The 72,089-nt window shown below is 38.6% G+C and overlaps 2 pseudogenes across 2 annotated transcripts; both read left to right on the top strand.

Moving 5' to 3' along the window:
* The first annotated feature begins 14,452 nt into the window (after window positions 1-14,452).
* Window positions 14,453-64,050, top strand: LOC308248230 (parafibromin-like; annotated as a pseudogene). Its single transcript has 3 exons — window positions 14,453-14,512; window positions 59,919-60,191; window positions 62,752-64,050. The product of its transcript is annotated as a parafibromin-like (transcript).
* On the top strand, window positions 60,202-62,671 carry LOC308249527 (pre-mRNA-splicing factor SYF1-like; annotated as a pseudogene). Its single transcript has one exon. The product of its transcript is annotated as a pre-mRNA-splicing factor SYF1-like (transcript).
* Window positions 64,051-72,089: the final 8,039 nt, after the last annotated feature.

Here is a 72,089-nt window from a genome sequence, read left to right as displayed (position 1 = left end):
CTATCTATCTATCTATCTATCTATCTACCTACCTACCTATCATCTATCTATCATCTATCTATCTGTCTATCTATCATCTATCTATCATCATCTATCTATCTAATCTACCTCTATATTGGTAGATTGTCTGCTTCCTGCCAAAGGAAGAATGCATGAGGCCAAAAGGGGTAAAGAATTATGAATTAATTAGGTCATCTGGAAAACCAGATGGGCTAAGCCCCAAAACGATGTCAGCAACAGGAACAGGGAGTCAGAGATTTTGAAGGACTCTATGTGGGCTTTTTCTGGGCAGATCCTGAGGGGAAAGATAATGGTCTTAGCAAGTGGAATATAGTCTTAGCAAGTGAAATGTAGTCTAAGCAAAAGGGAATGTCGGTTGTGAAGTGGCCTAAAGGTCAGTTGCCAGGGGAGGGCGTGTTGATTCAATTATTTGATCAGACTTAACAGTAAGCATTTTTACAATTTGAATAATTTTAAAAGATGTTTTTAAGTAAAAAATAAAAGTAATGTATGTACACATAATATATATATTAACAGTAACACACAAGCCTGGGTTGGGACAGTAGAAATTGTTGTAAATTTCTTATACTATTTATATGGTAGTGTAATATTACTTTAAGGCAAAAATGTGATGTATTAGTGATGTAACATACAAATGAAATCACTAAACATAACAAAAAGTTGTAGTAAATAAGTCAACAAGGGAGATAAAGTAGGATCATAAAAGAGATATAAAAGAAGACAGAAAAGGAAATACAACAGGATAAAGAATATATAGGATGGATATAAAACAAATAATAAGACAAGAGGCTTAAACCTAAAGATCTCAATAATCACATGAAATGTAAACAGTCAGAACACCCCAATTAATCATTTTTTCTTGTAAATATGGATATTTTTAATTCTTTATAATCTGAATGCTTTTTATTTCTTTTACTTGCCTTATTTATTAACAATAAACAACTAGAGATTGAAATTAAAAACATAAAATTTATAATAGCATGAAAATTAAAATAAGTATATATTGATAAAATATGTACAAGGTTAGTACACTGCATATTATAAAACAACTCTGAAAGAAATTAAAGAGACCCTAAATAAATGAAGGGGAAAACCATTATATATTGGAAGACATGTTAAAATGTCAATTTAGGGTCACCAAAGGAGGAAAGCATGAGGCCAAAGTGGTGAGGGATTATAAATTTATTAAGTCATCTAGATACCAGATGGGCTGAACCCCAAAATGGCACCAGCCCCCAGAGATGGGGAGTCAGAGATTTTAAAGGTGGGCTTTTTCTGGGCAGAGAATTCTCTGGGCGAGTCTGGATCCTAGAAAGGTCCAGAGGGGAAGGATATTGGTCTTAGCAAATGGAATGCGGGCTAAGCAAGTGGAATGTCCATTGTAAAGTGGCTTAAAAGTCAGTTCCTAGGGGAGGGAGTATCGAATCAATTATTTGATCATTTTGTTGAATTTAACAAGTTGATTACAAATTCATATGGAAAGATAAAGAACTTAGATTAACCAAAGCAACTTTGAACAATGTTGGAGAACATTACCTACCTTATGTGAAGAATTATTATAGAACTGTAGTAATCAAGACTATGTGAAGTTGCTGTCAAAATAGACCAATGGGGTGAAATACATAAGTACATAAATACACCAATCCATCTATGGTCAATTGATTTTCAAAAAAAGGGCAAAACAGGACAAGGGAATAATGGCGGCGGAATAGACAGATGTGTTCTGAGCCTTGTCCCGGAGCAGAAAGAAAGAACAGCTGAGGGTCGCACAAGGAGTGTTTGTTGGCTGGTTGGGAGACAGCTGAATTCCAGAAGGAGGTGGGGGACTGCTAAACGGGGTTCCCCTGACCTGGCAGCACCAACTGTGGCTGGGTCCCCTCCCGGAGCTGCGGGCTTGGACGCGGAGTCTGCGCCATCTTGATCCGGAAAGTGGAGCTTATCGGAAGCCTGAGAATCCACAACTGCGGCACCCAAGGAACGACTGCGAGCCCCAGAACAACACTCCCCAATTGGCGCAAACACACGGGTTCAGAGGAGCTCTACACTCCACCACGGAAAGGTCAGATTTCGCCTGGGATAAGGTGAGGTCTCTGGTCCCGGCGGGAGAGAGGAACTCGCGTTTTGCGGGAGCTGGAGGACCAGGGAAGTCTGTACCTAGAAAAATCCGTGGCTGTTGGGGCTGGCGTGATCTGTGATTGTGGAAAGGGGTCCTCAGAGCTGCTAAGAGAAGGGCACTCTAAAAAGCAACCCATTTTGATCTGACGTGCAGGGACACCCTAAGAATTTCAGGCAGTCCAGACTTACGCGCAGCCCCTGCGTTCCCTGGGTGCCTGGGCTTACGCGCAGTCCCGGAGTTCGCACAACTGGGCTTTTTCCTCTTGAAATTCTTGCTTCTGATTACTAAGCCCAATACATAGGATCACCCAGTTGGGGACACCCTGGGAGACTTCAGGGGAAAGTTGTTTTTCTGGAACCTGGGGATCGGAGCAGGGAGTGACCATCGGAGAGTCAGCTCTGAGGCAGCCCACTCCCACAAACCGGTAGTGAGTGCCACAGGGAAAGAAGGCTCTAACACTGCCTAGAGAGGCCATAGATAGACCCGGAAGTCAATCCAGAAACACTGCCACCCAGGGGCTGAATCACAAATTGACTCTTGTGTAATCAAAAATAAAGGAATACGAGAAATTAAGACACACCGCTTGCTTAAAATCAGGACTGGCTTACAACACTGAAGAGCAGTGGATCGCAGGGAACTGCAATACTGTCTGGACTGAGAAACAGGTGAGCCAAACAGAAAAACAGAGGAAGTGAATGACCTTCACTACTTCACATCTTATTTTTACCTTTTATTTTTTTATTTTTTTTATTTTTTTTTTATTTTCATTTTTTGCATCTTTTAATCAAGAAACTTTTTTTTCTTTTTTCATCACTTGATTTTACCTTTTTAATTATTACATTTTTATTTTCAATCCGTATTATTACTACTGCTATTTTATCTTTTTTTTTTTTTTTTTAAGTGTCATTTTATTTTCTCTTCATTTTATTTTGGGATTAGGGATCTACATTCTATTTTTATCTTCCCTTTAGCATCTTTTTACTCTATCTCAACTCTACCTTTAGGCCATCACTCTCTTCCTAACCTCCCCCTTTTCAGTGTCCTGTTTATCTTACCCTTTTACTGCTTTAGATTTTCCCTATTCTTTCTGTTTACCCCTTGTTAAAATTTCACCCTACTTACATATCTAATCTCCAATCCCCTGCTCCAAGTCCACATACACCTCTCCCTTCACTGTCTGAGCTATCCATAAACTTGTCCTTCTCTCTGTCCTTTTGTTGTTGTTTGCTTGAATGTAGATTATATCGAATTTTTATGCTTTTTTGTGAGATTGTTCTGCTTATTCTTCTTTTGTTTATTTTTTTGTTTGTTTTGTGCTTCAGCTTTCCCTTGCCTCACTCAATATTAGTTGGTGTTGTAGTTTGTACTAATCCCCAGGCACTTGTTGCTGGCATTTGCTGGGATTAGTGATTGTTCTATTGGAGTTTTATCCCCAATATATATAGTCTGTTCCCCTTTCTCTCTTAGTCACTTTCTTGTCTCTCTTACTTTTTTTTTCTTTACTTTCCCTTTTCCCAATTTCATTTTCACACTCCTTTTTTCTTTTTTTCTTTCTTTCTTTCTTTTTTCCTCTTCTTCTTTCTCTCCTATCACCTAATTTGCCTTTCTCTGGTGGTCACCTATATTGGAGGTTATTAATATCGTGAATACATTCCTGTTCAGTGCCTTGTGAGTTGTACCTGGTAGTGCTGTAGTTTGTGCCTTTAAATCAACCCAGGAGAGAGAGAACTACATAACCAGACACCCAGAGAAGAGAGACCATGGGGAGACAAAGAAGCAGCCCGCATATGAAAGAAAAGCAGGCATCACCAGAAAAGGAAGTAAACGAAATGGAGGCAAGCAACCTTCCAGAAAAAGAATTCAGAGAAATAGTCATAAGGTGGCTGAAAAGAATGGAAGACAAATTCGACAATATGAGCAAGAAGCAAGAGGAAATGAAGAAGAACCAAGAAGAAATGAAAAATGACATCACTGCTGTAAAGAACTCAATAGAAAGCATCAAGAGTAGACTAGAAGAAGCAGAGGACCGCATCAGTGAGCTAGAAGACAAGATGGAAAAAAATACCCAAGTAGAGCAACTTCTAGAAAAAAATATTAAAAGGCAGGAGGAGAGTCTAAGGGAACTTTGGGACAACACGAAACAAAACAACATCCGCATAATAGGGGTTCCAGAAGGAAAGGAAGCTGAGCAAGGAATAGAAAACCTCTTTGAAGAAATAATGACAGAAAATTTCCCTGATATAGGGAAGAAAAAACCCACACAAATCCAAGAAGCTCACAGAGTCCCAAGCAAAATGAACCCCAAAAGACCGACGCCAAGGCACATTATTATTAAATTGGCAAACACCAACGACAAAGTAAGAATCTTAAAAGCAGCAAGAGAGAGACAGAAAGTTACATACAAAGGAACCCCCATCAGACTAGCAACTGATTTCTCAACAGAAACTCATCAGGCCAGAAGGGAATGGAATGAAATATACAAAGTCATGCAAAGGAAGGGTCTGAATCCAAGAATACTGTACTCAGCAAGGCTGTCAATCAAAATTTAAGGTGAAATCAGGAGCTTCACAGACAAAAAAGGACTAAGGGAATTTATTACCACCAAACCAGCAATGCAAGAAATGCTAAAGGGTCTGCTGTAAAAAAAAAAAAAAAAAAAAAAAAGAAAGAAAGAAAGAAAGAAAGAAAGAAAGAAAGAAAGAAAGAAAGAAAGAAAGAAACAGGAAGCGAAGAAGTAACACAGGGGTAAAGAATAGGAATGGCGACAAATAAGTACCTATCAATAATAACTTTAAATGTAAATGGATTAAATGCCCCAATCAAAAGACATAGGGTAACGGATTGGATAAGAAAACACGACCCATATATCTGCTGTCTACAAGAAACCCACCTCAGAAAAAAAGACACACACAGACTGAGGGTGAAGGGATGGAAAAAGGTTTTCCAGGCAAATGGAACTGAAAAAAAAGCTGGGGTAGCAATACTTATTTCTGACAAATTAGATCTCAAACTGAAGGACATAACAAGAGATAAGGAAGGCCATTTCATAATACTAAAGGGAGCAATCCAACAAGAAGAAATAACTCTGGTAAACATATATGCACCCAATACAGGAGCACCCAAATACATAAAAAAACTCCTGGAGGATATCAAGGGAGAGATTGACAGCAATACAATCATAGTAGGAGACTTTAATACCCCACTATCACCATTGGACAAATCCTCTAAACAAAACATCAGCAAAGAAACATCAATCCTAAATGACTCACTAGACCAGATGGAATTAATTGACATCTTCAGAACATTTCACCCCAAAGCCACAGAATATACATTCTTCTCAAGTGCACATGGGTCATTTTCAAAGATAGACCATATGTTGGGACATAGGCAAAGTCTCTTCAAATTCAAGAAGATAGAAATCATATCAAGCATCTTCTCAGACCACAGTGGCATAAAACTGGAAATCAACTACAATAAAAACAACCCAAAGAAATCAAACACATGGAGACTAAACAGCATGCTATTAAACCATGACTGGGTTACCAGAGAGATCAAAGAAGAAATAAAAAACATCATGACAACAAATGACAATGAAAACACTACAATCCAAAATCTATGGGACACAGCGAAAGCAGTCTTGAGAGGGAAGTTCATAGCTCTACAAGCCTACTGCAAAAAACAAGAAACAGGGGTAATAAATTACCTAACCCAACAACTCAAAGAGTTAGAAAAAGAGCAACAAGAAAAGCCCAGTGTAAGCAGAAGGAAGGAAATAATAAAGATCAGAGCACAGATAAACGACATAGAGACCAAAGAAACAATACAAAAGATCAACAAAACCAAGAGCTGGTTCTTTGAAAGGATAAACAAGATTGATGAACCTCTAGCCAGGCTCACCAAGAAGCAAAGAGAGAGGACCCAAATAAACAAGATCAGAAATGAAAGAGGTGAAATAACAACAGACCCCGCCGAAATACAAAGGATTGTTAAAAAATACTACGAACAACTCTATTCCAACAAACTGGACAACCTGGAGGAAATGGACATATTCCTAGAAAAATATAACCTTCCAAAACTCAATCAGGAAGAATCTAAACAGCTCAACATGCCAGTAACTATGGAAGAAATTGAAGCAGTCATCAAAGAGCTTCCAGCAAACAAAAGCCCGGGGCCAGACGGCTTCACAGGAGAGTTCTACCAAACATTCAAGGAAGAACTAAAACCTATCCTCCTCAGACTATTCCAAAAAATTCAAGAGGAAGGAACACTTCCAAGCTCCTTCTATGAAGCCAGCATCACCCTAATACCAAAACCAGATAAAGACAACACAATGAAGGAGAATTACAGGCCAATATCCCTCATGAATGTAGATGCCAAAATCCTCAACAAAATTCTAGCAAATAGGATCCAGCATTACATCAGAAAGATCATACACCATGACCAAGTAGGGTTTATCCCAGGAATGCAAGGATGGTTCAATATCTGCAAATCAATAAATGTGATACATCACATAAACAAATTGAGAGATAAAAATCACATAGTCATATCAATTGATGCAGAAAAAGCATTTGACAAAATCCAACACCCTTTCTTGATAAAAACGCTCAACAAGGTGGGAATAGAAGGATCATACCTCAACATAATAAAAGCTATATATGATAAACCCACAGCTAACATCACACTCAATGGGCAAAAACTAAAACCATTTCCCCTAAGAACAGGAACAAGACAGGGATGCCCACTCTCACCACTCCTGTTTGACATAGTACTGGAAGTATTAGCCACTGCAATTAGATAAGAAGAAGAAATAAAAGGCATCCAAATTGGAAAAGAAGAAGTAAAGCTGTCCTTATTTGCAGATGACATGATATTGTACATAAAAAACCCGAAAGACTCCATCAAAAAACTAACAGACTTAATAAATGAATTCGGCAATGTAGCAGGATACAAAATTAACACCAAGAAATCTATGGCATTTCTATACACCAACAGTGAACTTACAGAAAGAGAGACTAAAAAAGCAATCCCATTTTCCATCGCACCAAAAAAATTAAGATACTTAGGAATAAACCTAACCAAGGAGGTAAAAGACCTATATGCGGAAAACTACAGGACACTGAAAAAAGAGATAGAGGAAGATGTAAACAGATGGAAGAACATACCATGTTCGTGGATTGGTAGAATCAACATCATTAAAATGTCCATACTACCCAAAGCAATCTATAGATTCAATGCACTCCCCATTAAAATACCAATGGCGTATTTCACAGACCTAGAAAGAACTCTCCAAAAATTCATCTGGAATAAAAAAAGACCCCGAATAGCCACAGCAATCCTGAGAAAGAAGAATAAAGTAGGAGGGATCTCAATACCAGATTTCAAGCTGTATTACAAAGCCACTGTCCTGAAAACAGCCTGGTACTGGCACAAGAACAGACATATAGATCAATGGAACAGAATAGAGAATCCAGATATCGACCCAAACCAATATGAGCATTTAATATTTGACAAAGGAGGCATGAGCATACAATGGAATCAAGACAGTCTCTTTAATAAATGGTGTTGGGAAAATTGGACAGATACATGCAAAAAAATGAAACTAGACCACCAACTTACACTATACACAAAAATAAACTCAAAATGGGTACAGGACTTAAATATAAGACGGGAAACCATAAAAATACTGGAGGAATCCACAGGCAGCAAAATCTCAGACATATGCCAAAAGAACTTTTTCACTGATACTGCCCCTAGGGCAATGGAAGCCAAAGAGAAAATAAACAAATGGGACTACATCAAAATAAAAAGCTTTTGCACAGCAAAAGAAACCATCAACAAAACAACAAGAAACCCCACTGTATGGGAGAACATATTTGCAAATGTTATCACTGATAAAGGTTTAATCTCCAACATCTACAGGCAGCTTATACAACTTAATAAAAGGAAGATAAATGATCCAATAAAAAAATGGGCAACAGACCTAAATAGAATCTTTTCGAAAGAAGACAGAAGGAGGGCCAAGAGACACATGAAAACATGCTCAAAGTCACTAATTATCCGAGAGATGCAAATCAAAACGACAATGCGATAACATCTCACACCTGTCAGAATGGCTATCATCAACAAATCAACAAACGACAAGTGTTGGCGAGGATGCGGAGAAAAAGGAACCCTCGTGCACTGCTGGTGGGAATGCAGACTGGTGCAGCCACTGTGGAGAACAGTATGGAGTTTCCTCAAAAAACTGAAAATGGAACTCCCATTTGACCCAGTAATCCCACTCCTGGGAATATATCCTAAGAAACTAGAAACACCAATCAGAAAGGATATATGCACCCCTATGTTCATAGCAGCACAATTTACCATAGCTAAGATGTGGAAACAGCCTAAATGCCCATCAGCAGATGACTGGATCAGAAAACTATGGTACATCTACACAATGGATTACTATGCTGCCATAAAAAAGAAGGAATTACTACCATTTGTAGGCACCTGGATGGAATTAGAGAACATTATGCTAAGTGAAATAAGCCAGTCAATGAAAGAAAAATACCACATGATCTCACTCATTTGGGAATAATGAAAAACATTATAAACTGATGAACAAAAAGATAGATACAGAGGCAGTAAAGCATCAAACAGACTGTCAAATTACAGCAGTAAGGTTAGGGAGAGGTGGGGGAAATAAGAGATCAACTGAAGGACTTATATGCATGTATATAAGAGTAACCAACGGATGCAAAACATTGGGGGGTGAGGCATGTATGGGAGTGGGGTGGGGGGGGCAATGGTAAGATATGTACACATATAATACCTTAATAAAAAAATAAAAAAAAGGGCAAAACAATTAAATGAAAAATTACAGTCTTTTCAACCACTGGTACTGGAACATTCATATGCAAAAATAAGTAATTTCAATTCAATTCACTGACCACATATAACAATTTACACAAAGTGATCATAGATTTAAATTTTTTCCTAAAACTCTAAAATTTTAGAATAAAACACAGGGGAAAACCTTTATAACCTTCTGTTGAGTAAAGCCTTCTTAGCTACAATAACAATCTTATGGCTCATAAAATAAACAAACTGGATTTCATACCATTAAGAACTTTTTGTTCTTTAAAAAAACAAAACAAAACAAAACTAAGAGTAAAAAGACAAGGCAAAAAATGGTAGAAAATATTTGCAAGTTTCATATGTAATAAAAGATGTTTACCTAGAGTATAGAAAGAACTTAAAAAAAAAGAAGAAGAACTTCCAAGGCTTTATTATAAAAAAAGCAAACAACTCAACTGAGAAAGTGAATAACTAATTTGAACAGTTACTTACCAAAGAAGACATATGGATTTCAAATATGGAAAAGAAAAGATGCTCGCCCAGCCGGCCTGGCTCAGTTGGTTGAATACAAGGGATTGTTGGCTTGATTCCAGGTCAGGGCATATGCCCGGATTGTGGGCTTGATCCCCAGTAGGGGTGTGTATGAGATAGCTGATTGATGTTTCTCTGTCATCAATCTTTCTATCTTCTCTCCCTCTCCCTTCTTCTCTCTATAAAAAAAAAATCAATAAAAACATTTTTTTAATTTTTTCAAAGAAAAAATAAAAGATGCTCAACATCATTAGTACTTAGGGAAGAAAAAATTTAAACCACAATGAGATACTATTTCTCTTCTGTTTAAATGTCTAATATTATAAACACTGACCATACAAATGTTGAAATAGAGACAGAAGAACTATAACTCTCATGTGCATTTTTGAGCATCTATAGTATTGATCCTTTTCCACTGCTAATGTTATTGGGAGAAGTGGAGTTCTTGGGGTACTGTGAGAAAAAAATATCCCGAGGCCCCTATGGGAGTATGGGATTTTGTGGAAAGCTTTATTGATGATATAAAATTAAGGGTTTTTTTCTCCAAGGCCCCATCTCTGTCCTTTGCCATGGAGGAATTTCAATCTCATCTTCATCAGGGCCATAGTTTCTGCTCCATATTAAGGTACAGTCCAGTCCAGCATCCTGCATATGGAGTCAGCTGCTTAAGGCTACATGGCTCTGGAGAGAGAGTAGGCCAGTGCAAGTGAGAAAGCAAGAGCAAGAGCAAGCACAAATCCAAACAAGAGAGGGGAACTCTTTGGGGACTGGAGTTTCAGTTAGGGGCAGAAATAGAATAAGGGGAGTAGATATAGTAATAAGAAATATTAATGATCTGTTAACCATGATTGTTTTGTTCTGATTAAAGAAAGCACATTCTGACTTGGCTGGGAGACTTATAACTGCCCCCCAACCCCTACAGCACCCCCTTCTGCCATGGAAGTTAACCTCAAAATGTGGTTTATTCTCCTTATCTGAGAACTGCCTATCATCATGGAAAGATTAACAACCTTGTTGCCCAACAATGGAGTCCTGTTGGTGCCCACCCTTTGCAGCCCCCAGCCAGCATTGTCTATAATCAGTAACCATTATACCCATTCTTATTTCTTTTGCCTACTTTCCCATGTAAGCTTTGTCCTTCTCCCTCATAAGTATTATTGGAATAAACTGCTAGTATTATTGGAATAACTGCTCAGATATGATTCAACCCTGTCACTGCTTAATTGGTTCAAGTAATGACAGGCACCCAGACCCACTGGCTGTCAGTTTCATTTCTTCAAACCACCCTCTATCCAATCCATTAGTCCCTAAGCAAGACTAACAGGCAAGTACCTCTCCTGTGTCACCCTGACTTCACTGCATGTGCACCCATCTCCCCCTTTGATCATCCCTTCCTCCAGTGATCTGCAGGGAGTTGACCATAGGCTCCTGGGGAGTGTAAAGCTGTAGCTTCCTACTGAAACTGCCCAGAATGACCATGCTTATAATGTCTGACCACCCCTTTTCTCTCTTTCTATTAATTATATTAACTAGCTAATTATAATGATGCCACTAAGATACATTAGATATTATAGAAGTATTTTATATTATTAATTTTAACTAGAGGCCCGGTGCATGAAATTCGTGCACTTGGGGCGGGGGACCCTCAGCCTGACCTTCACCCTCTCGCAGTCCAGGACCCCTCAGGGGATGCCCGACTGCCAGCTTAGGTCTACATTCAGACATCCCTCTTGGAGTCTGGAATCCCTCTAGCAATCCGGGACCCCTCGCTCTTTACTGCTTACCTACTCGCTGCTCCTTAGCGCTGCCACAGAGGCAGGAGAGGCTCCCGCCACCTCCACTATGCTTGGCAACTGTGAGCCTGGCTTCTGACTGAGCAGCGCTCCCACTGTGGGAGCACATTGACCACCAGGGAGCAGCTTCTGTGTTAAGCATCTGCTCTCTGGTGGTCAGTGCACATCATAACAACTGGTCATTCTACCCGTTGTTTGGCTGTTCGGTCTATTTGCATATTAGGGTTTTATATAGTATGTCAATTATATTTACATAAATATATGTAACATTCCATCACTAGCTTTTGTTTTTCTAATCCTCCTCTCTGTATAAGTTCATAATAGCAACTTTGGTGGCATAAGTTCCTTAGGTTGCAGGCCTAAGCAGTTACTTCCTTGGCAGATTTTTTTTTTTTTTTTTTTAAGAAACACTAATGCTACCCTAACCGGTTTGGCTCAGTGGATAGAGCGTCGGCCTGCAGACTGAAAGGTCCCAGGTTCGATTCCGGTCAAGGACATGTACCTTGGTTGCGGGCACATCCCCAGTAGGAGGTGTGCAGGAGGCAGCTGATCAATGTTTCTCTCTCATCAATGTTTCTAACTCTCTATCACTCTCTATAAAAAATCAATAAAATATATTTTAAAAAAAAAGAAACACCAATGTTGACATTTATTGAGTTCTCAAAAGCTTAAGTCAAACAGGTAATGTAACATTATTCTTTCAAAGAAAGCACCACTTGATATTACTTTTTTAAAAAAAATATACTTTTATTGATTTCCAAGAGGAAGGGAGAGGGAGAGAAAGATAGAAACATCAATGATGAGAGAGATTCATTGATTGGATGCCTTCTGCATGCCCCCTACTGGAGATTGAGCCCACAACCCAGGCATATGTCCTTGACTGGAATTGAACCCGGGACCCTTCAGTCAGCAGGCTGATGCTCTATGCACTAAGCCAAACCAGGTAGGACACCATTTGATATTTCTGGTATTTCACAACTCTATTGGATTTTTTAGCATTGGATACAATACTACTGAAATCCAATGTTATGCAAACCACAGTTACATTTCTTTCTCCTGCCCTTCCCCAGCTTGCTTTTACCAGTGCTTCATAGTCTTTAATTACAATAGGAGATCACAGTGATTAGAGAGCAAAACCCTACCTCGGTTTCTTTGTAGTTTCTGTATTACCAAGAGCCTTTTCAGGATTTACCTTCTCCCTACAGAGCATCTAATCACAAATATTTTCAGTATTTGGTCTAGATGTTGCAAAGTCCCTCAAGCTAAAGAACTAAAATAAGTGCTAATAGGAAATTTAGATTATACTAAATTTGCATTCAGCTCAATAACAATAGAACATTTTCCTCAGCACCTGCCATAGAGAGCAGATATTTAACACCTCCATTCCAACTTTAGAAGTACTGGGAACTAATTAACAATGCAAAGATGTAAGGTAGATTCAAAATGAAGGTCAAAAGAAAGCCAGAACTCAAGAATTATAAAATTAAGTCAAATTTGGGTTAGGCACATAAATGTTTAGTTTTGTGCATTTTTCATATGCATGCTTTTAAAAGTGGTTTTGCATTGTTGTCATGGCTGAATATAAAAATATATTAAAAGAAATAGTGTATATATACCCTTGTACATAGAAGTGAGGAGAAATAAATCTTCTGATAAACTAAGATTTCAAATATTAACCCTGAAATGCATTGACTTGAAAAAATTAAAATATGAGTCCTGTGTCAATATGGCCTTCATTTATAGAAAGCATGCTCAGAATATTATTTTGTTGGTACTTTGCATAACATGTGATAACCAGTGGACCCAAAAGGGGCCACATACTAAATGTGACAAGATCAGGTGGGCCCTACAAACTCAGAGACCAAGAGTAACCACATAGGATGATCTGAACATAAAAATTTCTATCAGAAAGTTATTGCCTGTGCCCTGACTGGTTTGGCTTAGTGGATAGAGCATCGGCCTATGGACTGAAGGGTCCCAGGTTTGATTCTGGTCAAGGGCATGTACCTTGGTTGCGGGCACATCCCCAGTAGGAGGTGTGCAGGAGGCGGCTGATTGATGTTTCTCTCTCATTGATGTTTCTAACTCTCTATCCCTCTCCCTTCCTCTCTGTAAAAAAAAAAAAAAAAAAAAAAAAAAAAAAAAAAAAAAAAAAGTTATTGCCCGTAATCACTTCCTAGGTCTGTAGCTCATTGACAAAGGTCAATCTTGACCTAAGTCAGTCCTTTGACTGAGTTTTTTGCACCAAAAATAATGTTTCTTTGGAATGTGGGAGTTATCTTCTTTTCCAGACCCCTCGGGCACACCACACCATAGCATGAAACTACAAAACTCTTCATTGCTATCTGGTTGCTCAAATACTATCTCTATGTGCAGTAAATGTTAATTGTTAACTACCCTATACCCACCAGTGTAAAAGAAGTATGTGTTTCTCCATTTTACTTTTTATCCAATCCCAGGGATTTCCTCACTTTGCTTTCTCCAAACCCCTTAATCTACCACCAATAGATTTTGTGTAGCACTCCTCATATCTCCTCCTTTGATTCTAAAATGTAAAATAAACTGGAAAACTGTTATTCTCTGGAGCATTTTCTCAGTCCGTGGAGATTTTGACTGCTGGTAATTGTCATTGGTTTGGCTCAAATAAACTCATAAAAAATCTCTATAGGTTTGGTTATTTCTTATATCAACAACCTTTATTTCTCTCCACATGGTGAAAGTGAAATGCATTTCACATTATGTCACTCAGGCTGAACTACTATTTCCCCAATATTTTCTATTACTCTTGAGTGTGCTTTTTATTGCCACATTGCCAAGGTTTACATAAAGGAAGTAAAATTGCATAAGATTCTGTGGTGTTTTGGGATGAACAAGACAATCACAAGCTTCCTAAAATAAAAAGGGTTTGAAACTGGACAGTGAATGAGTCATGGCTGCCTGTTACTGAGAGGGTTAACTTGAAATGCAGGCAGACAAGGCAGGGTCCGGTGGAAAACAAAGGCAGGTGGAACATAGGCAGGGGCAGAATGGCAGTTTGAGCAGCCTAACCACAGGAACCAACCACGCAGAAACAATAAAATGTCTCAGGACTCAAAGCAGGAGGCATGGGAAACTAGGGAGGGCCTGCAGCAGCAAGGCATAAGAAGCGTAGATGCAGATAAAGTCCAGCATAGGGACAGAGGAAAAACGCATAGGAACAGGGAAAGTTCAGGTCTGTTGCTGGGCAAAAACAGTTGAGGAATCAATCAGGTGACGACACAGATAAATGTAGAAGCAGGCTTGTAGCAAATATATACCCCTGGACTACAAGGCTTTAAGGGGCAGCCCATTATTGGGTCTCCCTCCCCTTGCGGGGAGTCTGAATCTGCTTATAATAAATTTTCCACACCTTTGCTTCTGGTCCTCGGAGCTCATTCTTCAGCGTTGCGAGACTCACCCCCGCCCCGGGAAAACACCTCAGCTCACTGTTCCAGCTGAACCAATTACGCAGGGACAGGGTTAATTCATATATTGCAGGCAGCATGGAAGAGTAGCAAGTCATCCACAAAAATCTGCTCTACCCACCCCCACCCTCACCCCACCATAAGCCAGCTGCTTATATTGGGCAGAAGGACAAAGGTTACAGGGGACAGTAGGCAAAAAAAATAAGAATGGGTAAAATGATTACAAATTACAGGCAATGTGGGCTGGGCGGGGCCTGCAAAGGGTGGGCACCAATGGGACTCCATTGTTTTAGGCAGTTCTCAGATAAGAAAAATGGACACATTTCCAGGTTAACTCCCAAGTCGGGGAGGGAGGGGTGGTACCACTCCTAGCCAGGTCAGAATGTGCTTTCCATAATCAAAACAAAACAATTACGGTTAACAGAGCATGATTAATATTTCTTATTAACTATAGCTAGTTTCCACTATTCTATTTCTCCCTCCCACCCCTAACAGGTGCAACATTACTATAGAGTCTAAGTGCAAAACTGCCTCAGAATCTATTTCTAATAAGAACTGACCTCTATGGGGATTCTATTTATTATTTGGGTAATTGACTAATTCAGATGTTGGCCTCCTAAATCCTGAACTAACCTTGACAGAGACTTTTAGTTCTACTAATGGCATAGAAAATGTTCTAATTTTTTCTATTTACATCTAAATCAGAATTGCAACAAAACCCTCTGTTTGCCTAGAAAGGAATTTTGCTCTCTTTAAAGTGTTAACTCTATACATTTGTACATATGGATAAGACAATGCAAGGCAATGGTTGAAATTGTTTCACAATTTCTTTATATAAAGACCTGTTATCGATTGGGATTACTGACTGGGACCTTGATTCTTCTCATCTATGCAGAAAAAACTTTAAGGTCAGCAAAAATAAAAGTAAAGCAAAGTGGGATTTATTAAAGATACACTCCAAGCGAGGAGCAGGCCATTTGAGAGAGACAATGGCCCTGAACTTCTGGGTTATACAGTTTAAACCAAAAAGATGTAACCTGGGAGATGAGGAGACAAGGAGGAGAGGAGGAGACCTGGATTCTTGTCTTCTTGAGGGAAAGATTTCAATCAAGAGACAAAGTGTAGAAAAGCAAGTAAGAATTTATTGACCACAGCAAAAATGTATGTAGGACAGAGAAACAAGCAAGGGCATTGAAATAACAGGGGAGCCTAGACTGGGCTGACTGAGCTCACTGGGAAGTCAGAGAAAAGGGAGGGGAGCCTAGACTGGGCTGACTGAGCTCACTGGGAAGTCAGAGAAAAGGGAGGGGAGCCTAGACTGGGCTGACTGAGCTCACTGGGAAGTCAGAGAAAAGGGAGGGGAGCCTAGACTGGGCTGACTGAGCTCACTGGGAAGTCAGAGAAAAGGGAGGAAAGTGGGCCCTTGGAGACAGGTTCAGGGGGTTAGCCCAGGACGAGCTGCCACTGCCCATTGCTCCCCTGGTTGCAAGTCTCATGGGGTCCTTTAGAAGTTGGGGGTGGGGTGGGAGAGGAGAAGAGGAAGGGAATAGAATTGGCAAGCTCCCTGGAGGGAGAGCACACTGGAACCTTCCTTTTCAGGGGTTTTAAAAGCTGGACATTTAGGGGAGAACTTAGGGGAGAATTAATGGAATATTCATCAGCTTTATGCTGATGTACCAAAATGAGATTTTTTCCCTTAATTTGTGTCCTTGGGTGTGGTTGGCAAATGGCACTAATTGGATTTCTGTTACCTGTCTCCCTGAGTAGGGTGATTTAAACTATTTACCCTCTAGCTGGGGAGAAGTGCAAAACATTTATTCTTAAGTGTCCTTGGTTTAGGGAAGATAGTATTTATTAGGTGGACACAAACTGCTGTTTAACTATCTGTCTCAGCTTCCCCATTCCACTTGTCCTGGAATTTTCCTAGCTTCTTTTTAAAAAAATACAGATTTTATTGATTTCATAGATGAAGGGAGAAGGAGAGAGAGATAGAAACATCAATGATGAGAGAGAATCATTGATCGGCAGCCTCTTGCATGCCCCACACTGGGGATCAAGCCAGCAACCCGGGCATATTCCCTAACCCAGCTGTGGGCAAACTACGGCCCACGGGCCGGATCCGGCTGTTCTATCCGGTTCTCTTGCTCTCCCCTCCGCTCCTTTACTTTGAATTTATATTAGTTCACACAAACACTCCATCCATGCTTTTGTTCCGGCCCTCTGGTCCAGTTTAAGAACCCATTGTGGCCCTCGAGTCAAAAAGTTTGCCCACCCCTGCCCTAACCAGTAATCGAACCATGACCTCCTGGTTCATAGGTCAATGCTCAACCACTGAGCCACTACAGCTAGGCAAAGTTACAAATTTTTCGTTGTTGTTAATCCTCACCCAAAGATATTTTTTCATTAATTGTTAGAGAGAGTGAAAGGGAGGGGGAGTGACAGAGAGTGAAACGTTGATGTGAGAGAGACACACCAAAAGGTTCCTTTAGGGCAGGGAATGGAGCCTGCAACCAAGGTATGTGCCCTTGACCAGAATCAAATCCGAAACCTTCAGTTCTTGGGCCAATGGTCTATTCACTGAGCTAAACTGGCTATGGCTTTCCTAGCTTCTTATTATTCTATAACAGACCTAACTTCATTTATATCCCATTTACTCTTTACAAATGACTCCACTTCCAAAAACATCAAGGACAACTGGAAAACAAGGAACTAGATCACTTTTAGATTATTGGCAACTATTAAAATGTTTTACCATCACATTTATATCCCCAGAATTTAGAAAATACTAATCCACTGTGAGTTTGTAGATACTTGCTTGTGGAAGGAAAGCATGAAGGTAAAGGCAGAATAAAAGAGGAGGTTGAGGAATAGATTCTTGAAAAGAACATTTGAAAAGATTCAAACCTTTGCTCTTTCAACTACTGACCTTTCCAGAATCCTAAAGTAAACAGAGAAATGATCTGGCTTTAATATCTGACTTTTAACATTTTATTTTTGATAGACTTATGCTCTACAGATGCATAGTAATCCTATCTAATAAAAGGGTAATATGCAAATTAACTGCCACTCTGTCACAAAGATGGCGACACCCATAGCTACAAAATGGTGGTACCCAGTCCTTTCAGGCCCTCTGGAGTCTCCCAGTCCTGGGGGAGTGTCCGTTGAGAGGGGGCATAGTGAGCAGCCTGGCGGAATGCTTGTTTCGTCACCACGGCAATGAGGCAAGCATTCCGTGCCTGGCCGCAGATGGGCCTCTGAGCTGCAGAGAGCCTCTGGGCAGCAGGCGCGGAGCAGCCAGGCCTTGCAGAGAGCTACTGGTGCATGGATTCGTGTGCAGGGCTACTAGTATAAAAATAAAAGAATAACATATACTATGGAAGTGTCCTTAAATATGCATTTTCCTTAAATAACTCACCAACATTTAAATTTTCTTTTTTTGATTCCATAATGTAAAGTTGATATGTAATTTCTTAAAATAAGCTTACACAAAGATTTTTCAATTTCTATAAAATTATTTTATCCCAAGTTCTCTTCTCTCTTTCCTCCTCTCTCTCTCTCTCTCTCACACACACACACACACACACACACACACATATACAAACACATACACACATACACAGAATTGTCTGGGAGATAATTGATGCACAAGAACCTGTTGTTGCTATTCTGGGTATTTCCTTCTGTCCCAGTATTAGTGCCAACTTGAATCCAATAGCAATTAATGCAATCTTTTGCAGCAGAAACTCTAATTGTGTTTGATTATTTTCAGTACACCCTTAGTTAATAATTGTGAAATATTGCAGCAGTATTTTTACTCAAATTAGCTAAGAGGAAATCATTTCTGCCAGGGACATGTCAGTATAGGCAATGTCACTTTTTACCAAAAAAAAAAAAAATCTTCCTGGAAACTATGTCATATGAATTGCCATGAAAAGCATAGTGTTTTTCTTGACGATTAATGTAGTTATATCTCTGAGTAAAGAATTTATATACAATAAATAAACTTTAAAATTGATTTTAAAATAATATACACCAAATTTTTAAGTGAACCACACACCTTAATATAAACTTTAATGTATTACAGACTATATATTTTTTACAAAAAATAAACTTCTATTACATAGTATAATGTAACTAGACTAATGTTATTATATTACTCTCGATATACTAAATACACATTTATCTATTAATCATATTAAAAGATTTAAAATATTTTTGCCATCTCAAGATTTAGGTAGAATACTGAGATATTTTTATGATAAATAAGTTCTCATTAAAATTATGTCCAATCAAGTCAGAACTGTTTACTTTTCATAAATAAATTTTATTATTTACTTCAAATTTTACACTTTTCAGCAGACTGACCTACTCATAGATTATACCACCTACACTCAGTGAATGTGAGTGCTTGGCCAATGATAATTATTTTAGTCCATTCTGAAAACATCTTAAAAGAATTTTTTTTTCAATTACAGTTGACATTTAACATTATATCAGTTTCCTATTCTCCAGAACCTGTGGATGTTACCTCACATGGCAAAAAGGACTTTGGAGATGTATCAAAGTAAGGATTTGAAGATAATTTTTGATTTTCCAAGTGGACACTAAATATAACCACTAGTATCTAAGTGGGAGGCAAAGGTACATTTCTCTACAGAAATAGATGTGACTATGAGAGCAGATGACTGGAGCGAGGTCACCACCAGCCAGGAGTGCTGGCTGTCTCTGGAAGTTGGTTTGAGCAGAGAACAAATCTCCTGTGGACCCTCTGTAGGGAACCAACTCTACCAACACAATAATTTTAACTCCATATGACTCATTTTAGACTTCTGACCACCAACACTGCAAGAAAAAAAAAGTGTGTTACAAACTACTCATTTGCTAAAATACAGTAGGAAATTAATACAGTGACTATGCTAGGATCTGGTATTTTCTTATCTTTTAGTTCAGTTTTCAGAATCTTTAGTTTGTTGATTAGGGTCAGATCCATGCATGTAGAACTCATAAGTGAGCCAGAATATTTCCTAAGAACTTGATATGGATCTCATCAGTGTCTGCAGTCTCCCTGGTGCCTGCTAGTTCCTTTTAATCCTGTGGTGAGAAAGTGTGTGCTTGAGCTATATTGCTCTGCTGTGTGATTCCAAAAATGCATACTTGTCTTAGGTCGAGTAGCAGGTGGATACAGAGCGAGAGAAAAGAGCAAATGGGTGAGAGAGTGCCTCACACTCTCCCAACTGCAGCTCACCTGTTGGAGAGGAAGGTGGCCCTTCCTTGGAATTTTGACTGCTATGGCTTTCTTGCTGCTGAGGTCATGACCTCCATAGGATTGCTTGAGAACCAGGACTAGAGAGGGTAGAGAAAAATTAAATGAGAAATCATCACAATCTTTGAGTGTTAGGAGTTCCATTGCTTTTTTTTGAGCTAGAACTAAAGGGATGATTTTAGAACTGTTTATGTCTTTGCACAGGTGTCTAGGCCACTTCTAGATTTTAGGGTTTGTTGAGTGCAGATGGGGGTGGAGGGTAAAGAGTCAGTGTATATGGTGAGAAAATAAATCACAAACTTTTCAATAGTTCAGTGATAGTTCAAATTCTGGTCTTCTTCCCTGATCTACGTATTATCATTTCTTTTTTTGAGTCCTCAAATTGCTGTCCCGAACGTTGTATCCGGGTATAACAGTGGCATTCAGTGAGAGAGACAGAACAGGGTGTGCTCTTCCTGTGTCTATCGATCCTGAAATATACTCTAATTTCTACACCTTTTAAAGTGACTTAAAATATGTTTATTTTATTGCTTTTTATTAATTTCAGATTTTATCTTTACTTAGTCTCTTTTCTTAAAGTCTTTTATATATTTTGATGAAATCTCTTTTTAAAAAATTTTTAGGTAAATATAAACTTCTTTTTATAATTTTAATGAACGAATATAATTTTCACTAAGTACAGATATTTTGCTGTTCATAATCTCCTTTTTATTACCTTCTAAATTTTATTTTGCTCTGATTCCTTCTTTGATTATATAGTTGCCTATATGTGTGTTATCTAATGCCAAATGTCTAAGAAATCTTGTTTAATTTTAAATATTTATTTCTAATTTGCTATTAGTGACAAGCATTATTGAATGTTTCCTTAAGACCTGGGTAGATTTGAGGATCCAAATGGGTGATTTTGAATTGTGAGATGGGAATAATATCCATCTTACTTTACTGTAAAAAGGTTGGATTGTATTTAAAATTAGCATTTCAGAAATCCCAGGTAAATATATAACTTATTTTCTCTCTGGGAACTTGTTGAGTCCACAAAAGTTTCTAGAAAGCCATACTGTTATAAGATACTTATTTAATCTGTCACAAAGTACCTCAAAATATTTCTCCCAGTTTTCTGAGAGAGGATAAAGAATAGGCAAGACTATCCAAATGCTTTATTGGATTCAGAAAAACCCTGCATGATGGTGCCAGACTCTCTAACTGTTAGTTATTCTGTTGTCTTCTTCTTGAGCCAAATCCATAGGAGTTCTCCTGGAGTTGTCTTTGAATCCAAGCTGGTAGCTACTTCTGGGCTTGAGAGTCATGCAAACCCTTTAGTTTCTCAGTCTATAAAGTCAAATCCAAGGTGAAACAGTGCAAGCATGGGAAAAATCATCCATTGTATAAAATTATTTATGATAAAAAGCATCTGTTAAATTATATTGTATTCATCACATTATTTTCCTTTAGGGAAAAATACCTACAGTATTAGATTGTAATTTATTCAAACTAATGTAACTTTAAACATGCCTGGTGGTTTGCAAATATAGACTACATATGAGATGAACTTTTGAACACATTTACATTTTATAGTTTTCCCATTAAACATTTTTTTCTCATTAGAATATCATGTTTAAGAGCAAAGAGATTTTCTCAAAGACAATGGGTTCTTTTTCTGTACTTTTCCCCTTGTTTTTCATACTCTGAATGGAAAAACTGGATGGAAGCCCAATGTCAGTGAGTACATATTTTATAGTATGAATAGAAACTTCAAAATCAAGAACATTATATTAACCCTAAGTAGAATTCATCAAGTGCACTGATGTTGATGTTTCCAGCCACAAGATAACATTCATTAGCAGTTTATTCTGAAAAATTTTCAATCTTTATATTATTAATGCAAAATGCGATTTTAATTTCTTAACCTGTCTCCTAGGAAATAGCAGGTATGCATCAGGGGCAAGTAGCACAGTGGCTGACACATGGCAGGCACTAGGCTAATGTCAAACAGACATAAATCTGGATCAATTAAATGGGAGATTACACTGATATCATCAAAGGTAAGTTCATATATATATTTGAAAACATTCTCTCCTGTCTATTTCTATGTCTTGATAGTTTTGATTGCTACTGTGAGGAAAATTTGAGATTATATGAGTTACTGCTGAGTTGTTATATGAATTACTCTGCAATTTCTCTATAACATTTAAAAATTGACTTTCAATAAATCAAATCTATTTCCAGGTAAGAATGGTTAGAATTATTTATACCCAATTCAGTTGGAGAATTCTTGCAAAAATCTTTGTAGAATACTCGCCAAAGCACATATGCTAGAGAAAGGCCTATTAAATTTTTAACTAATAAATTGATTAATATATTTAGTCAGGAAATGTGTTTCAAACTTGCTTATGTTACCTACACTAATAAAAGAGAAATATGCAAATTGACCACCAGCCAATCAGGAGTGAGTATGCAAATTAACCCAACAAAGATGGTGGGTTAATTTGCATATGCAGGTGCAGAGCAGTCGGGCGGGGCAGGACACCTGCTATGAGGGGGAGGGCGCGGGGTGGAAGGGAGCTACAGGAGCTGTGCTCTGGCTGGAGCGAACACTGAAAGCTCCTGCTGGAGCGAAGGCCTGGGTCCTGGGTGCCGGAGGAAAACCGGTGCCAGCAGCCAGGGGAAGGAAGGCCTATTCTTGCACAAATCTTCATGCAACGGGCCTCTAGTAGATAAATAAGATCGAACCTTCCCTAAAGAAGCCCAAGAGCAAATAGATTATTAAACACACAACTGAAATTAATGTGATAAATACTAAAGTGGAGGAACAATGAATAGAGATAATTATTCTCATTTCATGGAAAATGTTACAAACAAATTTTCCAATGGGGTCTTAAATGAAATGTAGAAGTTTTCTAGGAATTAGGGTGGAAAAAGTTAATATAGAGGGCATTCCAAGTAGTATTTTGAAGAAATATGACACATTTAGGGTATTACAAGTTGTTCAATATGTTCAAAGGGTCAGTTGTAGGAAAGAAGCAGAGGGAGAAACAAGCATGGGCCAGTTCATGGATAGCTTTGACTATATGTTATATTCTATCTATTTATCTTATCTTATATTATCTATCTATCTATCTATCTATCATCTATCATCTATCATCTATCATTATCTACCTATCAATCATCTACCTTAAAAACTTCCTGTACCTTTATAAAGATAATTCTTAAATACTATCTCTAGACCTGTACTACTCTCTTGATTTTCAGATATATATTTTCAAATGTCTTCTGAGCATTACTCATGTGCACTCCATCACTCCAATGTTTTAAAAATAATGTGTTACAATTGGAACTCACTCATTCAAATTCTCTCTTTCTTCTCTCTCTCTCTCATCTTCCTCTCTCTTCATATCCCAACCCAACCTCTTCCAAACCAGAAGCCACCCAACATGAGTGTAATGGCAAATATTAATTTGGGTTCTTGTCCCAAACATTCATTTATTCATGTGAATGTTTGTGTATGGATTAGAAGCACATTCATTTCTGTTGTTTTTAAGTGTCTAAACTTTCAAAGATAATACTTCTCAACATATTTTTGGGAACATTTTGGCTTGGAAAGTTTGTGGGAGAAAAATAGTAGGAAGATTGTGTTTTATAACATTGAATCAGGCAGGCTTTTTTTTCCTGATCAATGAGAAGATATAATCTAGATAATGAGTTTTAACTTTAGTGAAGGGAAACTGATTGTCATGTCAAAAAGCTTGAGTAGATTGTTACAATTCTATATTTCCACATATCCAAGTGTTTCTGCTTCCTTGACAACATTAACAAGCTTCTACAAAAAGAAAAAATAGAGCAAATACAAATGGTAGAGAGATAGGAGGGCACAGGCAAAAGAGATCAGAAACACTTGGAAAAGAAGTGAAAAATTAGTCTGAGTTACAATGGACTAGTACAGTCATCAGTAAACTCATTAGTCAACAGAGCCAAATATCAACAGTACAACGATTGAAATTTCTTTTGAGAGCCAAATTTTTTAAACTTAAACTTCTTCTAACGCCACTTCTTCAAAATAGACTCACCCAGGCCATGGTATTTTGTGGAAGAGCCACACTCAAGAAGCCAAAGAGCTGTATGTGGCTCGCGAGCCGCAGTTTGCCAACCACTGGACTAGGACAGTTGCAGGTATGTTCACAACATAAATCATGAACCAGGAGAGTATTGATTTTTGGTTTCTATTGAATGCTGCAACTGTGATTACAAACATTAATTTTCCAATGTAAAAGTTTGGTCATAAAACAGCTAGATAACTTTCATCATTTGATAGATTAGAGAGAATAATTGTGCCTCATTTCTGATAATCCATGTTGAAAAGAAAATAAGCTATTTCACCATGTCTTGTGTCCTAGAGTCATAAATTATCATATATGCTTGATTGCACTTTCAGAGTATAGCACAGTAAATGTTTGTTGGGAAAATAACTCTATAAAAAAATGATTTTTATAAATATACTAGAGGCTTAGTGCAAGAAGTTTGTGCACTGGAGGAGGGGGTCTCTTAGTCCAGCCTGTGCCCTCTGGCAGTCCAGGACCCTTGGGGGATGTCCAACTGCCAGCTTGTGGCTGGATGGTCTTCTTCTGCTGCATGGCCTGCTGCTTGAGCTTCAGCAGCTGCTGTACCTGCACAGGCTGGGCCATCACAGTCTGTCATGTGAACACCATCAAGTGGGTGAGTCAAGCACGGAGGCAGGGTCACCCTGAGTTCCCTGCGCTTCTCTGAGTCACTGAGTTGGTCAGACTGACTGCCTTCTACAGAGAACAGCACCAGGATCAGGTCTAAGCTGGCAGTTGGGCATCCCTTTTGCAGTCCGGGACCCCTCGGGGGATGTCTGACTGCTTAAACTGGCAGTCGGACATTCCCTGAGGGATGTAGCAGTGAGCCAAGTGGCAGGCAGCCAGGGAGGAGCCCGAATCGGGACAGGGTGCTGCGCCGCTCATCCCGACCCTCTGTGCCTGCTGACACCGCTCAGTAGTGCTGCTGCAAACTCAGAAGAGGCTCCCGCCTTGGCAGCTGTGAGCCCGGCTTCTGGCTGAGTGGCCTCCCCCTGTGGGAGCAAACTGACCACCAGGGATCAGCTCCTGCATTGAGCATCTGCTCCCTGGGGGCCAGTGCGCATCATAGTGACCGGTTGTTCCGGTCATTCCACTGTAACAGTCGCTTAGGCTTTTATTAAATGGATTTTGAAAAAACTTGAATCTAATTACATCAAAACAGTTCAACAAAGTGTTAAAATTGAAACAATACACCTTAAGAAGTTATTTTTAGTTGTGCATGTTGCATTTTCTAAATGTGTCTTTAGAGTAAATAAAAACCCACTAAACAAAATGTTTCCAAATTTTTATTGTTTGTCCCAATTACTCCATAAAATGTTTAATATATATTGAAATACTTTTTATATACTGAGCATCTATTAGAAAATTCTACATGTAATAGATACTCTGTCACAGAATGATGATTTCATTAAGTAAGTTATCTTTCAATATTTAGTTTTTCTGTAGGTTTTGGTTTTCATGAAGTCACAGCATTGTTTCTTTTATGTAAGTATAGATTTTCCTTTGTGTTACATTTAATTTGATTTGAGTAATAAATATTTTTTGATCATGATAATTTTGATTCCCAGCCTTATTTTAAAATAAACCATGTATATAATTTACTTTGCTTTCCACTAAATCATTTCTTTCTAAGTCGTGAAGGCTATGGTCACCAAAGTCACAACAATGTTGTACTTTTGAATTTTTGTGTTTATTTTTAAATCATTTTACAGAAATTATATCCATTTAGACTATTTGGTGAAAAATTCCTTTTGTCCAGTCCTCCCACTAATACTTTCTCTATAGAACAATGGCTATGTCTTAAATGTATATGTATTCTGCTGATTTATTATTTTTATTATTTTGTAGTAATTCTATCTCTTCAATAAAATGATTTTCAAATGCAATTTTTACACTGATAATATCAATCTTGCATTGTTATATTGAAAATTAAAAAGACACTTTTTAACATTTAGCTAGAAAGCACTAGGTTTAGTCTTAATATGATATTTAGAAGAGCTATATCTATATATACTGAAATTAAAGTTACATAATATTTTTACACACCTTACATGTTTAAACCTTTAAAAAATCACCCTATTATGAAATAATAATGGTAATGCTATTATTATTGTTGTGTTGACAAAAAGCAAAATAAGTAACAAGAAGACTAAGTTACTTGCTTAGGAATACCTAATAAATACTCAAGTAAGAGAAAGAGGCAAAATTTTAACAATGCTAGGAGAACGGCTTTTAGTTTACATTGCTAAGGAAACTGAAAGAAATGTACAAATTGGTAGAAAGCTAGCTGTGTGGGACTTTTGAAAACTGTAGAGCAACTAGTCACTCCCTTCTGCAAGACAGCACCTACTCAGCCCTAACAAGTTTTGCCGAGTCACTCCAGTGTTCCTGGCTATATGTTTTTTCCTGAGAAGCAAGATATCTGGGCTTTTGTCTGAAATGTCCTAGTTGTTAATTATTGCTTCAAATACTGTGAAGACTTATGTGAAACAAATGAGCTTGCCTGTGGGGCAGATGTCCACACAGAGATAAACAATACCTGTCTACCCCAAGAAACACTTTATATGGAATAAGAATGTTTTGCGGTCAGAAGCACAGATCAGGTTTTCTGAAAACTCAGCAGACAAATTGTAGGGATGGCTTCCCAGAAGAGGTAACACTGAGTTGAGTTTAAGTGCTGAAGCGTAATTCACTGCGGCAAAGAAAATGCATACAGAACTACACTTGTAAAACCACAGAAATAAGAGAAATCCTGATATTCAAAAACTGGCAAAAAAAAAAGTTATAGACTTAAAGCATAGAGAATGTAGTTAGTAACAGCAAGAGATTAGAATTAACAAAGGTGTTCTGTTTCTTATATTTTAAACGTTATGCGTTAGCATAGCCCTGTATTGAAAGAGTAGTCTAAAATTTCCGTTTCAAGGGGGCCATATTCTATATCCCTCAGCCCCGACCTTGAACCCGTCAAGTTGTGCATCTGCCCAAAGGAGTCCAATTTATGAAATTGATGAGTTATTTGCATTTTTGAATATAGCTTTTCTGCATCACTGTGACATGGATATATCTCATCCCCTTTACCAAAATATTTAGCTACAAATTATGACTGTGCAGATTTGCAGCAAGTTTCTGAATGTATTGGCCATAGACAGAAACTCTGAGCCTGAAAATAAAGAGCACAACAAGAAGACTGTGAATGTGCATATAATAAAGAAGGCCCTATGCTTCCAAGGTAAAAAATTTATGTAATAAGCCAAAAAAGTATAGCTTATATAATAGTCCTGAAAAACTAGAAATGTAACTTACTTTACATAACTGACATATTTATGAAATCGTTACAGCTAATTAAAATTGATTACATCATTATGAATAGACCTGGGTTGGCGCTACAATCGTTATGAGTAATTTTATTTATAAAATAACTCCATTTGAAATTTCAATAGTGAATCTTTACTGGTTTAATTAGTTTAGATTAATTAGCTAATTAGTGTGTAATTACTAGGTGGGCTTTAAAGAAGAATCATACATATTTTATTTAAGAATTAAGGTATCTGACTTTAAGTTATGTAATTACTTTCCTAAAGCACAAAAAGTAACACTTTGGGAGAGAACTGGCATTCACAAGGTAGCTACTAAATTATTTATTTGTTACCATAAATTAATTTTCACAGTGACAATTGGGGATTTTTGTAATTTACAAAGGAAGAAATCAAGGTTTAGGGAAAGTAAGTAACTGACTTAATAATCTATATAATAAAAGCCTAAGCGACACTTACGGTGGAACCACCAGAACAACCGGTCGCTCTGATGTGCACTGACAACCAGGGGGCAGATGCTCAATGCATGAGCTGCCCCCTCAGCCAGAAGCTGGGCTCACAGCTGGCGAGCGCAGTGGCGGTGGCAGGAGCCTCTCCAGCCTCTGTGGCAGCACTAAGGAGCAGCGAGCCAAGTGGTAAGGAGCAGCGAGCAGTCAGGCAGTAAGGAGCGAGGGGTCCCAGACTGTGAGAGGGCGCAGGCCGGGCTGAGGGACACCATCCCCCCTCCAGTGCACAAATTTCATGCACTGGGCCTCTAGTAAATAATAAAACCTCATTTTCATATCAGCCTGACTTAAAGATAATGTTTTTCAGATACCAATCTATAGAGAATTTCATTAATAGAAATAAGTATTTGCACCTTTTAAAAAACACACTTTTTAAATGTTATGGTTTTTCAACTTTTTTTGAAATTATTTATCTTTACTTTGACCTATTTATGACACAGAACTATTTTTTTTTCCCCAAATCTGAAATGCTGAACCAACATCATAGCTAGCCAGTTGGTAATTTATGTGTGGTCTAAGAATCGTAGATATAATAACTGCTATTTTCACTAGAAATATGTTAAAAGTTAACACAAAGCTGACTTCTAAGGCAATTTTGTTCAACTCTGGCTATGCTTTATACTTATGATGTTAACTTCATAAAATATACTCTTGGCCAGGCCCCATACCAGAACATTTATATCAATATAACTAAAAAAGAAAATCAGGCATCAGAATTTTTAAAGTTATCTAGATGATTCAATATATCTGCCAGAATTGGGATGTACTACATTTAAATTTGAGTATGAGTAACATTGTTAAAATTTTATAGGAGATGATAATGTAGACAACTGGCAAATTTTTTTCCTTAAACTTTTTGGTGGCTTATTGTGCTGTGCAATAGTAAATTGAAACTTGATGGCAGTTGTTTTTTGTTATAATCTATTGGGTTAATAAGATTTCCCTGAAGTGGAAAATGTTTCAAATTGTGTTACTAATCTATCTAGTATACAATTTGCAAAATGATGTATGGATCTTGCCATTTTAAAGCTACTTAAGTGAAAGATTCTTTATTTCATTATGATGTAAAGACAAAAATTTCAATTGTTAAAATTATAAATGCACATAGTTAAATTAAAAAAATTAGCTCTTTATTTTAATAAATGTATATATATATTTGATATAATGCTAATGTATTTTTATTATGTGACTTGTTATTTAAAAAACATTTATTTTAATGGGTAATGAGTTGTATATTGCTAAAAGTGCATATGTGCTTGCAAACAGAATTAAAATAATATGTATGGAGAGCAATCTCATTTTATACCTGTAGGAAAAATAATATTTTTGAGTGAAAATACACAAATGAACTAGGAACACAAAAAATTAAATTAGAAAAATTGAATTAGAAAAATTAGAAAAACAGATCAGAAATATTTGAAATAATACAAGAGAAAAAAAAGCAGAGCTAAAATCTTGAAATCTAGCTTGTACACCTTACACAAAAACAGATAAAGCATATCTGGAATTCACATAATAAACCATTTTCACTCTTGTACATTTAAAAAATTTCTATAGAGTTCAACTACAACTTTATGATATACTACATAGTATACTATTTAGTTTACTTTGAATAATATTCCAATATGCATTATGTAAGAAATCCTATATAATAAGAGAATAATATGCAAATTGCCCATCACTCTAACACACAAGATGGCCGCCCCCATGTAGACACAAGATGGCGCCACCAGATGGTCGGCAGGGGAGGGCAATTGTGGGTGATCAGGCCAGCAGGGAAGCAGTTAGGCATCGATCAAGCTGGCAGGGAGTGGTTAGGAGGTGATCAGACTGACAGGCAGAAGCGGTTAGGAGCAATCAGGCAGGCAGGCAGGCGAGCGGTTGCGAGCCAGCAGTCCTGGATTCTGAGAGGGATGTCCCACTGCCCGTTTAGGCCCGATCCCACAGAGATCAGGCCTAAATGGGCAGTCAGACATCCTTCAAGGTGTCCCAGATGGTAGACGGTACAGGCTTGGCTGAAGGACACAACCTCCCGCCCCGAGCCCCCCCGTGCATGAATTTTGTGCACCGGGCTTCTAGTATAATAATAATTTATAATCTATACTAAATAATATAAACAATCTAGAAATTCAATCTTTATGATTTTTCAATATATAAAATCTAATATCCATTTTAATATTTCTGATTAACTGAGTAAATTTTGTAAAAATATCATTATTAAATACTAGAGGCCTGGTGCATGAACTTTGTGCATGGTGGGGGGGATGGGAGGTTGTGTTCCTCAGCCCAGCCTGCACCCTCCCCAATCTGGGACCCCTCGAGGGTAGTCGGGCATCCTTCTCACAATCCAGAATTGCTGGCTCCCAACTGCTCACCTGCCTACCTTCCTGATTGCCCCTAACCGCTTCTGCATGCCAGCCTGATCATCCCCTAACCACTCCCCTGCCAGCCTGATTGAGGCTTAACTGCTCCCCTGCTGGCCTGGTCACCCCTAACTGCCCTCCCCTGCAGGCCTGGTCCCCCCCAACTGCTCTACCCTGAAGGCCTGGGTCCCCCCCAACTGCCCTTCCCTGCAGGCCTGGTCACCCCCAACTTCCCTCCTCTGCCAGCCTGGTCACCCTAACTACCCTCCCCTGCAGGCTTGATCACCCCCAAATGCCCTCGCTTGCAGGCCTGGTCCCCCCCAACTGCTCTTTCCTCCTGGCCTAATAGCCCACAACTGCCCTCCCTTGCAGGCCTGGTCCCTCCCAACTCCCCTCCCCTACTGGCCATCTTGTGGTGGCCATCTTGTGTCCACATGGGGGCAGCCATCTTTGACCACATGGGGACAGCCATCTTGTGTGTTGGAGTGATGGTCAATTTGCATATTACTCTTTTATTAGATAGGATAGTGTCCTGGTGCACAGGTGGGGACTGGCTGGTTTGCCCTGAAGGGTGTCCTGGATCAGGGTGGGGGTTTCCCTGGGGCGTGAGATGGCCTGGGCGAGGGGCCTGTGGTGGTTTGCAGGCCGGCCACTCCCTCCGGCGATCCAAGTAGAGGCCCTGGTATCTGGGATTTATGTATCTTCTGTAATTGAAACTTTGTAGCCTTGAGCCATGGCCTGGGCAGGCCAGGATGGATGGAAAGCTTGGCTTCCTCCATCGCCGGGGGCAACCCAAGCCTCCTGCTCTCTCCAGCTTTGTGGCCTCCACCATATTTGTTTTGTTAATTGCTTACTTGCTCCTGATTGGCTGGTGGGTGTGGCTTGTGGGTGTAGGGGAGGTATGGCCAATTTGCATGTTTCTCTTTTATTAGATAGGATTATCTATTACTCAAATATCACACTTTAGTAACTTATTGCTCCTTGAGTTATTTCCTATGTATTAATTTTTTTTACTGTAATGGGCTTCCTCAGCAACTATCTTATTGCTTTATTTATTTTCTTTTTTTAAAATGTTCCTCAGTGCCCTAGCCAGTTTGGCTCAGTGGATAGAGCATCGACCTATGGACGGAAGTTGTCCTGGGTTCGATTCTAGTCAAGGGCACATACCTTGGTTGCAGCCTCCTCCCTGGCCAGGGCCCTGGTCAGGGCTCCTGCAGGAGGCAACCAATCAATGTGTTTCTCTCACATAGATATTTCTCCCTGTCTTTCCCTCTCTCTTTCACTCTCTCTAAAAAACCAATGGAAAAATATCCTCTGGTGAGGATTAAAAAACAAACAAACAAACAAAAAAAAAACCGCACAACCAATAGTAACTTAAATTTTGGATAAGAAAACTTAATTTTAAAGTACTTTAAAATGTTTCTCAGATACTAAAGCTGTTGTTACTTAAATAGATTCAAATCCAAGAGATATCCTCTAAGTCATATATAATAAAACTACCTAAAATTGAAGATGAAATAAAAATTTAAAATCAGCAATAAAAAAATTACTTACATAAAAGTGAGCCCCCATAAGACTATCAGTGGATTTCTGAGCAGAAACTTGTAGCCATGAGCAAGTGGGGTGATATATTTAAAGTTCCTGAAGAAAAACAAAACAAAACTGCCAAGCAAGTTAACTTTACTTGGCCAAATTATCCTTCTGAAGTGAAAGATAGATGAAGACTCAAACAAACTAAAAAACTGAGCAAGTCTACACCACTAGACCTGCCTTACAAAAAAACGCTAAGAGAGTTTTTAAGTTCAAATTAGTAACATAAAAATATATGACACACTAGTAATGTTACATATATAACTAATTTCATAATACTCTAACACTGTGATATGGTGGTGTGTTAACTTGATTACTAAGGTTGCAAAACAAAAGTATTAAAAATCACTATAGTTACAATAATTTGTTAATGGATACACAATAAAAAAGGTGTAAATTGTGACATCAAAAACATAAAGTGTTGAGGGAAAAGTAAGTGAGTAAAGCTTTTGTACGTGATCAAATCAAGTTTTTATCAACATAAAAGACTATAAGATTTTTATGTAAGTTTCATGGTAGCCAAAAAGCAAAAACCAACAGTAGATACACAAAAGGTAAAGAGAAGGAAGTCAAAGCATTCCTCTACAGAAAATTATCAACTCATGAAGGAAGACAAGAAAGGCAGAAGAAAGGAACCAAAGAATTGCCAGAAATCAATTAATAATATCTCATTAATAAGTCCTTATCTATCAATAATCACTTTAAATAAAAAATAGGTTTTATTCTTTAATTAAAGGCATAGTGTAACTTAATGGATTAAAAAAACACAAGATCCTCACTTTATAGGCTATCTACAAGACACTCAATTTAGCTTAAAGACCACACATACACTCAAAGAAATTGATTGGAAGATATATTCCATGTAAATAGAAACATAAAGAGAGCAGGTATAGTTATATCAGACAAAATGAGTTGTAAGTCAAAACCATAACAGGAGACAATGAAGCTCATTATATAATGACTAGAGGCTCAGTGCACGAAATTTGTGCATGGGGGTGTGTGTCCCTCAGCCCAGCCTGCACCCACTCCAATCAGGGACCCTTAGAGGGATGTCCAACTGCCCTTTTAGGCCCGATCCCAGTAGGATCGGGCCTAAACGGTCAGTCGGACATCCCTTTCACAATCCAGGACTGCTGGCTCCCAACTGCTCGCCTGCCTGCCTTCCTGATTGCCCCTAACCACTTCTGCCTGCCAGCCTGATCACCCCCTAACCAGTCCCCTGCCAACCTATTTACCCCTAACTGCCCTCCCCTGCAGGCCTAGTCACCCCTAACTGTCCTCCCTTGTAGGCCTGGTCCCCCCTAACTGCTCTCCCCTGCAGGGCTAGGTCCCCCCACAACTGCCCTACCCTGCAAGCCTGGTCGCCCCCAACTTCCCTCCTCTACTGGCCTGGTCACCCCTAACTGCCCTCCTCTGCAGGCTTGATTGCCCCCAACTGCCCTCCTTTGCAGGCCTGGTCCCTCCCAACTGCCCTCCCCTCTGGCCTAATTGCCCCCAACTGCCCTCCCTTGCAGGCCTGGTCCCTCCCAAATGCCATCCCCTGCAGGCCATCTTGTGGTGGCCATCTTGTGTCCACATGGGGGCAGCCATCTTTGACCACATGGGGGCAGCCATCTTGTGTGTTGGAGTGATGGTCAATTTGCATATTACTCTTTTATTAGATAGGATATAGGGGTTAATTCATTAAGAGGATATAACAATTTTAAATATATACTCATAATATAAAATATCCAGCAAATACTAACAGATCAGAAGGGAAAATAGAAAACAATACAATAACAGTAGGTATTTCATGAAAAGGTAGTCCATGTATGAAAAGCGGTTCCCTAATGCCAAAGCCAAAAAGCCAAAGAATGACACAGACAAGTTCATCTTGTCATTTTGTAAGATTTTAATTGGGAGTTTACTCAGAGAAAGCTATTCTGGGAGGCAGAAGAGTGAAATGAATCTACACACTGTTCATCCCCAGACCATTTGTTTTATACCCCTCTAAGAAATGTACCTCCAAAAGGAATGCAGGAGGGATTGAGGGGGACAAGGGACCATATAACAGTCACTCTGGCACTGGGGTAAATTTAACATTGAGTATGACTTGCCCCAGAAGAAGGGAAGGATTAAAGGTGGTTTGTGATTAACTCAAAGCCTCTGGGCACATTCCAGAGTCCACTGGTAGAAGAAGGGGAGAGGTACAAGGGTCTAGGTGAATTGGTTTTAAAGTGGAGTAAACTTTTTAAAAAATATTTTTATTGATTTCAGAGAGGAAGAGAGAGATAGAAACATCAATTATGAGAGAGAAACATTGACTGGCTGCTTCTTGCATGTCCCCCAATGGGGATCAAACCTGCAACCTGGGCATGTGCCCTGACCGGGAATCAAACCATGACTTTTGGTTCATAGGTTGATGCTCAACCACTGAGCCACACCAGTTGAGCAATGGATTGAACATTTTAAGATGAAGTCAGCTCTATCTGCACAGTAAAGGACTTTAATACCCCTCTTTCAACAGATAGATCATCCAGACAGAAAATCAGTAAAAAACATTGAACTGGACTACACTTTAAATCAGATGGATCAAACAGATATATAGAGAATATTTCAGGTATAAATTAATGCTATATGTCATTTCCTTTACCCAGAAGGCCTGGAATAGAAAGGGTTTTGGCTATAACTCTCCAAAATTGAGTATTGCTCAATAAAGTTAGTCAGACTATTAAGAAAATAGAACCTATGTATGTCAGTGCCTTTCAACAGAAGTTCAGGAACATATCTGAATTTAAACAAATTAAGCTTATTAATTGTTGCAGCTGGGGACAATACACACCATAGGAAAACATGTGCATCTCAATAGAAGTTGTTAGGCAAAAGGTTTCATAGGACATAGGAATTGTTAGGTGATTTGGGGAATCTCTAAGGAAACAGAGGTTTGATCTAGTTTGAGTGTTGTCATAAATCAGGGGCAATTCTATGATTCAGCATCTCAACAAATCTTACCTATAGTGAAGGGAGACTAAAAGTAAAGTTGCAATTGGTACAGACGTAGCTGTCACTCATTTTAGCCCAGAGAGGGAGTTGTTTGACTTTTTGAAGGTGTTACAGTGAACTTGATTTTGTCTTTGCTTAGACAAAATTGTAAAATGACCTTGTTTTGTCTCATTTGATCATAGTTTTGGAGTGCTTTTATCTGATTTTACTATACTGCAAAATTGTTTATGTCCAAATGTAGAACAAAACAGCACCTTGCAATAGCAGTGACATTTAGCTATGAACTCCAAGTCAGTTCCAGATTTTAGACATTAACTTTCTCCTTCTCATAAAGGACAAGTCTTCATTTTCTTAGCACCATGATGTGAAAACAACTAGGAAGGGCCATGCCACCTGCCTCCACAAGTTGCTATTGTGGTTTCTATCAGTTGGACTCAAGTCACCAGGAAGAGGTGATGTTGTCACATTGGTGTTCATCACTTTATCTATTACAGTGGGTTGTTATTTGCTTTCTGTACTTTGGTAATTATTTTTTTCTTAAAAACATACATTTTTATCTTTCCATTTTATAAACAATATATTTGGATTGTGAAATATCTAAAAATAATAAGTGATGAGTAATAAAAATCATCTCCAAATCCACCATAAACAAAATGTTTAATATTTTGTTGTACAGAGTGACTCAAAAATCAGTGGTACCCAAACTATGGAAGCTTTAAATTTTGTTTGAAATGGGATGCTCTAGAAAATATTTCTGTGCCACTGATGTTATGGAGCAGGTGCTTTCTTCCGTGTATGCAAGTATGTGTGTGTATGCCTGTACACAAATTTTTATTCAAAGTATATCCTATAGAGTTGAATGAATTTTCACCCAAAGAACATACTCATGTAATCACCATTTGACTCCTCCCAACCCCTCATTACAACCTTCTAGCTTTTCCACAAAGATAACCCTAATTTGACTTCCAAAGTAAGACTTGTATTTCCTGCTTTTAATTTTATATAAGTGTATTGTCTGTGAATAATAACTGCTTTATTTTTCATACAATTATTAAACTTCTATTTATAGTTCCTTTTTTAAAAAAATGAAAGGGATATCTGGTACAATGGTAAATAGAATTGATGAAGGCAGGCAGCCTTGTCTTGTTCTTAATTTCAGAGGCGGGGAGGATGTTTTTAATTGTTCCTCATTAACTATGATGCTAATTGTGTTTCCATCTGTGGTTGTTTCCTTTCTGACTTAATAACTTCCTTAAATATTTACATTCACGTCAATCTTCTGGTGATAATTTCTTCTAGTCTTTGTCTGTACTTTGCCTTCAGTTTTGAAGGACGTTTTTTATAGCTATAGAATTATAGTTTGTCAGTTATTTATTCATTGCTTTGAAGATGTCATTTCTATCTTCTTTTTATCTAGCTGCTTAAATTTTTTTTCTTTGGTTTTAGTTGGTTTCTTTCTTCCTCTTTCCTTTTATTGTGATTGTAGACTTGATTTTCTTGGTGCTTACCCTGCTTAAAGTTTATAGTAAGCTTTGAAACTGTGGCTTGATGTCTTTTATTAGTTTTAGGATATACATTTTATATTTTTTCTATATTTTGCTCCATTTTTTACTTTATCTTTAGTGTGTATAGTTTTCTAGGACCTATCTTATTTCAGTAATATACTCAGTACTGGGAAATCTCCAATTAAATCTACTGTGCTCTTAATTTTAATTTCTATAATTTTAAGTTCTAAAATTCCCATATTACTTTTTGTAATTTTTCATTTTTCTGCTTACATTCTTCATCTTCATATCTAATCTCTTGAATATTAATCAAATTATTTTAGTGCTCATTTTCGCTAATTCCAGTAACTGAGTCTCCACTTAAGTCTGTTTCTATTGTCTGGTTATTCTCCAAGGTATTGATTGATTCTTGTATTTTTGTACAATTGGTTTTTGTGTGTGTTTTTTTTTTTCATCACAGACAGTGTGCATTTAAAAGCATGTAGAGAGAATTTGAAACTTATTATGTTTATCTTCCTCAATAGAATACTTATCTTTATTTTGTCAGATGTTAGGATAGACCTGATTATTCTAATCTATTATGAAATGAGCTGACTGGTAAACCCATGACACTTGCCAGGGTCCATCTTCATATGTATGAGTTGCAATTTGCCTTTCATCCCCATTAACTACCAGTTCAGTCTGAGCTTTTGCTTTTCCCTTTGGCTTTACAAGCTTTTAGTCACATTTTAAATCAATACATGTCTTGAAGAGATAGCAGTACCAATATAGGGCTCATCTATGTCGGCTATTTCAATTCTATATCTAGTGAAAAAATCCTTTAGGAATGAGGGGCAAATAAAGACATCTTCATATAAAAAAATCCCCACAAACAAACAAAAAACTAAAATATTTTTCTATACCAGATATACCCTTAAAGAATGACTAAAAGACATCCTCAAACAGATATAAAATGATTAAAAAAGAAATTTTAAAACATTAATATGACACACTTCACACAATTTCATGTGTTTCCTCAATTCATTAACAATATCTTCTTTCAAAGCTCTGATGTCTAGTCATTCTTTAGTAACACAATTTACTTTGATATGTACTTATGTGTGTATTATTTAGCAAAGCTGAATAGTGAATTTGGGGATTGACCCTTTCATAATGACATCAATAAGAAAAGATGAGACGTTGAAAATTAGTTTCAATTACTGCAAGCTTTGAAAAGATGAAAAGTCTTTTAGCCATTTGACAACACTTAATTTAATGGCTTATTAATGCGTTTATTTATTTATATTTTACTTTACAAAGTGGCTGTTTATTTTTTAATAGTTCAGAAATTTTTTCACATTGCTTAATTTCCATTATATCCTCTCAGTATCAATCATACTTTTAAATGTAAGTTGAAAGATAAGACCAAAACACTTGGATGAGTTTTTAAGAGAAAAAAATGACAAGCACATTGAGTTATGTATGGGATGTCAAGTATGGGACAGTCATGTATAGGACAGTATTCTTTAAAGTATAAATGCTGCAAGAATAGAAGGTACTATTTGAAACCACATATAAATCTTTGCCAAAAAATATACCTCTTTGATGAAAAAGATGAAGGGGATAAAATGCCATTTAAAACATTGCTGAATTTATCGAATCGCCCTTATAAAGATTCACAACATGATCTTTCTAAACCTTCCCCCATGATTTTCCTGTTCATAACTCCCTTTGCAATAACCAGCAAGAATTACCCAACCTTTTCTCTTAGATCTCAAAAATGCTTACTCATCTCCAAGGCTCTTCCCAAAAGCAGGCTAATACAGAAGTTCTTTAGAAATAGACTGAATATGTTGATTTGTAAATAATAGAAAAACATTTGTACTGTGTCTGGGCCGAGGAAGAGAAATGGTAATGTCTGTGAAAACATATCTTTATTTTTAACTCATTGAATTTTAAATTTGACACACTACCTTGAGTTGCAGCCTTTTAATTTCTCTGACAAATTTTTAAATTGTTTTTTTTTTTTTTTCAGAGAGAAAGGGAGAAGGAGAGAGAAACAGCGATGTGAGAGAGAGAGAGAGAGACAACAACCCAGGCATCCACTGGGAATCAAATCAGCAAACTTTTGGTGCGTGGGAGGAACCCAACACCCAACCAACTGAGCCACATGGGCCAGGACTCTGACAACTTTAAAGTAAATTCTTTCTACTTTTTTCAATTCCTCTTTTAAGAAAATGGTATTATACCACCACTGGAACTATAATCAAAATCTATGATGCTGGAACCAAAAGGCATATTTTCCACAACAGGAATATCGCAACTTGATTTTCTTTGCACTATGGACTATAATGTGCTGTTTTTCTTTTATACTCTTTCTAGCTCTTCTTGAAATTGGAAATGGACATTCTATCCCTCTAGTTTCAATGAATATTAGATACCTGACTTTATAGACTTGTCACATTAAATCCATTATGTCAGTGACAAGGGGACAAAAAATAGCCTGTCATGGTGAGATTATGAGAACATTAGTTCCTGGTAAACTATGCTTCTTTACAGAGCAATTTTCTCAGATATAAGTAAGGAAAATTGCAACCTAAATATAGTCTGAAAGCTTTATGGGTGGTTTAGGTATTTCCAGATATAAGACATATAGATAGAAAAGATGAGTTCACATTGAGGACCACATGGAGCTTGAAAAGGAATAATCTACTGGCTTGAGCAAAAGTGCAATTAAAATATCTAAAATAATAGAAATAATGCAAAATAAAAAGACTGAAGCTGACAGAACCAATTCAATGTTTTTGGTAACTTATTCCAAAAACATTTTGATTCTATTGTTATTGTATTTCACAGATAATAAAAAAAAATGGAAAGCACTACATGAAATTCAGTATAAAACAACTAGATAGTATAATGATTGCATATGTGTCTCTGTGTAGGTCCATGTCTCTTGCACGTGTATAGGGTCTGGATGAAGACAGTTGGACCAGGCTAATGGTGAGCTCCAAGAATAGGTATCTAGCTGAAGTAAACAGTAATATTATATCTCATTAGCATCCTGATTTTTCTTTTTTAATATACATTTCTTAAAATTGATTTATTTTTTAAAATATATTTTTATTGATTTCAAAGAGGAAAGGAGAGGAGAGAGAGATAGAAGCATCAGTGATGAAAGAGAATCATCCATTGGCTGCCTCCTGCATGCCCCCAACTAGGGATTGAGCCTGCAACCCGGGCATGTGCCCTAACCAGGAATCAAACCATGACCTCCTGGTTCGTAGGTGGAGGCTCAACCACTGAGCCACTCTGGCCAGACACAGTTTATCTATTTTTAAAATAATAGTTGAAAAAATTTAGTGAGCTATGAAGAGTAATGTTGAGTTTTACAGTGTACATCATAAAAAGAAAACCAAAATTGACTAATTGATAATTAGTTTTACATTCATGTTTCATTTTATCTTCATATTTCAAAATATATTTTTATATAATTTATAATATTCTGATTTTATTCCTTTAATGTAAATGTTAAATATATATGTATATACTAAAAATAACTAAAGGACATAGAATTCTACATTCTATTTAACTCATGCATACTTGTTAATTCCTTTTATGGAATGAACTTAAAATCAAACAAAAAAAGCAATTTTCAGCTACCTCCCTAAGAAACATAAAATTATATTTCTAATTATTTTATACTAGAGGCCTGGTGCACAAAATTTGTGCAAGGGGCTCAGCCCTCACAGCCCTCGCAGCTCTGGCTGCCTCGGCCCTTGTGGCCCCGGCTTCTGCTGTTTGGTTTAATTAGCATATTAGCTCTTTATTATATAGCATACTTCTTGTATAATAACTTATTATAACTTACCAGAAGCAATATTATTTTGAAATGCTCTATGAGAGTGTAATCTACTGATTCTCTTTAAAAAACAAACAAACAAACAAAACAACTATAGGAAAATTCAAAGATTTTCTCAAATATATAATTTTAAGCTGGCCTGTGTGTCTAGGGAGAAAACTTGGATGTCTGGGAGACAGTAGGGGTGGGAAAACTTTCTTTTTATTTTGTATCTTTTGGTGCCTTCCTAGTTTTGTACCATGTTCATGTACTGTTTTTTACAGTAAAAATAATAATAATTTGGTGACCAATCCTGTAACATTCTATCTTATAGGCATAATAAACTAAGCAAAATGGTAGGTTTTTACGAGTCAGTCAGAGAGGAAGAAGAGAGGGATCCCTGGAGAGGAAGCAAAACATGAATTGTAAAAGAAGTAAAAGTAACCAGCAAGATGGTAGCTAGAATGAAGGTTAAAAAATGATCTATGAGATATTCATAGAGGTAATGTTTTATAAATAAGGCTATCTACTCTATGCTAATTTGTTCCCAGTATTATTCCGCCCCCTCCACCTACATTGTATCAGGTTGTGTTTTTCTAATTGCAGATGCTATGACATTCATCCAAAGTGCCTTCAGCAAAAAGAGTATTCATTGGATCATACCAGCTAAAAAATAAAGAACTAGAGCCCACTTCAGACTTCCAATGGTGCCTCCAAACATCTGCTCTGTTACCTTTGCCTGATTGCTCTGCTGTGTATGAGGCACTCAGAGATGGAATATTAAACTTGGCTTAGCTGAGGCCACATGACTATCCCTCCCTTGGATCCAGGCTGGAATAAGCCTTTCTGAAAAATATTGCCTGGGAGTTGGGGGGTAGAGATGGAGGAGGGTGTAGGGGGAATAAATGGTGATGCAAATAATAATAATGATAATAATAATAAAATAAAGAGAAAAAATATTGCCCGAATGTTGAAGATGCAACATCTAGATACTAACTCTTAAAAAAAGGGGAGTGAAATGCTGTACAAACAAAAAAAGTGAAAAATCTACTTGATTCTATTAATTTTTATTACAAGTAGCTGACTTGTATGAAATGTATCTGGAAAAATGATGGGGAACATGGTTTGTTCCACACACAGGTTGATAGGCAGGAAAGAGAAGAGATACGTATATGGAAACTGAGAGAGACTACCTATTTAACAATAGTAAGAAATCAAACAAGAAAACACTAGAGGAAATCTATCTCCTGGAAAAACCTGAGGATGTGGGACACAAAATTGTCCTCTATACACAAATTTTCCTACAGTACATTGTTTAATATCACATGATTGTGTATCTTCAGCCATCCAAGAGAGATAATTAAAAAATGCTTAAGACCAACAACTATAATAAAATTAAGTTTAGGGATTCTATATAGACAATATTCTTTGGTGGGACATTTAAATTTAAGTAACTCTATTAGATGAAGTTTGGTGTTATTGAAAAAAAAGAAGATGGATATGTGCAAATAACCTCAGGCAAACACATTACAAAACCTGGGTGGGGCCCTAACTGGTTTGGCTCAGTGGATAGAGCATCGGCTTGTAGACTGAAAGGTCCCAGGTTCGATTCCAGTCAAGGGCATGTACCTTGTTTGCAGGCACATCCCCAGTAGGAGGTGTGCAGGAGGCAGCTGATCAATGTTTCTCTCCCATAGATGTTTCTAACTTTCTATCCCTCTCCCTTCTTCTCTGTAAAAAAATCAATAAAATATATTTTAAAAAAAACACCAAAAAACCTGGATGGGTGGGTTAGGGGACAAAAAGACCTCACAAAAAACAGCCAGAGGTCCTGAGAGCTGATGCTCTCTTGCACTGCAGGGAGAGTGAGCTGGATTGTAAGGTGGGTGCTGCTCTTCCGAACCACCAAGCAATGCAGGTCTTTAGCCTCAACAAGGTGAAGATTTACAGTATCAGCTACAGCAAGTCCCTTACTGAGTGGCTTTCTGGCAAGAAGAGAGAACCACAGAAGAAAGATGTCGATGATGAATTGAGCTTATTTGGTGTTTTGAAATGCCTACTATTTGTACCATCATGAAGGTTTCAAAAGATGGACAATCTGTTTCAGCATCAGGAACATAAAAACCTCAGGTTCAATGCTATCACACCTATCAATGTTCCTTGAAGTTTGAAAAATGTTTAGATTCAGAAGTTTATTGTCTGATGATTATTCAAAGGTACTCTTGATTGGTTTGTATTGGCTATCCTCAAGACATGAATGAGTGGAATTTATTTTTATGATAAGAATATTTATGATGTTCCCATTGTTAAATTACAAATGGTTGTGTATTGATTTGCATCTCTCAGATGATTGGTGACTTTGAACATGTTTTCATATGTCTCTCGGCCTTCTGTATGTCTTCATTCAAAAAGTGTCTATTTAGGTCCTTTGCCCATTTTTTGATTTGTATGAGTTCCCTGTAAATGTTGGAGATTAAACCCTTATCTGAGATAGCATTGGCAAATATGTTCTCCCATGCAGTGAGCTTTCTTGTTGTTTTGTTGATGGTTTCTTTTGCTGTGCAGAAGCTTTTTATTTTGATGTAGTCCCATTTGTTTATTTTATCCTTAGTTTCCATTGCCCTAGGAGCTGTACTGGTAGAGATATTGCTACAACATATGTCTGATATTTTGCTGCCTGTGGAGTCTTCTAAGGTTTTTAAGATTTCCCATCTTACAAATGTTTAAGTCCTTTAACCATTTTGAGTTTATTTTTGTGTATGGTGTAAGTTAGTGATCTAGTTTCATTTTTTTTGCATGTATCTGACCAATTTTCCCAATACCATTTATTGAAGAGACTGTCTTGACTCCAGAATGGCTATCATCAACAAATCACCAAGGACAAGTGCTGGCGAGGATGTGGAGAAAAAGGAACCCTGGTGCACTGCTGGTGGGAATGCAGACTGGTGCAACCACTGTGGAAAACAGTATGTAGTTTCCTCAAAAAGTTAAAAATGAAACTCCCATTTGACCCAGTAATCCCACTCCTAGGAATATATCCCAATAAACCAGAAACACCAATCAGAAAGGATATATGCACCCCTATGTTCATAGCAGCACAATTTATAATAGCTAAGATTTGGAAACAGCCTAAGTGCCCATCAGCAGATGAGTGGATTAAAAAACTGAGGTACATCTACACAATGGAATACTATAATACTATGCTGCTATAAAAAAAAGAAGGAACTTTTACCATTTGCAACAGCATGGATGGAACTGGAGAGCATTATGCTAAGCAAAATAAGCCAGGCGGAGAAAGATAAATATCACATGATCTCACTCATATGTGGGATATAATGAACAACATAAACTGATGAACAAAAATAGATCCAGAGACAAGGTAACACTGAACAGACCATACAATCTCAGAGAGAAGGCAGGGGAGGAAGGGGTTAGAGATCAACCAAAGGACTTGTATGCATGCATACTAGCATGACCAATGGACACAGACACTGGGGCAGTGGGGGCTTGTCCTGGGTGTTGGGAATGGCTGGGGGGGGGGGTGTCAATTGGGGAAAAAGGAGACATATGTAATACTTTAAAAAATAAAAAAAGAAACAAACAAACAAATGGCTGTGTAGTAAAACATATCATTTTATATTAATGTAATTTTAGTTATATATTATTTTTAAAACAACAGTGGTAGAGATAGCCATTGTCCAAATGAATTTTCTCATGTCACATATGGAAATCTTATCTGTATTTTTAAGAATTGGTAGCAGTCATGTTTTTTAAAACATAGATTCTAGATGTGTTACTTTCATGATTGCACTAAAATTAGTGTTATTTGCCAGGTTACTTTCATATTCCTATGTGAAAAGTAAAATAGCAATGTTGTTTGTTTAATTTTATTAGCCCTGCAAATAAATAGTTGTGGCATATTCTGAAAAAGTTCAAAACATAGCCAATTATATACATTTTTTCTTTCTTTGCCTTATTCAATTTCAATGAAAAACTTTTAATGATGTCAGATATCATCTTTTTTTCTTTTTTTTTAATATATTTTATTTATTTTTTACAGAGAGGAAGGGAGAGAGATAGAGAGTCAGAAACATCAATGAGAGAGAAACATCGATCAGCTGCCTCCTGCACACCCCCTACTGGGGATGTGCCCGCAACCAAGGTACATGTCCTTGACCGGAATCGAACCCGGGACCCCTCAGTCCGCAGGCCGACGCTCTATCCACCGAGCCAAACCGGTTTCGGCAAGTCAGATGTCATCTTGAAGGAAAATTGAATTTTCTGAGCTGACATGGCCATGTATATTGTCTTTAGTTCTGGAACCTATGGGGTAGTTTATCTTTTTGCCTATGGATGTCACCAACATGTACTAGCTCTGTGACATTTGACAAGTTCTTCCAATATATTTTGAGTATCATCTTGTTTCCTCTCAAATGTCAATTGCACTGATTTTTAATCATTATGTAGGTTGTTCAGTGGTATTACATAGGCTTTTAAATAATTATCTCTTTATTTTAGAATAATTTTAGATTTGCAGAAAAAAATTAAATTGCTGTGATATTACAGAGTTCCCATATTATTATCACTTACAATAGTATGACTCCATTGTCACAATGTACTTATTCCAAGATTTCATCCATGATACAACATTATAGTTATTAGTCATCATTCCTTTGATTACCTCTTGGGAACTGAACTTCGTGGTTATGGTTCCCTGCATATCTTTTCAGGGCTTGATGTTGGGCTTCATTTCAGTAGGATTTGAGTAAACCTTAGTTTAAATGGGTCTCTACTTACATGATTTTGCCTCCTGCAACTTAGCACAAGTGTTAATGAGGCATTAGTAACATTTCTCCACTTCATTTAGACGAATCTCCAAAGTTTATCAGCACTACTTACTTTCTAGCACCTGCGATAAACTCTTAACATTATAGTGTTTTTCTCTGGTAAGTCTCAGGTAGTCACACTCCATTAACACTCAGCTCAGCCTTTAGCCATGGATTCTTAGTCCACACATTGCCTTTGCTAGGAACTCCATTCTGTGTCTCCCTTCTGTTTTTGCCATTTCAGCTTTCTGCTTTCTGACACCTCCAAATTAAGGAAGAAAAACTCATGATTTTGTTACTAATTTAGCTACCTCACTGTTGGGAAATTATCCCAGGCAGAGAGGTAGCTAAATTAGTAGCAAAATCCTGAGTTTTTCTTCTCTCTGTACTTGTAGTCTTGTGAAGATCTAAAAGAGTTGTCTCATATATTTTACCTACTTGTAGAGCTGTTTATGATAGGATGTTTATTCCAGTACAATAATATTGCTGAAGTTAAATTCTTCAAGATATTTTTTGATATTTTTATTATAGCACAAATATGTCTTAATATTGAGTTAATTCTAGAAAATTTTACATATAAGTATATATATGTATATATAGATAAGCATATATGTAGTTTGATTTTTCTCATGATCAACATAAAAAATGTTGGTTTGTTACACATATGTATGTATAGTCATTTATGCTACTTTACAGGAGAGATCATCCCATTTGTGCAGAGGAAAATATTTTGCAATAGAAATTTATGTAATGTGGTCACGTGTATGTCTTTATAGCAGTGTCTTTGGCTGACTGCAGAGTGTTTCTGATTCTCATCACTTTATGTGAGTTGTGGAAGGACCAGGGTGATTTCAAATCTAGCCTTAGGGTTGTGGTTTGATTTCCATGTGAACCATGATGAACAGTGCCCAAGTGCCCCAGGGAGGAAGTGGACATTCGATTAACCAGGGGTGGGCAAACTTTTTGACTCGAGGGCCACAATGGGTTCTTAAACTGGACCGGAGGGCCGGAACAAAAGCATGGATGGAGTGTTTGTGTGAACTAATATAAATTCAAAGTAAAGGAGCGGAGGGGAGAGCAAGAGAACCGGATAGAACAGCCGGATCCGGCCCGTGGGCCGTAGTTTGCCCACGGCTGGATTAAACCAACACTAAAAGAACCTAAAATAGGTCAATTGCACCATGTGCAAATGTTTAGCAATTAATTCAGTTAAAATATCACATATATGTGCAAATAGAATAAAATGTATCACTCTTTAAAATAGTGTGTAAGATCTACATATACTTACATGGCAAACCAAAACATGTGATATACAAAGGTCATTTTCATGGAAAAGATCTGTTGAAAGATTGGTTCTGAAATGAATATAAGCAGGAAACTTTCTGTTTATATAGACCATTAACAAGCTTTGAGTTTCTTATAAAAGAAAGATGTTATAAAGACCAGCCACTTTTTTTTCCCAAGTAGGAACTAAAGCCCCAGAAAATTAGGTGAAATTAAGTCCCATAAAAATTAAATAATTTGAACAAGGTCACTAAACTTGTAAATGGTAGAGTTGAATAAAGAGTCTAGTTTTATACTTTTGTATAATTTGAGGCCATTCTCTGCTAGTCCCAATTTTCTCTATTTATTCTTACCAAGGAAGGATTAACCTATTGATTCTTTAATTAACATCTTCTCTGTGACTTGCTAACTATAATCTTTTTTCTATTAGCCATTAACATTTCTCCCTGTTCTCTAATACTTTACTTATTTCTATCTTTCATTAATAAGTATAAAGCTATGCATATTTTTTAAAAAATATATTTTATTGATATTTTACAGAGAGGAAGGGAGAGGGATAGAGAGTTAGAAACATCGATGAGAGAGAAACATCGATCAGCTGCCTCCTGCACACCTCCTACTGGGGATGTGTGCCCACAACCAAGGTACGTGCCCTTGACCGGAATCAAACCTGGGAACTTTCAGTCCGCAGGCTGACGCTCTATCCACTGAGCCAAACCGGTTTCGGCAAAGCTATGCATATTTTTGTTGTTGTTAGTTCAAGAGCTCATTACAACACAAGGAGCAAATTTTATTTTAATGTTGGATCCTCTGCAATTGAGAGAGTTGAACAGAAATCTTTGGCTCGGACTATATTGCTGTGGTAGATCAGTCTGCAACCGAATGCTTTTGTAGACCCAATTTACTGTAATTTATACACACTGGATCTTCAATATCTGGGACAGTCACTTGTAGCTTCTCTGTTACTGGGAAAATAATGCTCTTTTTAGAAAATTGGCCCCACTGAAACCTATACATCATTTTGATTCAATTAGGTACACAAAGGCTCAGCCTGAATCTATAAGCTTTATTTTTTAATTGGGTTTAAATCTCTTTCTTGTCACTTTTGCACTAGGAGAAAAGCAATGGAAATTCTAGTAGTCCAGAGGAAATTCAAGTCTTTAATTAAAATGATTTAAAAACCAAATAAAATTTTAAGTTGCTATAGGTATGATGTAAGTGACTATCTGAAAATATATATTTATATTTTGGATCTTGTTATTTGAGCTTTGGTACAAACTATATTCCCCAAAGATTTTAATGTGGGAATGTTTTCTTAACACCTTAATGTTATTCTGTTGATATATGTAAATGTATGACTAATATTTGTACAATATAATAATATTTTTGTGTATGTTTGAAATTTATTTCTAGTAATTAAAAACTTTAGACATATACAACTAGGATGAATAATTAAGCTATACCAAGTCAATATAATGTGCAAAGTAAGATAGCAGAAGTAGAATGTAGAACAGTGGTCGGCAAACTGTGGCTCGCAAGCCACATGTGGCTCTTTGGCCCCTTGAGTGTGGCTCTTCCACAAAATACCACTGCCTGGGCAAGTCTATTTTGAAGAAGTGGCATTAGAAGAAGTTTAAGTTTAAAAAATTTGGCTCTCAAAAAAAATTTCAATCGTTGCACTGTTGATATTTGGCTCTGTTGACTAATGAGTTTGCTGACCACTGGTGTAGAACAACGTAAGTGCTATATAAAGGAAAAAAAAAAAAAACAGTTCACAATTAGTGAAAGTTCTTCACTAAATGAATCATTAAGATAATGTATTTTGGCAGAGATAAATTGTGTTTTGGGGCTAGGTCATTTAGGATACTGCATACCAGACTAAGGAATCTGGAGGATAATTTTTGTAAATTTTAAGCACAGTAGTGACATGATTAATACGATGCTTTAGAAAACACAAGGGATGGATTAAGAGGCCAATGATCTATGGTAGTGAAATCGCATTTGTGCCGTGCAATTCCTAGTGGACAATATCTAAATTTGGGAGACGTTTTGTTTCAATGATAGAACGATGATGTGGCCAATTGTTGGATAAATGCTATAGATACAAGACATCTTGCCATGGGTAGGACAACTTCAAACAAGAAACAAAAATGAGGGAAGCTAGTAACTGTTAATACCATGGGTAACAAAAAGGCATATCTACTGTTTTTATCATAGTGCATGAGACATACTTCTTGCTGGGAGAAAATAAATATGTTGTATGCTAACGAATATCTTAACATATTCTCACCCAAGGATATGTTTTCATTGATTTTATAGAGAAAGGAAGGGGGAAAGAGAGAGAAACAATGATGTGAGAGAGTAACATATGTACCCGACTGGGGATCCAACACACAACATGGGCATGTGCCCCGATGGGGAATCAAACCTGAAACCTTTTGGTCTACTGTACGATGCTCCAACCAATTGAGCCAACTGGCTAGGGCTCTGGCAGTATATATGTAATTTATCATAATAATAGATATAGTTTAGTGGGAAACAAATATTCCTCAAAATAAATACATATATAAATACATGAGCTATTTCCTTTTCTCATCCAAGAAAGTGAGTAGAAATACCAGTTAGAAGTAGGAAATCTAGTCACCATAATTTGCATTGTAAGGCAGCTTATATGGATGTCTCACAAAGATTTACAAATCAAAACACTTGAAATGAGGCTATCAATTTTCAAGATGATTTGAAATTCAGACAGTGGAGAGAGTAGGTAGTTGAAAACCCTAAGAACTGAAAGTACCACATAAAAATGTAGTCGATGTCTCTAGCTTCAATCCTTAATGATACAAATTGATGCGGTGATTTTGGGAAAAGCACAGAACAAAAATTGTACTTTTTTAAAAGGCACTTCATCAAACCATATTAAGAAGCTCTTATACTGCCTATCCCTCTCTTTGATTCTCATAGGTACAAATGTATAGAACCATTCTGGGAAACTAGATCACACTTAGATAGACATTAGAGACTAAATAAAATATCTTTCAACCAAATTGAATATCAGGAATCATTTTTTAAAAACAACACTAACCATAGCTTCTAATCAAAATTATTTGCTGCTGTTGTCATTTAACTGAAAAAAAAATATATAAACATATCTCAGTTAGCAATCTTTTGAACATTTATACCATTGATTGCTACAAAGGGACTTGGTACGTGTGTGTAATTCCCCCAAATGTAGAAAAGGATGCTGCTATCCACATCCTCCTCTAGACAGGATGCAGAAACACACAGAGAGGGAGCTTGGTGAGCATTAAATTGATGATCTTTAGGCACCAAGGTGAAAACTTTCTTTAAAAAATACAGAATCCATAGCACAACTTCATAAGAGTCCAATGTGATAACCTCAGAATGTGGAGTCTGTTGTTTTGAAAGGCATTCATGTTAATTCGGATATACAACAAAATTTGGAATACAGTGCTTTATATTATTTCTATTTTTATTTCAATAAAATGTTAATGTTGTATAATGGCATAAATACTTCTATTTATTTCCTAAATCTATTTCTAAACTATGAGTACTTGCTTATTTTCACTATAAATAGATAACAAGATTGCCCTTTAAAATTATACTCAGAACCCAGCTGGCGTGGCTCAGTGGGTGAGCATTGACCTATGAACCAGGAGGTTAGGGTTTGATTCCTGGTCAGGGCACATGCCCTGGTTGTGGGCTCCCTCCCCAGTGTGGAGCATGCAGGAGGCGGCCGATCAATGATTCTCTCTCATCATTGATGTTTCTATCTCTCTCTTCCTCTCCCTTCCTCTCTGAAATCAATAAAAATATTTTAAAAAATTATACTCAGAAAAAAATATATAAGGAATGAAGTAAATTTATGTAACTAATGTTTATGTCAATATATATATATTTTCAGCATATAATAATAAATATGATACTCTGAGAAAATTATTTATACAAGCAATGCCAGTGTCTCATTTTATGTATACAATAGCTTACATATTTTTAAGAACATTGGAATTTTGAGGTAGCAACAAATAGTTTAGAATATCACCTTTTGTGACATTAATGGAAGGCTTTAATAATTCCAGCTGGAGCTGGTAATGAGGTTGATATTTGCTCCTTGTGGGGGCAGAAAAAATAATCAAAGTAATATGAGATAGATTAACAGGAGAAAATGACCAAATGTATTGTGTATCTACATATGGGGATTTCATAACAATATGAGACCCAAGGATGCATTGGGCAATTGAGGCTAATATGCCATTGTGGACTAAAGAGAGAGAGGCAGGGATCAGAGATTTCGAAGGGAAAGTAGAAAATGTATAGGTAGATGAGGAAAGCAAACATATGGTAAACACATTCTTGCTTGCCAACCCAGAAACAATGGGACACAGAGTGACTTTAACAAACAGGCTTGTTTGAATCCTCCTTGTGTGTCACACTTTATTCATACATGCTAAGGTAAATATAATAAAAAGAACATGCGAAGTTTCCTTTCCTGAATAGTGTTTCTTTCTTTTCTTTTTTTTTTTCTGGAATGTGTTGGGTTTTATTGTTTTCATCTCAAATAACCTGCCTGCCAGGGTGGCACATTCTGGGCAGACTCAACTTGGACCCCTGCATACTAAAGGGGGCGGAAAACATGATAATGATTAGTTTTAAATGCTTTATTTTATAATGTGAAAAAGCTTTTTTTTCCTTCCTGAAAATCCATAGAATGTTCTGTAAGCTGCCATCATTGTATTTTACTTACAGTTTTTACCTAACACTGGGAAAATAAGTTTGAAAAAACCTTATTAAGTATATACAATTTAATGAATTTATTATTTGGGATGACTGCCTTTGGACCAATGGACTCTTCAAGCAATGTTGTGTGTGTTAATTTTTGGATTAATAATAAAAAATGATTTATCTAACCTTAAAATCCCTTCATCAGTAATAGCTCTTAATATTTTATTATAAATAAAATACTTGGTATATGATCATTAGAGAACATAGTTATAAAATCACAACATCAATTAGGGTGTTTATAGTTTAAGTAGCAAGGAATACATTACTGTTCTAATGGACAAATTATTAATGTTCATTCACAATGAACTATGCTAAAATTTCAGAACATACTGTAAGTTCTTTTAGGTAATTTTCTATGCTCAAGAGAAATAAAGGTAGATTTTTCACCATCCTGCTATTTATGTACTTTTAAAATGACTTTTTAAATTTAGAAATGTGATTGTTGATAATAAAATAAATTGAAGCTAGCAGTAGATTCATGTAGTATTTTTTCTGCTACTAACTCTCGATGGGATTTGTGTGTTACTTTTCTTTTCTTAGCTACAATTTTACAGTGAAAAAATGAGCTGTTGGACCAGATTATATCTACCATTTCTCCCATCTTTAAAATTTTATGATTACGTGGCTGTGTGCTGGTATGCTAGGCAAACCAGAAAATTATATAATATTCAGCAAGTGAGAATTGATTTTTTTCTTATTTTGCAGATACAATAACGTTCATACTTTGTGATCCTACTATTCATCCCTGGATCATACTTGAAAACAGAACCCGTACTAAAAAAGAACCCCCCAGGGGAGTGATCTGGGAATCTGAATTTCTATAAATATCAACTGATTTTTATGATCATGCAAGTTTAAAAAACATTGAATTATGAAATCAGGTACCAGAAGTAATTATATGACATTAGGAAATTTGGGGTTACAAATGACAGACAAATCCAACTTAAATTGCTTTAAACACCCTAAAAAGAGAGACATTTATTGAATAATTTTACTGAAAGCCTAGAAGTGAAATATTCTTCAGTCTCTAAAAATTCCAGGGCTCAGATAACGTCACCAGGGTCCAATTTATCTTTCTATCTGTGTGTATTGCTATATAACTTTTCATTCTACTTTACTCTAGTTTTATTTACTCTCAAATATACAGTGTACCTGAGAGCCTCAATTGCAGTCTCCTGAATCTCCAGGTTTGATTTCATACTGTTTAAAAAAAAAAAACTGGAATAAAGATATATCTCTATTGGTCACTCCACAAAATCCCCAGCTCAACTCTAATTGCCTTTGATTGATTCATATGTCTGCACCTGAACCAGCATTTCTGAGCAAAGTGAAATGCAATGCTCCATTGGCCAAGCCTGCATCACATACTCATCCTGGAAACATCTGCTCCACATAAATAAAATAGGATTAGATTGGAGAAGAGACCATTTCTTGAGGGAAAATAAGGTGTGAACAGAAGAAAAATTGATCTTGGGCAAGGAGACATTAACTATTTACCACACATGGGTAGATTGATTTGAGAAGTGTTTACGGGTCTGAGAAAGTCATGAATCAAAGCTTCTTCAACCAGGTAAATGGAAGTATAACTTGCCCTATGTTAGATGCCATTTACCACTTCCCATCAATACGTTTTTATTCAGTTAGGTCCAAGCTCAGTGAAAATCATTCACATTCTCCAGTCCCTGCCAATGCTGCAGCTCTGGTTGTAACAACAACAACAAAACAAAAAAAAACCAAAATAAAAAGTGGATAAAAAGCCCATTTGGGGGGGGGGGGGGGAGATAAAATAGATCCACTGGGAAAACATTAGTTACATTTTGCTCTCAAAGTCTTGAGGATAAAGGTAAAATGTAAAAATGCATGCCATTGTTGTTATATCCTAAAGAGCAAGAGTTTTAACTTTATTTTCAAACTTTATTTAAAAACAACAACAGTAAATTTGTTTTAGTGTTAAATTATGAATGAGGGTATTTATTTGTTTTTATTTACTTTTTATCTTCTTTTAATTAAATGTATTGGGGTGACATTGATTAATAAGATTATATAGGTTTCAAGTATACATTTCTATGATACATGATCTGTATATTGCATGTGTGTTCACCACCCAAAGTCAAATCATCTTCCTTCATGATGATTGATTATAGATTTTGCAATTCTCAACAAAACAACAACAAATCCAATAAAGCCATATAAAAAGAGGATAATACTTCATAATCAAGTGAGTTTTATCCCAGGAATACAAACTGATTTAACAATAAAAAATCAATGTAATCTGCTGTATTAACAATAAAGAAGAAAAATCATATGATCATACTGTAGGGAGCAGCTCTAGGGTCAAGCCTTGGGCTGACCTGTGGCAGGGCCACAAACAAGTCCCAGCCTGGAGGGCAGAGCTGTCCTAACATAATTAAGCCTGACCTTGTAGCCCTCCCTAATTCCTTCCTAAGTAGCTAATGGGCTATGGGAGGTGCAGCAAGTGTTGCCAAAACAAGAACATTTGTATACATGTTAATCTACCCTTGTTTTAATCAGACTATAAAATAAAGCATGGCTTGCAGGCTGGGTCTTTTGTGTACTCATCCAGGCATAGGAAATCCCCCTAGCCCCAGCTGTATTCTCTTGTCTGTCTTTTTTCAATCCTTCACCACCCCTCCTCAGGTTCACCCTTGGCCGTGCTGGCATCATACTATTTGAGGAAGTGAAAGAATTTGACAATATTCAATATTCATTCATGATTGAATTCTTAGCAATCAAGGAATAGAGGGAGCTTCCTTAAACTATTTGGGCAATATTATAAGACATCCATTATAGCTAAATTCGTGTTTTTTTTTAAATTGATTTCAGAGAGAGGAAGGAGAAGGAAAAGAGAGATAGAAACATCAGTTATGAGAGACAATAATTGATTGTCTGCCTCCTGTATACCCCCTCCTGGGGATTGAACCAGCAACCTGGTCATGTTCCCAGACTTGGAATCAAACTGTGGCCTCCTGGTTCATGGGTTGACTCTCAACCACTGAGCAACACTGACTGGCCTATAGCTAAATTTGTATTTGTCAAGTTCATTCCTAGGTATTTGATTCGTTGGGGTGCAATTGCCAGATAAATTGATTTTTCCATTTCTTTTTCAGAAGTTTTCTTGTTGGTACCCAGGAAGGCAATGGATTTTTGCACATTGATTTTGTATCCTGCAACTTGACTGTAATTATTTATTGTGTCTAAAGGTTTTTTGGTGGAGTCTTTAGGGTTTTCTATATACAGAATCATGTCATCTGCAAAAAGTGACACTTTAACTTCTTCCTTCCCTATATTGATGCTTTTTATTTCTTTCTCTTACCTTATTGCCCTGGCTAGGACTTTCAGCACTATGTTAAATAAGAGTGGTGAGAATGGACAACCTTGTCTTGTCCCTGATCTTAGAGGAAAACCTTTCAGTTTTTCACAATTGAGTATGATTTTTAAACTTGTTATGAAGCAAGCTATTTCCATTTAGTTGCTCTTACAATTTGGCATATTTGTGTGTGTTTTTGAGTTGCACCAGGCACAGGTTAATTTTTTATTTGATTGCCCTATTAACAAAGATTCTGAGTCAGCAGTGCTCCAGCATGCATCTTTTATAAAGTCCACAAATGAATGATGCACATCACAGTTTGGAAATGTTATTTTAGTTAAAACTTTAAGCCTAAATTATGCAGCCTACATTGTCTAATATTGACTAATTACAACATAATTTATATACAACATTTTCATGATGGGATTAATACAATGCACTAAGCTTTAATTATCAAACAGACAATTAACTTCTGAGAAGAAAAATGAGCATCTATTAAGAAAACCACTCTATTGCACTCTTTTCTCAACCATTTCTTCCCCAAAATCTCATTTATCTTTATCATTAAGGAATATGATGTTACAATATGCAGATAATTTTTCTCAGAATTTTAACCACTGACAATTTATGTAAACTTGGTTTTAGGGAAATATCCACAATAAATGTGAAGAAAGAATTTAACTCTCCCTATATATACTGAGTGGCCAGATTATTATGACCACCTGACGTTTGTAGGCAAATTAGCCGTACACTGCATCGTATGGGATATGGAAACCGAAGGCCTGTTCGAACACCTTTGCTGTCTGCAGTTACCAAGATAAAACATCTCCAATTTGCACAGGAACTCAAGGATTGGACAGTCGAGCATTGGAAAAAAGTCATGTGGTCCGATGAATCACGTTTCCAGTTGCATCATGCAGATGGCAGAGTGAGAATTTCGCGGAAACAGCATGAAAGCATGCACCCCACATGCATGAGTACAACCCTTCAAGCTGGTGAGGGCAGTGTTATGGTTTGGGGCATGTCTTCCTGGCATGATTTGGGCCCTTTAATTCATATGGAACAACGTCTGAATAGCACAACATATCTAAGTATGGTTGCTGATCAAGTTCATCCTATCATGTTGATGGCGTATTCCAATGGAGATGGCTTCTTCCAACAAGACAATGTGCCATACCATGGTGCTCGTATTGTGCAGGAGTGGTTTCAAGAACATGAGGGAGACTTTACCTTGCTTAGGTGGCCCCCACAATCACCAGATATCAATCTAATTAAGCATTTGTGGGACAAAGTAAAAAGAGCCATCAGGCAGCTGGTCCCACAACCATCAAATCTCACACAACTGGACAGTGCTATTCATCAGGCATGGTGTCAGATTCCTCGCATCACCTTTCAACATCTCATGGAGTCAATGCCAAGAAGAATCGCCACAGTATTGAAGGCAAAAGGTGGCCCAACGAAGTACTGATGGGGTGGTCATAATAATCTGGCCACTCAGTGTGTAATCTTTTGTTTTTCTGCCTGACATAACTAGTCATAAGAGGCTCTGGCTGGGTAGGTCAGTTTGTTGAACATCGTCCCAATAAAGCAAGGTTGTGGGTTTGATTCCTGGTCAGGGCACATATAAGAATCAACCAATGGATGCAAAAATAAGTTGAACAACAAATCAATGCTTCTCTTTCTGTCTCTTTCTGTTCCTCTTTCTCTAAAATCAATCAGTCAATAAACAAAGTAGTCATAAGATAAGTGCTAAGAGAATCACAGATTTCATCATGAAAAATTTAGGCAATGAAGGATCAGAAATCTGTGATGTACCAACCCAGTCTCAAAAAGAGAAATTCCTGAGAACACTGAACTGTGTTCTTTAAATTACATTTTATTTTGTAAAGTAAAATATTATCTATACTAATAAAAGAGTAATATGCTAATTAGACCAGGAGACCTTCCAGATGTCCTTCAGGACAAAGCCATGGTGGTGGGGCCGAAGCAGAGGTGGTTAGGGGCGATCAAACCGGCAGGGGGGGCAGTTGGGGATGAGCAGGCCAGCACAGGGGGGGCAGTTGGGGGCAAGCAGGCCAGCAGGAGGGGCAGTTGGGGGAGAGCTGGCTGGCAGTGGAGGGCAGTTGGAGGTGAGCAGGCCAGCGGCGGGGGGGGGGGGGGGGGGGAGGTGGAGGCCATCAGGCCGGCGGAGGGGCAGTTGGGGGCAAGCAGGCTGTCGGGGGGGGGGGCAGTTGTAGGCAAGCAGGCTAACGGGGGGGGCAGTTGGGGGCAATCAGGTTGGTGGGGGGCACAGTTGCAGGCGATCAGGCCAGCAGGCAGAGTGGTTAGGAGTGAACAGGCAGGCAGGCAGGTGAGCAGTTAGGATCCAGCGGCCCAGATTGTGAGAGGGATGTCTGAGGGGTCCCAGATTGGAGAGGGTGCAGGCTGGGCTAAGGGACACCCTCCCTCCCGTACATAAATTTCATGCACCAGGCCACTAGTAAAAATAATAAACAAAGATGATTTTGGAACCGATTGTGCAGAAATAAGTTAACCCATGAGGAAAATAATGGTGCCTTTCAAAAGTAGCCGAGGAGCAAGCTCAACACTGTCATCCATACCTGCTCAATGATCTAACACAGCACTGAGCACCAACTTAAACGTCAGAAAAACCCTGAAATGTCTAAACAAGAGGTAAATTCTTGGGGCCTTAATTTTCTTCTGTATAACACTGCTTTCTACAAAATATCTTTTATCTTTATCACTAAGGAATATGATGTTACAATGTGCAGATAATTTTCCTCAGAATTTTATGTAGATTATTTTATTTGAATAAGTTTCTTTTCAGAATGCATTAAAAAAAAAAAGAAGTTTTAAGTTAAGAAACACCAGCAAGGCATCACATACAAAATTTATAGAATTAGGATTAGTTTATTTAAATAGAAAAAAAATGTGTTTTGGTGTTTTCAGTTTTGATTTCTATGGTTCATTGTCTTTCTCTTCCCCTCTTTTCCTTTTCCTCTCTTTCTCTCTCTCACAAACACACACTGACATACACACAGATATAAAAAACACATATATAATCTCAACTGCTAATTGTTAAGAAAATATTCTTAGAACTCTATTTAACCCACATAAGAGTGAATTTTCTTAGAGCAAAAATAATTTCACTTAAAGAGCTCAAATCTAGGCATTTCAGCTTGCATGACACACACTCATTTTCTTGATCAATTTTTTTTAATGTACTCCAAAGTTGTCCTAGAGCTCTGCCTAGCTTCGCACTCATATTTCAAACACATATGCTCTAAATTATTTTTATTCTTTTGGTTGTCAATTTCATTTGCATTACAGAAGAGAAAGATGTTGATACATCTCTTGTCAAAGTGAGAGTTTTCCATGCCTATCATTCTACTCTTTCCTGAGGCCCTTCACACTCACTAGTGAGATATTAGTTGCTCTGTGCCAGACATATCCAATCATATTTTTTATCTGCCTTAAAATTGGAATTTGAAAGAACTTCTAGAGTTGTATTAACTATTTATTTCAATGCTTTCAGAACAACTTTATTTTCAGTGCTCATTTTATCACTGTGTCAACTGTTGATTATGTCTCTTTTTCTAAAAAGATATAAATATGCAAGCTCACCACAGAGTTATGTATCTGTAGAATATTATAAACAATATCATGCTTTGAGTATGAAAATTACATCTACATTAGAAATCTCATATCTAACTTCCTATATGGCATTGTAACGTAATTCTAGCAAATATCTCCCAACTAAACACCCAGGAACTCCATTGGAGCTTTCCTCACAAACCTGTGCCAGTTCCACAGGGAGTCTGATGAAGTCAGTTGTGCCAACTGTAATTGCTCTAGCCCAGTGGTCAGCAAACTCATTAGTCAACAGAGCCAAATATCAACAGTACAACGATTGAAATTACTTTTGAGAACCAAAGTTTTTAAACTTAAACTTCTTCTAATGCCACTTCTTCAAAATAGACTTGCCCAGGCCTTGGTATTTTGTGGAAGAGCCACACTCAAGGGGCCAAAGAGTCACATGTGGCTCGCGAGCCACAGTTTTCCGACCACGGGTCTAGCCAAATCTTCAGAATCATCCATTCTTTCAGAAAATGTTCTTTGTTCTCCTTCAAGGTATCTCACATCCAGCCACTCTCGTCATGAGCTCCACTACATCTTGTCTCAGCCACCCCCCCAAGTTTGAGTGATTAACTGCCATAGCCACTTAACTAGAATCCCTTCTCCAGCTCCTTAAGTGACAGTGATCATTCAAAATATGGATCAAATAATTTAAGGAAGTCAAAGTCTGTACACGTGCCTACAAGGTCCTACAGAATGGGTTGTTTCCCCCTTCCTCTTACTTGTCTGATTTCTTTTTCCCAGGCACACTTCTTTCACTACAGACCAGCCACACCACTCCCTTGCTCTTTCTTTGTGTAACATGCAGGCTACTGCTATAGGGAATTTTCACTGGCTATTCTCTCTGCCTGAGGTGTTCTTCCTCCAGATATCTGCATGGAATTGACCAACTGTCACCTCAAAGTTCTCTACTCAGATTATCCTATATGTGCCAGTTCCATTCATCCCTAATCCTGTCCCACTTTACTTTAGTCTCTCTTTTTCCCATAGTACTTATCTCCTAAAATATTATACAGGGCAAAAGTAGGCTTATGTTGTTTGTATTGAATACAAAAACAAAACAATACAATAATTAACAAATAATAATACAAAACAAATTCTGCTCATGTACTCACAACTGTAAACCTACTTTTGCCCTACCCTGTATACTTATTATATTTATTGTTTATGATAATGCTAACTCTCTAAGGTCAGGAGTATGTATCAATTTTGTCCACAGATGTGTCACAGATGATCATTTCTCAGTAAGGAAGAAACTTAAATAGTGCCTGGGCAATCACACCCCAGGCCTATATCTGTAGGAAAATATTTATCTTTGCCTTAAGCAAGCCCTGTACATTGTTCTTATGCATCTAGGTTAACATACCTTTGAAATGCCAGAGTAATCCTCTTTTTTTCAGACTCCTTGGAAGCAGCCACTTTTAATAAAGCACATAATCTTTTTTTAAGTATATTTTTAATGATTTCAGAGAGGAAGGGAGAGGGAAAGAGAGATAGAAATATCTATGATGAGAAGGAATCATTGTGTGCCTCCTGCACACGCCCTACTGGGGATCAAGCCCACAACCCAGGCATGTGCCCTGACCAGAATGGAACCGTGACCTCCTGGTTCATAGGTCAATGCTCAATCACTGAGCCAGGCCTGTCTGGGCAGAGAGCACATAATCTTATAATCCAATCCCTGTCTTGTTTTCTCCCACCTTCATGTAATCTTCTTTATATTCCCTCCTTCATTTCAAATGTATAAAAGAAATTGCAGGGTGGGTGCGCGGCATAGGCAGCGGCGGTGGCGGCGGCGGCAGCAGCAGCAGCAGCAGCACAGGCAGCCCAGTGAGTAGAGGCAGCAGGGACTGGAGGGGACGGAAGATCCAGGACGTGCTCAGCTTCCTGCGACAGTACAACATCCAGAAGGAGATCTTGGTGAAGGGGTCCGAAGTCATCTTCCGCTGCGAGTTCTCCTGGCCCAAGAACGTGAAGACTAACTCCGTGGTGTGGGAAGGAAGGCCAACGCGGGGAGTACTACACATTGATTCTATCTTATTTCTACCTAGTAATGTGTGACTTTCTCATCCTGTTTATGTCCAAGGCGCAGCGCAGCCACTGAAAATACTCCTGTGGTTGGAAGACCTGAACGAAAAGATCTACTTGGGGGAGCTGTCAAAACGGTGGTGATGGCGCCCTCTCTGGGCAGGAGCAGCCGGCCCTGGTCTTTGATGAGGAAGACCTCCCCTATGAGGAGGTAATGATGCGGAACCAGTTCTCTGTCAAATGCTGGCTCCGTTACATTGAGTTCAAGCAGGGGGCCCCGAAGCCCAGGCTCCATCAGCTGTACGAGCGAGCGCTGAAGCTGCTGCCCTGCAGATACAAACTCTGGTAGGTACCGCTAGCGCGCAGGGCACAGGTGAAGCAGCGCTGGCTGACGGATCCTGCCTACGAAGACGCCAACAACTGCCATGAGCGGGCCTTGGTGTTCATGCACAAGATGCCATGCCTGTGGCTAGAGTGTTGTCAGTTCTTGGTGGACCAGGGCCTTATCACTCACACCCGCCGCACTTTCAACCGTGCCCTCCGGGCACTGCCCATCACACAGCACTCTCGCATTTGGCCTCTGTACCTGCGCTTCCTGCGTTCACACCCACTGCCTGAGACAGCCGTGCGGGGCTACCAGCGCTTCCTTCAGCTGAGCCCCGAGAGTGCAGAGGGGTACATTGCGTACTTCAAGTCAAGCAACCGGCTGGACGAGGCTGCACAGCGCCTGGCCGCCGTGGTGAACGATGAGCGCTTGGTGTCCAAGGCGGGCAAGTCCAACTTCCAGCTGTGGCACGAGCTCTGTGAGCTCATCTCCCAGAACCCGGACAAGGTGCAGTCGCTCAACGTGGACGCCATCATCGGAGGGGGCCTTACCCGCTTCACAGATCAGCTGGGCCAGCTCTGGTGCTCCCTGGCCAACTGCTACACCCGCAGTGGCCGTTTTGAGAAGGATCGGGACGTGTACGAGGAGGCCATCCGGACCGAGGTGTTTGACAGCTACGCCCAGTTGAAGGAGAGCATGATTGCAGCGAAGATGGAGACCACCTCAGAGCTGGGGAGGGAAGAAGAGGATGAGATGGACTTGGAACTGTGCCTGGCCCGCTTTGAGCAGCTGATCAGCCGGAGGCCCCTGCTCCTCAACAGCGTCTTGCTGCGCCAGAGCCCGCACCATGTACATGAGTGACACAAGCTTGTGGCCCTGCACCAGGGCCGCCCCGGGGAGATCATCAACACGTACTCGGAGGCTGTGCAGACAGTGGTCCCTGCAAGGCTAAGGGCAAACTCCACATGCTGTGGGTTGCATTTGCCAAGTTTTATGAGGACAACGGGCAGCTGGATGCTGCCCGCATCATCCTGGAGAAGGCCACCAAGATGAGCTTCAAGCAAGTGGATGACCTGGCAAGTGTGTGGTGCGAGTGTGGTGAGCTGGAGCTCCTTCCCGAGAATTACGACCAGGCCTTGCAGCTGCTGCGGAAGGCAACAGCACTGCCTTCCCGTAGAGCTGAGTATTTTGATGGCTCGGAGCCCGTGCAGAACCGTGTGTACAAATCAGTAAAGGTGTGGTCCATGCTAGCTGACCTGGAGGAAAGCATCGGCACCTTTCAGTCTGCCAAGTCTGTGTATGACTACCTCTCAGATCGTCATCAACTACGCCATGTTCCTGGAGTAACACAAGTACTTCAAGGAGAGCTTCAAGGCGGACGAGCGTGGCATCTCGCTGTTCCAGTGGCTGAATGTGTCTGACATCTGGAGCACCTATCTGGCCAAATTCATCTCCCGCTACGGGGGCCGCAAGCTGGAGCGGGCGTGGGACCTCTTTGAGCAGGCGCTAGATGGCTGCCCCCCCAAATATGCAAAGACCCTGTACCTGCTGTACGCACAGCTGGAAGAGGAGTGGGGCCTGGCCCGGCATGCCATGGCCGTGTACTAGCGCGCCACCCAGGCCGTGGAGCACGCCCAGCAGTACGACATGTTTAACATCCACATCAAGCGTGCAACGGAGATCTTTGGAGTCACCCACACCCGTGGCATCTAGTAGAAGGCCATCGAGGTGCTGCCGGAGGAGCAAGCCCGGGAGATGTGCCTGCGGTTTGCGGACCTGGAGTGCAAGCTTGGAGAGATTGACCTCTCCCGGGCCATCTACAGCTTCTGCTCCCATATCTGTGACCCTCGGATGACTGGGGCCTTCTGGCAAACGTGGAAGGACTTTGAGGTATGGCATGGCAACAAGGACACCATCCGGGAGATGCTGCTTATCCGCAGAAGCGTGCAGGCCACTTACAATACACAGGTCAACTTCATGGCCTCACAGATGCTCAAGGTATCGGGCAGTGCTACAGGCAGAGTGGCATGGATGACATGAAGCTGCTAGAGCAGGACCAGCCCGCACGGGCCCAGGGCAAGATCCTGTTCGTGAGGAGCGATACGTCCCGGGAGGAACTGTCTGAGCTAGCGCAGCAGGCCAACCCGGAGGAGATGGAACTGGGGGAGGATGAGGAGGAGGATGAGATGGACCTGGAGCCCTACGAGGTGCAGCTGGAGCAGCAGAGCTGCCGGCTGCTGTGTTTGGGAGCCTGAAGGAAGACTGATGTCCACTGCCCACACCCCCCCTCCCCGCCCTCCAGCACCCACTCAATGAAGCCTGTTTGTATGGGGGGGGGGGGGGGAGATCTACTTGGATATCTCAGTGGTGAAGCATCAATGTTGGCAAGTATAGACCAAAGCACCCCTCCAGAAATAGGGCTTCAGCAATCTACTCAAGTCAAACGAGCTACAGATGAAGTTTTAGCAGAAGCAAAGAAACCATGAATTGAGGATGAAGAGTGTGTGCACCTTGATAAAGAGAGATGGGCTGCCCGCTTGGAGGGTCACAAAGAAGGGATTGTACAGACTGGACAGATTAGGTCTTTGTCTGAAGCTAAGTCAGTGGAAAAAGTTGCTGCAATCAAAGCCAAAATTATGGCTAAGAAAAGATCCACCACCAAGACTGACTTAGATGATCACATAACTGCTCTCAAACGAAGGAGCTTTGTGGGCGCTGAGGTAGATCTGATGGGGTATTGTCAGCAGAGTGAGAGTGTGGAGGACACAGACAATGATCTTACAGAGCATGGAAAGACCTTTTCCAAGGATATTTGTGCAATTCTTCAGTCTGTGGAAGCCAGAGAAGAAGGGCTTGCTCCTGAACAGCTACCGGCCCCAAATGCAGCCTCTGTGGCTCCCACATTGTCTACCAAACAGCCTATCCCTGCTGCCTACAACAGATATGTCCAGGACCGATTCAAAGGAAAAGAAACGGAAGGCTTCAAAATGGATACGATGGGCACCTACCATGGGATGAGGCTGAAGTCTGTGACAGAGGGTGCCGTGGCCCTGCAGACTCAGACTCCCGGGCACAGCCAGTTTCTCAAGCAAAACCTCCCCCTCATCACAAGAAAGGTACTGGAATACCTATTATCATAATCCCTGCCACCACCACCTCTTTCATAGCCATGCTGACTGCAAAGGACCTTCTGCATGACCTGACGTTTGTCCAATGGGATAAAAAGAAGAAACAGGGCAGCCAAGGATAAAATGAAACTCTGGTACAGAGAAAAGACCAGACGCAGCCGATGGCCACCGCGCTCAGCCTCCCGGCTCCCTACAGAGTCCTAGACCAGCCTCTGAAACTCAGGCCTCAGGACTGGCACCAGGTCGTGGCTGTCTTCGTGCAGGGTCCCCGCGTGGCAGTTCAAACGGTGGCCGTGGCTTTTGCCTGATGGATCACCAGTTGACGTGTTTGCTAAAATTAAAGCCTTCCATCTCAAATATGATGAGGTTCCTCTAGACCCCAACATTCAGAAGTGGGACCTAACAGTGTTAGAGCTCAGCTATTACAGATGCCACTCCCGACAGACCGGTTTTCTTAGGCTTCTGGGAAACACTGGATAGGTACATGGTGAGGCATAAATCCCACTTGAGATTCTGAATTATGTGGTTTCCCCATCTGGAAATCTGGATTAAGAAGTGTAGATATACCTTCATCTAAAGACTAACTGACTGTCAAGCTCTATGAATTTATTAAAATCTCACAAATGAAGAAGGTCATGGATCGAGCAAAAGATTTCATCCAATGCTTTTGTGCTTCAAAGAGATCATATGATGCCTGTCATTCATATAAGCAAACTTTGTGGTCTACAACTATTTTTTTAAAATTCTTATTAGTCTTCTAGTATGTTTTGATAGAAGTTTTTTCTCCATTGGTTAAACTAGCATTACTTAAAATTTGTTTCTTTAGAAAAGAAAAAAAAGAAACTGAAAAACTGTAAAAAAAGATGTATAAGTTTTCTATAGCAATTGAAGAATTAATTTTATTCAGTTAAAATTTTATTTGCATTTTAGGTAGATTAATTCTAGGAATGAAATGCTTACTTCAATAACCCTATCCTATCTAATAAAAGAGTAATATGCAAATTGGCCATCACTCCAAGACACAAGATGGCCTCCCCCATGTGGTCAAAGATGGTTGCCCCCATGTGGATACAAGATGGCCACCACAAGATGGCCTGCAGTGGGGGGGCAATTGTGGGCGATCAGGCAAGCAGAGAGGGCTAGTTAGGAGTGACCAGGCTGGCAGAGGAGGGCAGTTGGGGGAGACCAGGTCAGCAGGGGAGGGCAGTTGGTGGGGAACAGGACTGCAGGGGAGGGCAGTTGGAAGGGGCCAGGCCTGCAGGGGAGGGCAGTCGGGGGGGACCCAGGCCTACAAGGGTGGGAAGTTGCGGGGGGACCAGGCCTGCAGGGGATGGCAGCTGGGGGAGGACTAGGCCTGCAGTGGAAGACAGTTGTGTGGGACCCAGGCCTGCAGAGGAGGGCAGTTGGGGGGGACCAGGCCTGCAGGGGAGGACAGTTGGGGGGGGACCCAGGCCTACAGGGGTGGGAAGTTGGGGGGGACAAGGCCAGCAGGGGAGGGCAGTTAGGGGCGACCAGGCTGGCAAGGGAAGGTAGTTAGGGGTGACCAGGCCAGCAGGGGAGGGCAGTTAGGGGTGAGTGGGCCTGCAGGGGAGGACAGTTAGGGGCAACCAGACTGGCAGGGGATGGCATTTAGGGGTGACCAGAATGGCAGGAAAGGGCAGTTAGGCGCAATTGGGCTGGCTGGGGAGCAGTTAGGCGTCGATGAGGCTGGCAGGCAGAAGCGGTTAGGGGAAATCAGGCAGAGGCAGGCGAGCGGTTGGGAGCTAGCAGTCCTGGATTGTGAGAGGGATGTCCCAGATTGGAGAGGGTGCAGGCTGGGCTGAGGGACAACCCCCCCTGCACGAATTTTGTGTACTGGGCCTCTAGTTGTGATATAATAGAAATTCATTTTGCAAATAAACATGACCTGGTTTCTAACAATGTTTTTAATTTATTTTATCTTTAATGTGAAAATATTTTTAAAATGAAAATGTTTTTCAGTTGATTTTAAACTTGAATGGTTTGGGACATATAGTCTATATTGTTATATTTTTTACAATGTCAAATCTATGATTTTAACTGATTACACTTTTTGATAAACATTGCCCATTAACAGGAAATAATTTATTTTTACTTGATATTATGCTTCCAATTAATTTAATAAAATATTTTTATCTCATAAAACATTGATATGATCACATATTTGGCATGATTATTGAATGCATTGCTCTTAAGACAGGTCATAACATTGATTCTGGTGTGGATGAAAGATAAATGTCACTTTCAGATACAAATATATTTTTAAATAAAATAAAACATTTTCAATGTTTCAGTGTGAACTAGACTTCCACATTGATTCATCTCTGTTTGTTCTTCATACACACAGACACTTACTGTATCTCTTTATATTTACAGCCTATGCAACACCTGACATGTAAATATATATACTGCAGTGCACAGAGTCATTTAGTCATGGTTTCTTGAAAATATTACACATTGCTACCATTTATTAGAAATTATAATTTGTCTTTTCTGCTCCATAGGCCTGTATCAAAAATGAATAAATTAAACCTATATGTAGCTTTCTTCATTTTTCAATTTGTCTAATAATTCATTTTTTTATGAAAGTGTGCAGTCATCTATAGTCTGATTATTAAGAGCTTCTTCAAATTAATAACCATGGACATATTGACTTATTTAAAAAGCTTTTGATAAAGCAAAAATGTTAAAATAAATATAGTGTCTAAAATTATCTTTCTCCACTAGTTCCATCACAACTTACTGTGATTTTTGGAGGGAAAAAAATAAGTAAAAATGAAAGCTTAAAAGATGTCAGGATAAATTTTGGCAAGAAAATATTGCTGGTGTATTCATGAAAATTTTTATGAAGATTTAATTTTTTTTATTTAAGACACATTTGTGTTATAAAATAAAGATGTTGTCAGGACTGTATTTCTTTTTAGGAATTTCTAGGGGGAAATGTTTTCTCACTTTTCCTAGCTTTTAGAGGCTACCCAGATATTTTTGTTTGTGGTCCCTCTCATCTTCAAATCAGCAATGGCTGGCTGTATCTCTCTCACATAGTATCATGTAAGGTCCTTCAAATCTTTATTGTGACTCTTGCTCATGACCACATGCTGTAGATTCCAGTGTGATAGAAATATGCTTGCTTCTTTTTTTAATGCTATTCTTGGCCTATACTTAGATCATAAGTAAAAGAAGATTTTTCTTCTAGTCTGGTTCACAAATATTTTCCAAACAAAAGACAATTTCACCAAACAAAATACATATACTTTTGCTAATCACAACTTCTATGAATTCACAAAGCAAATGAGAAGAGTGTCCAATTCATAGAAAAATTATATATTATTTCAATATGTTCAGTTTTGCTTTCCTCATTTTTAAACATTACCAAATTTTAAATTTTTACATAGTCCTACAAAAAATGAGTTCATCAAATTATTTTCTTTTAAAATACCCATAATTGTAATCAGGAGCTTTATTATCAAAATTATGTCAGGTGACACACATTTTGAAAAGATATAATGAGAATGTATTTAGAAGCTCTTGAAATGCTGAAATTATTTGTGGTTCAGTTATTGGGCTATAATTATCTTTTAGTTTCAAACAGCATTGCTAACTTAATTCTACTTATAGCCCTTTAAACAAATCATTATGGCTTCAGAATAATTTTGACAAGAAATAATGTCTGAGTAACTTATATGAATGAATTTAATGTACATATGAATGATAAACACACAAAATTGACAGAAGCCACATATATTGAAGAATGCATAACTTTTTTCAGGAATATTGTCCCTTAAGTAACAATTACAATTGCATTTGAATATATCATGTCAAGCAATATAAGCAGAAGGCTTTTTGGATTTTGTAATACCTTTTCTTTGCCATTTTTTCCCCCTTCAAGCTATCTATTGAGCATTACCCTTCAGAATCGCTTGAGAATGATCAATAAGGCCAGAGAAGTTTTCTTGCCACTAGAGGAAGGAGAAACCAACATAATATGTTCTGCAACATGAACACTTTAAATGCAGCCCAGTCCATAATCTGAAGTCACTGTCCCCTAACAGCTGCTGTCAGATATCTCCAGAGACCTGAGGCAGAAAGTGGTATGACACAGCTGGGGAACTGAACTATAAATAATTAGAATACAACAGAAGTGTGAGCAAAATTCCTCAATGTAATTATTAACTGTTAAAACAGGAAACGGCACCTGAGGCCTGCCCTTCCCACAGCCTAATCCTCCCGGCTCTCTGCACCATTCCCCTAGCCTGACAAAGCCAGATGTGGCTTGGGCTCAAGTGCCCTCATGATCTCTCTCTTGTAAGTAATTTAAACAAAGAACGATGGAAAAGACCTTAAAGTAATACCTCAAATTAACTTCAATTCGTTATTGATTGAAGAAGTTACAAAAAACTTTCTCTGGATTTCAGAAAAGTCATAATTTTTTTTTTTACAGTACTTCTCAATTTTTCTCAAAACACACTAAAAGTTACAATGTCTCTAATAGAATATGCAATGTAATAGATCACTGTATCTCTATTACATTACTAAACACGTACCAGATATAAGATTGTCAAATGTATAAATGAATCTTTAATTTATGTAACTTGAAAATTTCTATTGTTGCATATTTTAAACTGGTTGATAAAAACAGGAAATTACTAATCAGAATTGGAGACAATGATATGGAATGCTGGAGGAGCCAAAGCAGTCTAGGTTTATATAAATTCAGATGCTCTCCCTGGTCAGGAAATAAGAAGAGCCCACACTTGTCCATATCTAGCTGTACAAAGACCATTGATCTGAGTGCAGTCTTAAGAGATTAACAGGCAAGATTTTGAGAGAAAAGAACTCAGGAAAGTGGACAGGCACAGAACAGAAATGTAATATGCCTCAAATCTTGGAATCAATTATGAGCCTGCAGAGAGCAGTTATCCCAAAAGAAAACTGGTGTGTAGGGGAAGTCACATTGGAGAATGGAATCCTCTTCATCAGCCGCTGAAGCTTAAAGATAAACAAATAAACAAAACCAAAAACTTTATTTCCCTAATTGATTTCAAGCTTTCAGAATAAACATCTCCCAAGTCTCTACCTATATCTTTGTGGCTATAGCTTTGATACTACTTTCCATAAATTTTGACACTTTGGTGCCACCAAAGGGAGTAAAATCTAAATTTTCCATGTTTTCTAGACTGAGTTTTTAAAAAGTGAGCAATATTTTGTACAATAGGAGAAAGCCCAAATCAACTATCTATACTGACTAAACTAATCTATGCTAATAATAGAGGAATATGCAAATTGTCCTGGATGCTGTCACAGTAACAGTAATGATTGAACAGGAAGCTGCGTGGGGCGACCAGGCCAGCAGGGGGTTTAGTGAAGGATGAAAAAAACGACTGAACAAGCAGGCTGTGTGGGGCAACCAGGCTGGCAGAGGGTGCAGTTGGGGGCGGCCAGGCTGGCATGGGGGCAGTTGGGGGTGACCAGGCCAGCAGGGGGGCAGTTGGGGGTGACCAGGCCAGTAGGGGAGCAGTTGGGGGTGACCAGGCCTACAGGGGGGGGGCAGTTAGGGGCAACCAGGCTGTCAAGGGGGGCAGTAGGGGCAACCAGGCCAGCGGGGGGGGCAGTTGGGGGTGACCAGGCTGGCAAGGGGGCAATTGGGGGCTACCAGGCTGGCAGGGGAGGCAGTTAGGGGAAGCTAGGCCAGCAGGCAGGTGAGCAGTTAGGAGCCAGTGGTCCCGGATTGTGAGAGGGATGTCCGACTGCCGGTTTAGGCCCGATCCCCAGGATCAGGCCTAAACCGGCAGTCGGACATCCCCCGAGGGGTCCCGGATTGGAGAGGGTGCAGGCTGGGCTGAGGGGACACCCCCATCCACAAATTTTGTGCACTGGGCCTCTAGTTTTCCAGCAAGTATGGTAAGCCAGGGACAGGGTGGCTTAATATATGGGTACCATTCTGAACACTTAGAGCAAATGTCATTCACTGAAAGAGAATCTCTATTAAAATAGCTTAAGGATTATTTTGTATGAATGATATAAAAGCAGGCTTTTATGATACAAAGGAAATTATCATTTTTTATTTTTTTTAATATTTTTTTGTTGACAGTATTACAGATATCTCCCATTTCTCCCCCTTCTTCTCCCCTCCTCCCTGCCCCCATCCACCCACCTCAGGTCTTCATTACCCTATTTCCTGTGTCCATGGACTTTGCATATACGTATATACTAGTAAGTTCTTTAGTTTATCTCTTCTCGTCCCCCCAACCCCACAGTGTGGTATGTCAGTCTGTTCCATGCCTCCACACTTTGGGTCTTCTTTTGTTGGTCAATTCATTTTGTTCATTAGATTCTACAAATAAGTGAGATCATATGATATTTGTCTTTCTCAGATTGGCTTATAAGGGAAATTATTAAAACATGGTAATAATAGAAAACAGGGTTGCCAGAATATGATGACACTGAGTATTTAAGGGAAGCCTATTAGTTATAACTGAAAATTCCTGAAAAAAAAAATTGTTTCAGAAGTAGCAATTTAAAAGGGGTAAGAAAGGACATAAATTAGGAAATAAAGCATAAGTGTCATGAGAAATTCGATATGTGCAATGTCAGTGTGATGGGCCTTCCAGATATACTGATCACGGACTGAGTCAGGTAGAGGAAAGGACACAACCAAAGGCATTTGGGGAGAAAAGGTTTCTGTTCTGAAGGAAGACTAGGAAGTGTTGCCAGCAGCAGTGCTGACAGTGCCTCCTAGGGTTTCACTCACAGGGTTCTTCGTGGTTCCTCACTGCAGGCACCACTGTTGCTGTTCCAGGCCCCTTAGCACCTTGCTCCATTTCTTTCAGCCATCAGTATTGATAGAAATGCTTACAATGATGACAGTTCCAAAGCAGGTTGGCATCTGCGCGAGTTAGGAAGGATACTTTTGTGAACCTTATACTACTCTGTTTTAACAATGTCTTTAATACTGAAATCAGTATTGTTTGTGGTCCAATGTGTTATAGATTTCAGCTTTTACTTATAGTTTCTCACCCCAATGGGTTGGGTAGGAAGAAAAATGTGCCTAATAGACACCAAGGTTTGTTCAAAATGTTTGCTCCTGTCTGTAATTTTGCTGGTCTCTGGTGGTTCCCCCTGTATCTGCCAGGGATACATTCCAGGACCCCCAGTGGATGCCTGAAACCACAGATGGTACTGAACACTACATATACTATGGTTTTTTCCTATATATACATATCTTTACACATAAAGAATGCACTTGATGGCTTCTCTTTGGTATGCCCAAATTGCCAGGATCACTACTCTTGCACAATAAGCTCATTGTTTAGTAAAACAAGGGTTACTTGCACTCTAGCACTGTGATACCATGACAGTTAACCTGATAACTGAGATGGCTAAGTGACCGATGGGCAGGGAGCATAGATAGCCTGAATATGCAGGACAAATGGAGGTTTTATATCCTGGACAGGATGGAGCAAGAGGGTAGAGATTTCATCATGCTACTCAGGCACCCAATTTAAAACTGCAGAAAGAACTAAGGGATATGGGGGACTATAATAAGTATTATTATAGGGCTATGTCTGTGGACTTCTGGTCTTTCTCATCTTAAGATAAATTTTCCTTCAGAGGAGACCTGAACACCTCCTCCTATGTACATACCGGTGTGTGTAAATGCATATTTATATGTGTGTGTGTGTGTGTGTGTGTGTGTGTGTGTGTGTGTATGCACATGGATACACATATACACACATAGTAGTTGATAATTTTTCCCTTTACTCATATGTTATTTTAGGTTACATATTTGAGTAGGACAATCTGGACCTGCAAATAAAAATATGATTTCTGAAACTTGGTTTTCTCATTTGTATGTAATTTCTTTATCTGGCATCAAGGTACCATACTATTTGTATTTCAAAATAAAGTTTCAGAATTAAAAGTGTTTTGGTTCTGACAGAACAATGATGAAGGCAATAAAAATTAAATAAGAATTTAGTGTCTTGAACCCTGAAGAATTTCATATAATAAATATCCATTTTATCAATCAGCTTATTAACAGACTGTGCTGTATTTAAAAAGCCAATAAAATAGTTTCTAACTTCTAAAGAAATTCATAACACTGAGCATACTTAGGGATTATACTTAGAATTATCTTGGTTTATTAATCATTTTTCAGCTTGGAAATATGGTCAGATGTGTGTTTTTTTGTGTAAATGTATGTTTTGTTTTATTTTTTAGAAACAGCAGGGGTGGTCAAATGTATGTTTACAGTTGTGAGCACATGAAACACATTTTATTCTTATATTATTATTTATTAATTATTTCATTATTTTCCATATAAGCAACTGTAAACCTACTTTTGCTCACCCTGTGTTTTCTGCTTAATTGCATAACTCTGTAGTATCTAATTATGTTTCTAGTCATAATTTTTAAAAATTATAATGTCTATTATTGAAAGTAGTTATTCTGACATTCTTTCAAGCAATTTTATTTAGTAGTTTAATAATGATTAATTTCAATTTGTATAAGGGGAAAAACATTCTAGAGAGTACATAT

This window comes from Plecotus auritus (assembly GCF_963455305.1).
Source record: "Plecotus auritus genome assembly, chromosome: 5".
In the NCBI taxonomy this organism is placed as follows: Eukaryota; Metazoa; Chordata; class Mammalia; order Chiroptera; family Vespertilionidae; genus Plecotus; species Plecotus auritus.
Note: the sequence above shows the minus strand (reverse complement) of the source record. Positions and strands in the feature narration are given on the sequence as shown.